This window comes from Coffea arabica, chromosome 9e (genome assembly GCF_036785885.1).
Source record: "Coffea arabica cultivar ET-39 chromosome 9e, Coffea Arabica ET-39 HiFi, whole genome shotgun sequence".
NCBI lineage: Eukaryota > Viridiplantae > Streptophyta > Magnoliopsida > Gentianales > Rubiaceae > Coffea > Coffea arabica.
In genome coordinates this window covers 6,322,816-6,394,904 of record NC_092327.1, presented here as the reverse complement: position 1 = coordinate 6,394,904, position 72,089 = coordinate 6,322,816, and the positions used below count along the sequence as shown (strand labels likewise).

The following is a 72,089-nucleotide window of genomic DNA, read 5'->3' as shown; positions in this document are numbered from 1 at the left end:
AAAAAAAAAAAAAAAAAAAGAAAAGAAAGTGAAACGCGGCATGCAAGCTGCGTATTGCCGCAGCTTGCAAACAAAGGGCTGGGCAGCCCCTTTAGCTGCAAAATTGGGGAGATTGTTTTAGGGTTGAGCGCTTCATATAAAAGGAAAGAAAGGGGAGCCGCAAAGGGGGAGGTTTTTAGCAGGAACAAGCAGCAAAAACAAAAACAGGGAGATACGGAGAGAGGGGGACAGCGAGAGAAAATTGAAAGAGAGACCTGGGGTTTGGGCTTGGAAAATTTAGAAAGAACAAAGAAATAGAGAGGGACGGCTGGAAGGGGAGGTGAGAACAGCGGCTGGGTCGGGGGGAGGGAGAGAGGAGTTTTTCGGTGAGCAAGTGAGGGAGCGGACAGAGAGCAAAGGTGAGGCGGCAATCTGAGAAGTGAGAAAAATCTGAGAAGGCCAAGAAATAGGGGAGAGCTTCATGGGGTTTTGTTCACAGTCGAAGGGGGGATAGGATCGAAAAGAAAAAGAAAAACAGAGGAGGAAGTTTGGTCACGAGGGCTGAGAGTCTGTGACGGAGGTTTGCGAAAAGAGAGAGGCCGAAGGGGATAGCAGGTAGCGACTGAGAAAAAGAAAAACCCAGAAAGGGCGAGAGGGGGTGGAAGAATAAGGTGACGGCTGAAGTGACCAGAGCTAGAAAAGAAAGAGAGCGAAGGGGAGTTAACGAGTGGAGGAAAAACTCAGCACCTCCATTGTTGATTGCTGTCATCTTCGCACGAGTTTTTTTTACCGCCGGTCATCCATTGAAGGTCCTTCCAAGTTGCTTCTTTTTTTGCTATCTAGGTATGTTGATGCTTACTTTTTTTCTCTTTCTGTTTGATTGATTTTCATTACGCTGCCATGCTGGTGTTTGATAGTCTCTAAAAAATGGATTCAAAGCTCCCTGCATAGTTTATCTGATGAGCCCGTACAGCAGTTAATGTCGTACGTCTGACAGACAAAAATCAAGAAAAATGACAGTAAATTTATGTTTTAATGTCGCATTCGTTACTTGTGTTAGTGATTCATGTTTCGGTTAGACTCTCTGCAAACAAGAAGGAACCTTTTTGCATTTTTTCTTATCTTTCATTCTTTGGGTTGCTGAATATCGCATGTGGAGTGATATTGTGTCTGTTGTTTGAGCGAAAGACTTGGATTTTCTTCAATCTGATGAGCTAAAGGCTGTATCTTTGGGCCTGGCTTGTGTAATCTGGATTTGTTAGCATTTTTGATTTCTTGTGAAGGATGTGCTGCAACAAGTGTCTCGGCTCGTTGCAGCATTGATTCCTTTCTTTGGTTGTCAAAGCTGCGGTTTAGTTGATATGTTTGATTTGGTTTGAATGCTGCTAGCTTCTTGCGGTTTCCCTTGCATATTGGATGGTTTGTCTGCTCTTACCATTGGGTTTCTAAAATCTGTTTTTACCCAAGAGCATGAAGAACGTGTGGTTGTTTCACTTCCATTTAGCTCACCTGCCGTGTTATGTTGTTTCAATAATTTGTTAAGAAGATTGCATCTCTTTGATTGATTTTTGTTGTTCATTTGGGCATTAAAACTCTGTGTTTGGCTGCTTGAATCAAAGGTTGATGTTTGGTTGAGGTCTTATATCTATATTTTCTGGTTAAAGAGACCTGGAAGAATATGGCAGCAGAAATGGTAAAAAGCAAAGGGATTTCGTTCGGCCAAAATGTTTTGTTGCAGAATGTCTTATACGTTGTTTGCATGAGAATGACTTCCAAAAATTATACTTTAACCCCCCAAATCCCCTCTTGATTTACTAAGGCCCAATTACATTCAAATTTCTTGCAATTAGATCCTAGGATAGTTGCAATAGGAACCGTGGCTTGACTTTTTCTTTGCTATTCGACCTTTTAAAGTTCCTTAAATGTTTTGATTGGGCTTGCATGGTTGGTTAATTTTCGCAATTGGATCTCTTTTGTGTGATTGTGCCTTGATATGTTTTTTCATGTGAATTGTGGACAATGTTAATAGATTTCTAGGATCAAATCATGAAAGTTTGGTAACTTGGAAGCATTGGTGGTCTTGATTTTGTTTGTTTTAAATTTTGCTTAGCTAATCTTGTTTCTAAAACTTTAATAATTTTCCATTTCTTCCTTTCGTGATTTTTTGCACTTGATTGCGATAGATTCCACCTTCAGCATTTCAATTTAGCACTCCAATTTAGATTTTTGAGACTTTTTATTTGAGACCGAGTTTTGCTTGCACATGCATGGTCTATTCCATATTTAATTTTCGTTTCATGCTTAATTTCCATTTGTTTGTGTTTAATGGTTATTTTATGTGATTATTTGATAATTTAAGTGGTACCTTGACCTGTTTATTATTTTGGAGGGTAAATTAGTAATTTCACTACGTTAGGGCGTCAATTCAAGGGAGGTACACTCTATCCTTCATTTGCACTTCATTTGACCCTACGTGCTTCTACGTGTTATGTGAATATGCATGCCTACTCCGCTTTCCTTACCTCCTTGCATGCATTTACTTGCTTTTGTTTTCATTTAAGTTTTATGGGGTATGTGTACACCTCTTGGCTTGTAATAGATAGGGCTCGGAGGGCATCTTGTCCATTTCCCCTTTCCCTTTATGCTTTTATGGGGTATGTGTACACCTCTTGGCTTGTAATAGATAGGGCTCGGAGAGCATCTGGTCCACTTCCCCTTCCCCTTGGTTGCTTGTTTTTGTTGCTACATGTTTAATTGCTTTATTAGGCTCTTGCATCTAGTCGAGCATGCTAAATGCTATGTGCTATGTGTTTACGAGTATTTTGGCATGTCTACTTGCTTTCATAGCCATGAATGAATGGAATGGATGAATGTACGTTTCCGCTAGTCCAACGCTAGTCGGAATTCATAGAATGGGCTAGTCCAACGCTAGACCCTTAGGGATTTCCCCTCATTAGCATATCATTTGCTTGTTCACCACATATCACGCATTTTTCTTAGTTTTATCATTTGGCATGATCCTCGAACCCCTTTCCCCTCATTCTTAGGTTTTGCATCCCATACTAGCTATAGGGTTCATTTTGCTTGAGAGTCCCCTTCTGATAAGGAAAACGAGCGAGTGTGGCTACTCGATAGCCTTAGCACGCTAGTTTTGCCTTCTAATCAAAGGGAAAATCAAGTCACGATTTAGGTCTCCCCGTACCCAATATGCATGAATTCCCTAGGCTCATGCATTCTCAATCCACTCTATCATTACACTTTCACTTTTGTCTCATTTGCACACATGCACCTTTTTATCACCTTCACTTGCACACGAACACTTTTTTGTCTCCACTTGCACACGAACCCTTTTATCTACACTTGCACACGAGCATTTTATCTTCACTCGCACACGAGTACTTTCATCTACATTTGCACACCTTCACTCTTATCTTATTACTTTTATCATTTTTCTCACTTCACACAAACTCACACTTTCACATGGCATGCATTCCACTCATTTTTCACGTCATTTAGGTTTAGGTGTGACCTCTCCAAAAGGATCATTATTGGGCTTCACAATTAATGTGATTGGCACCACTCAACCTTTGAAGAGAAATTTCCCCCAATCCCCCTAGGTCTAGGTTTTTGCATTCATATAGACATATCCAATACGCGATACATACCTTGGGTAGAAAAAATTAGGAAAAATTGGTTTGAGTCGCGCAACTAGCCTTGGCTAGGTCAAAGGGGTGCCTTGGATTCTATCCTTGCCTTCCCCTTTGTCAAACGTGACCCCCGAACCTTTTTCTTTGGCTTACGTGGACTAGGAGTCGTTTTAAAAAGGGTTTTACTACTTTGTCTTTAAAAAACACTTTTTGGGTGACTTGGTACACCCCAAATCTATACCAAGTGGCGACTCCGTTTTCATATTTAAAAAACCCTTTTTAAAATTTCATTTGGCCAAATCGTCGCTTTCCAAAGTCCCATGGCCTTTTTACTTTTCATTTTGCACACGTTCACACCACACTTCACACACAGTTCACGATTCATTCGATCAAAAAGTGGGGCGCGACAGTTGGCGACTCCACTGGGGACTTCCTAAGTGGGTCCAAGCATTTGACTTAGCCATTCGTTTCCTTTTTCTACCCTTTTTATGTATAGCATTTGGAAATTAGGGTTGCATTTTTCCTTTTTAGGATTTTTGTCTCATGTACGTCTCAAACTATTCCTTCACTCACGTACGTATGATTGGTTGATTAGATGTATGTTTACTTGTTTATCTCGCGCTTGCATTGCATTTGGGAAGGGGTGTGTCACCTTAGAGCCTCGCGTGGTTCTCAACCCCTTCCCTCAAAATAGGGGAGCACTTCATACGTGCACGTTTATTTATTGTTATCCCATTTTATTTTATTTTCGTGGGCGCCATCCCACACCGCCTTGTAGGACTAGGATCGATTGTCTTGGGTAGGCGGATGGTGTGCTCTGCGCCCATAGCGCTACCTAAGGGATCACTCGAGCCACCGATCAAAGGCCCTGGGAGTGATGACCCTTCGCCTTTAGGTCTGAAGGCTTGGGAGCCGAAGCTTTATCGAGTTTAGGCATTAGTGAACCCCAGCCTCATGCATCCATAGTAGAATGACCTAGAGTAGAGTCGGCCTCACCCTATTTTAAGCACATTAGGCACGAGGGAAGGGGTTCCACCCCTTTTACTTGCTTTATTGTATTTCTTCTTCTTAAATGCTCCCAATGTGTTATGTGTACTATCAACTGCACTAACCATTTCTTTTGTTTTCTTGGCTTGCATTCATGTGCCTTAGCAATAAGAGGCCTCTTGGGCACTCTTTTAGTGACTCACCCACTAGATAGCTCACATGTCTAAATTTCAGTCTTTGCACTTACTTTTCAGTGAATACATTTCATGTTTAGACCTTTTCCCCCCGATGCATTATTTGTATCCTTTAGGCCATATTTGTCACATATTTACATCGCTTTAATAAACTGGCATCATGCATAAACCCTAGAAAAGGGAATGTCATTTAGGCGATCCCGTGCTAGAAATAATCCACCTTGTGTCTCGGATACTTAATCCAGTGAGACTTGCACGTTTACATTTTGTACCATCCAAAGGGGTAGTGCACAAGGTAAGGTAGGATCCGATCATTTTCATAGAGTGATCTTTGGAATATGAGCATCTAATAATCACTTTTTGGCCATTTTATCAAAAATTGGTAAAAATCCCTTGCGTGAAGGACATTAATTTGAAGAAATTCACAAATGACTCCTCCTATTGAGACGATAAATAAATTGAGGCCAAAATTTGATTTTTAGAAGGTCATAGACTAATGCACCTCAATAATTTTGAAATAATCATTGGCCGGACAATTCAACCAATCCATTTTGCCAATTCATTCAATAAATCATCATTCATTTGGCCAATTTACCCATTTTTAGGGCAATCGAGCCAATTTTGAATAAATCAAGTTTCGTTCAATCTATTTGATCAATTTACCCTTTTTTAGGGTGATCTGATTAATTTTGGATAAATTAAATTTTATTCAATTCATTTGACCTGTTTCCCTTTTTAGGGTAATCCGGTCGATTTTTTTAATAAATTATCAATTTCATTTGACCAATTAGGATTTCAATGTCTAATTTCAAAATGGAAAACCTAGTCGATTTTGAGAAAAGTTGTCAAAACGAATTCCAATCTCTTCGGTAGGAAGTTCGTCAAAGTCAAACCCGTACGTTTTTGCAAGTTCTTGTATCAATCAAAAGTGATCAATCCCTTCGGACGAGATCCTCATTTTGACAAACGTCTCTTCCCATTCCAATGGGTCAAAATTTTTTCAAATTATTTTTCACTCCATAAGCTGATTGGATCCATCAGGTATTGTATAGTGCCTGCTCTGGAGGATTGCATTTTCATGCTAGGCCTACCCTTGGCATAAAAAGGGTTCCCCATAGGACATGCATACCGATTTTTTATTCTTACTTACTGACTCTGGGTATTTTTCTTTTTGTTTTCCCCTCCCCCTGCATTTATAAAAATGTTTCAATAAGGCGAAAATATTCTTCTATATCTGATAATTTTGATCCAATAAAGCTTGAAGATTACAAGCATTACTTGATTCTTGAGCAGACATTGCCACGAAAACATAAATGATTTATTTGGAAGCTCTACGCTAAAGCCTCTGAGAGATTTTGTAATTATTTCCAAAGGGAAAAAATCTATTTATTTGATTTGTTAATACATTTTGTTCCAAAAGAAAAGGAAACAAAAAGTGTATGTGTTGAGCTCTTTACGAGTTTCTCTTTTCTCATTTGTATCATAATTGAATGAGGAATTTGGTTTCAAACTTTTTCAGCAATAAATTTTTTGGGACAATCATTGTCTTGTGTATTTTGATGTACATTTCATTCTTTATTCTTACTCATTGGAGGTTTCATGATGAATTTTGAGAAATAAGACCAAATTGAGGTTTTTTCAACCTATAGCCTGAATTTCACAAGTGTATACTTTCTAAAATTCTTGTGTACACTAGATTGGTGATCTGAGTCATCCAATAAGAGTGCTAAAAAATGGTCACTCAAAAGGCCCAATGAGATACCTTTTCTCCTTCATTTAACCCCAAAATAAAGTCAGTCACATTGATTGATAAATTGTAAGTTGGGACAATCTTTGCTTGGAAAAATCTCCATTGGTTTAACCGGATTCAATTCACATCTAAGTGAAAGCAAAAATGTGCATTATTCTTGTTTGTTTTGAAAATTTGGAATGATACTTTGAGCATTTGTTTCACCATCTATACAGATTTTTATCACTTGCTCTCCCATTTGAGCCTATGAAAAGAATAATTTCGTTTCAGATAAGAGCCCTAATGATCACTACCCTATGTTGGAAAATTTTCAAATATCAAATAGGGGAATGGATTTTCAATAACCGTTTCGTTACTCTGGTTGTCATGAGGTGTAAGAATGATGCTTTGGCCGTCGTTTCTACAACCTAAACACTGATCACCCCTTGCATCCCCATTTTGAGCTAAAATTGGTGGTTCTTTTCTAATGCACTCATGGTCGTACCCCACATTGGGGAGGGAGATTGGAGAATTTTCAAAAAAAAAAACAAAAAAAGAAAAAAGGAAAAAGGGAAAAAGCAAAAATGCTAGAATAAGGAGGGAACTGCAAATTGGGGAAATTTGATTCCACTTGGGTTCCAAGTTTGAAAAAAAGAAAAGGAAGGGTTTTTGTCCATGTGAATTGCCTATGTTTCACAAATATGGATGAGCAAGGGTCTTCCTCAGTCAATTAATTCAGATACACGCAAAAAATTTCGCATTAACGAATGTTTCCTTTCAGAGTTATTGTAAGGAATGGAATAAAAGTCAGGCCATCTTCTTTTCCAATCAAACACTTTATCCCTAGTTATCCCTTTTGAGCCATCAGAATAAAATATTTCGTTTGGCAACCCCTGAGAATCGCAAACCCCACACTGGGGGTGAGTTTGAGTTGAAAAGAAAGTTTCAAGAAGTGAAAAGTGAAAAGCAACAAAATCAAAAAGCAAAAGAAGAAAAGAGAACCTCAGTTTAAAAATAAATTGGGGCAAAAATTTTGTGAAAGTTCAAAAGAATGGCAAAAGGCCGAAAAATCAAAAGGAAAAAGAAAATGAAAGTAAAAAGCCTCAATTGAGCATAAACTGAGGCAAATTCTGATTTTACCCTAAAATAGGGTGGGCGCAACAATGCGATCTCAGATTCTTCAAACCAGTTTTGAAATCCGTTTTCAAGCTTTAACTTTTCTAAGCACCCCACCTGACCCCATTACAAAGCCGAAAGTCCTGACTTCTGTTCTTTGCAATGGCCCTGTCAAGAAAATTTCTGATGCCGGAAAATTTTAGCTGTATTTCTGAATTGCTTGAGTATGAGGTTGACGCTACTCACCATGTGAAAACCCATCAGCTCGAGGGAAAGGGAAAAGAGGCAAAAAGCAAAGAAAGAAAAGTAAATGCAAGAAAATGCAGAAAATTCGGCGCTGAAGTCTCTGGTGAGTGATGAGAAAAATGCAAACAAAGTCTGAGATCTTTTGATTTCAAAATAGGGGCAATTTTGGAAAAATGCGATCTATGGTGCAATATCCTTGAAAGTCTTAAACTATCGTTTTCAAGCCAAATTACAAGCTAATAAAGTCCATCGTTGACTTATTCTTTCATGACAATTCAAAGTGAGGATCATGCTCATAAGAAATTCATCAAATCATTTGTGATCATAAGGGCGTAACCCGTTTCCACATGTTTAGCTATCACTTCTGTCCATACGTTACAAGCCTAGAAAGCTTGTATGTTGACTAAGTTTTCTTGAAAATAAGGGTAACAAACTCTTTGCTTTCACTAAGATGTGACATTGAATGGATTACATACAACTGGGGGACAAAAATGAGACAGATTCTTATCTCCCATTTCCTTGGCCATTTCAAAAATAAAGTCACCTGATTGGTCCTGAAAAGATGAGTCAACCAGAAGTGGTGACCCATTACCCTAAGCACCAATGCTAAAAGTAAGGAAGAAATCTTCTTCTTAAATTTGGTGTTATTTCGAGGAATTCATCATGAAATTTCTGCATGAGTTCAAACTTGACGATTAAAGTTTCTTCACATTGTTGTATGTGCATTCTTTTCTAAATTTTAGAAAGTGCGGTTTTTCTTTGTTCAAGTAAATGGGAAATCATCTAAACCAATTTTTGCAATCAAATGGGCCCAAACTGGGGCAAAATTTTTATTTGCAAAATTTCGCAAAATAAGCCCACACAGGGGCAAATATTTTTGTAGTCCAATTGAGGATTTCGTCCAAGAATCAAAATAATGCATTTTTTCAAATCAGTCACGCTCATTTGAGTGCATGTAAGCCCTGTGCAGGTATTCATAGTTGAAATCGACGAAAGAGCGTCTGGTGATATGGAAGGCCGATGCCGAAGAAAGAGAGGAGAAAGAAGGGAGAAGGGCCCTACACTGGGGCAAATTATTTGTGAAAAAGATTCTCTCGAAAAATCAGAAAAATTCAAAAAATCAAAAAAAACAAGTTCAAAATTTTGTTTCTTGGAAAATCAAATTTAATTTTTTGTATTTTGACGAATCAAATTCAATTTCTTCACCAATTGGATGGCAGGATTGGGTCTTATCCCACTGACCATTCTAAAGATCGCGTTGGGACCGGGTTTCATCCCGCCAATCACGGCAGGACCGGGTTTAATCCCGCTGACCGTTTTTATCAAATTGGGACCGGGTTTCATCCCGCCAATCTCGGCAGGACCGGGTTTAATCCCGCTGACCGTTTTTATCAAATTGGGACCGGGTTTCATCCCGCCAATCACGGCAGGACCGGGTTTAATCCCGCTGACCGTTTTTATCAAATTGGGACCGGGTTTCATCCCGCCAATCTCGGCAGGATCGGGTATAATCCCGCTGACCGCTTTTTATCAAATTGGGACCGGGTTTCATCCCGCCAATCTCGGCAGGACCGGGTATAATCCCGCTGACCGCTTTTTATCAAATTGGGACCGGGTTTCATCCCGCCAATCTCGGCAGAACCGGGTATAATCCCGCTGACCGCTTTTTATCAAATTGGGACCGGGTTTCATCCCGCCAATCTCGGCAGGACCGGGTATAATCCCGCTGACCGCTTTTTATCAAATTGGAACCGGGTTTCATCCCGCCAATCTCGGCAGGACCGGGTTTAATCCCGCTGACCGTTTTTATCAAATTGGGACCGGGTTTCATCCCGCCAATCTCGGCAGGACCGGGTATAATCCCGCTGACCGCTTTTTATCAAATTGGGACCGGGTTTCATCCCGCCAATCTCGGCAGGACCGGGTATAATCCCGCTGACCGCTTTTTATCAAATTGGGACCGGGTTTCATCCCGCCAATCTCGGCAGGACCGGGTATAATCCCGCTGACCGCTTTTTATCAAATTGGAACCGGGTTTCATCCCGCCAATCTCGGCAGGACCGGGTATAATCCCGCTGACCGCTTTTTATCAAATTGGGACCGGGTTTCATCCCGCCAATCTCGGCAGGACCGGGTATAATCCCGCTGACCGCTTTTTATCAAATTGGGACCGGGTTTCATCCCGCCAATCTCGGCAGGACCGGGTATAATCCCGCTGACCGCTTTTTATCAAATTGGAACCGGGTTTCATCCCGCCAATCTCGGCAGGACCGGGTATAATCCCGCTGACCGCTTTTTATCAAATTGGGTCCGGGTTTTATCCCGCCAACTTCGGCAGGACCGGGTTTTATCCCGCTGACCGTCCACACCCTGTCAGGCTCAGATGTTGTCTCACTGACCAGTTCATCATACTGGGGCAAATTTTGAAAAGATTTCCTCAAAAGATCAGAAAAATCAGAAAAATCAAAAATTAAAATCCAAAAAAATCAAAAAATCCAGAAATCCAAAAAAATCCAAAAATCAAAAAATCAAATCAAATTCTCACGGCAGGTTCGGGTTTGATCCCACTGTCCGATTGTCAAGACATTTCATTTTCACCGCCACTGGAGCGTGGGTTTGTCCCACTAGTGTGCCTTTCAATTTTCATTTGCACCACTAACAAACATGGGTCAGTCCCATTAACACTTCATTTCACTTCTTTCATTCGCATCACCAATAAACGTGGGTCTATCCCAAATTTAAGTTTCAGTCCGGGTCTATCCCGTGGGTCTAGCCCAGTTTTACATTTTTACCCGGGTCTATCCCGTGGGTCTATCCCCAATTTGAAATTCATGTTCGGGTCAGTCCCATTTTAGAATTCCTGTCCGTTCAGATCTTTTGTAGCCCAATAACACAGGTAAGTATTTGGTGTCTACTTCTTTGCCTCAAGTTTTTTCAAAACTCAGACAAAGAGGGGCAAACTGTAGACACCAAATTTTGAATAATTTTATGTGGCATCTATTTCATGATTTTCATTTTAGATTGTTTGCATTCGTTGTTTACTTTTAGTTTTAATTTTTAGTTTTAGCTTTTAAGTTTAAAATTAGCGTAGAGTTTTTAGAAAAAAAAAGGAAAACATCAAAAATATGTTGTAGTCATTTTATTTTTATTCAATGCTTTCTTGAAAAGAAAAATTCAAAAAAAATAGGCTTTAGTTAGATCGGAAAAATGAAAAAAAGAGAAAAAGGAAAAAGGAAAATTTGTTCACAAAAATTCAATCTTTGGGCACTTTAGTTATTTTTATTAAGTTATTTTGGGGAAAATGAAAAATGAAACAAAAAGAGATGGAAAAATGGTCATTTTTGTTGTTTTTAGTTGTTTAGTTTTTAAATTATTTTCATTATTATTATTATTATTATTACTTGGTTTTTGGCAATTTGTTATTATTATTATTTATATTTTCTGTATTTATTAAGTTATTAAGTTCAAAAAAAAAAAAAAAAAAAAAAAAAAAGAAAAGAAAGTGAAACGCGGCATGCAAGCTGCGTATTGCCGCAGCTTGCAAACAAAGGGCTGGGCAGCCCCTTTAGCTGCAAAATTGGGGAGATTGTTTTAGGGTTGAGCGCTTCATATAAAAGGAAAGAAAGGGGAGCCGCAAAGGGGGAGGTTTTTAGCAGGAACAAGCAGCAAAAACAAAAACAGGGAGATACGGAGAGAGGGGGACAGCGAGAGAAAATTGAAAGAGAGACCTGGGGTTTGGGCTTGGAAAATTTAGAAAGAACAAAGAAATAGAGAGGGACGGCTGGAAGGGGAGGTGAGAACAGCGGCTGGGTCGGGGGGAGGGAGAGAGGAGTTTTTCGGTGAGCAAGTGAGGGAGCGGACAGAGAGCAAAGGTGAGGCGGCAATCTGAGAAGTGAGAAAAATCTGAGAAGGCCAAGAAATAGGGGAGAGCTTCATGGGGTTTTGTTCACAGTCGAAGGGGGGATAGGATCGAAAAGAAAAAGAAAAACAGAGGAGGAAGTTTGGTCACGAGGGCTGAGAGTCTGTGACGGAGGTTTGCGAAAAGAGAGAGGCCGAAGGGGATAGCAGGTAGCGACTGAGAAAAAGAAAAACCCAGAAAGGGCGAGAGGGGGTGGAAGAATAAGGTGACGGCTGAAGTGACCAGAGCTAGAAAAGAAAGAGAGCGAAGGGGAGGTAACGAGTGGAGGAAAAACTCAGCACCTCCATTGTTGATTGCTGTCATCTTCGCACGAGTTTTTTTTACCGCCGGTCATCCATTGAAGGTCCTTCCAAGTTGCTTCTTTTTTTGCTATCTAGGTATGTTGATGCTTACTTTTTTTCTCTTTCTGTTTGATTGATTTTCATTACGCTGCCATGCTGGTGTTTGATAGTCTCTAAAAAATGGATTCAAAGCTCCCTGCATAGTTTATCTGATGAGCCCGTACAGCAGTTAATGTCGTACGTCTGACAGACAAAAATCAAGAAAAATGACAGTAAATTTATGTTTTAATGTCGCATTCGTTACTTGTGTTAGTGATTCATGTTTCGGTTAGACTCTCTGCAAACAAGAAGGAACCTTTTTGCATTTTTTCTTATCTTTCATTCTTTGGGTTGCTGAATATCGCATGTGGAGTGATATTGTGTCTGTTGTTTGAGCGAAAGACTTGGATTTTCTTCAATCTGATGAGCTAAAGGCTGTATCTTTGGGCCTGGCTTGTGTAATCTGGATTTGTTAGCATTTTTGATTTCTTGTGAAGGATGTGCTGCAACAAGTGTCTCGGCTCGTTGCAGCATTGATTCCTTTCTTTGGTTGTCAAAGCTGCGGTTTAGTTGATATGTTTGATTTGGTTTGAATGCTGCTAGCTTCTTGCGGTTTCCCTTGCATATTGGATGGTTTGTCTGCTCTTACCATTGGGTTTCTAAAATCTGTTTTTACCCAAGAGCATGAAGAACGTGTGGTTGTTTCACTTCCATTTAGCTCACCTGCCGTGTTATGTTGTTTCAATAATTTGTTAAGAAGATTGCATCTCTTTGATTGATTTTTGTTGTTCATTTGGGCATTAAAACTCTGTGTTTGGCTGCTTGAATCAAAGGTTGATGTTTGGTTGAGGTCTTATATCTATATTTTCTGGTTAAAGAGACCTGGAAGAATATGGCAGCAGAAATGGTAAAAAGCAAAGGGATTTCGTTCGGCCAAAATGTTTTGTTGCAGAATGTCTTATACGTTGTTTGCATGAGAATGACTTCCAAAAATTATACTTTAACCCCCCAAATCCCCTCTTGATTTACTAAGGCCCAATTACATTCAAATTTCTTGCAATTAGATCCTAGGATAGTTGCAATAGGAACCGTGGCTTGACTTTTTCTTTGCTATTCGACCTTTTAAAGTTCCTTAAATGTTTTGATTGGGCTTGCATGGTTGGTTAATTTTCGCAATTGGATCTCTTTTGTGTGATTGTGCCTTGATATGTTTTTTCATGTGAATTGTGGACAATGTTAATAGATTTCTAGGATCAAATCATGAAAGTTTGGTAACTTGGAAGCATTGGTGGTCTTGATTTTGTTTGTTTTAAATTTTGCTTAGCTAATCTTGTTTCTAAAACTTTAATAATTTTCCATTTCTTCCTTTCGTGATTTTTTGCACTTGATTGCGATAGATTCCACCTTCAGCATTTCAATTTAGCACTCCAATTTAGATTTTTGAGACTTTTTATTTGAGACCGAGTTTTGCTTGCACATGCATGGTCTATTCCATATTTAATTTTCGTTTCATGCTTAATTTCCATTTGTTTGTGTTTAATGGTTATTTTATGTGATTATTTGATAATTTAAGTGGTACCTTGACCTGTTTATTATTTTGGAGGGTAAATTAGTAATTTCACTACGTTAGGGCGTCAATTCAAGGGAGGTACACTCTATCCTTCATTTGCACTTCATTTGACCCTACGTGCTTCTACGTGTTATGTGAATATGCATGCCTACTCCGCTTTCCTTACCTCCTTGCATGCATTTACTTGCTTTTGTTTTCATTTAAGTTTTATGGGGTATGTGTACACCTCTTGGCTTGTAATAGATAGGGCTCGGAGGGCATCTTGTCCATTTCCCCTTTCCCTTTATGCTTTTATGGGGTATGTGTACACCTCTTGGCTTGTAATAGATAGGGCTCGGAGAGCATCTGGTCCACTTCCCCTTCCCCTTGGTTGCTTGTTTTTGTTGCTACATGTTTAATTGCTTTATTAGGCTCTTGCATCTAGTCGAGCATGCTAAATGCTATGTGCTATGTGTTTACGAGTATTTTGGCATGTCTACTTGCTTTCATAGCCATGAATGAATGGAATGGATGAATGTACGTTTCCGCTAGTCCAACGCTAGTCGGAATTCATAGAATGGGCTAGTCCAACGCTAGACCCTTAGGGATTTCCCCTCATTAGCATATCATTTGCTTGTTCACCACATATCACGCATTTTTCTTAGTTTTATCATTTGGCATGATCCTCGAACCCCTTTCCCCTCATTCTTAGGTTTTGCATCCCATACTAGCTATAGGGTTCATTTTGCTTGAGAGTCCCCTTCTGATAAGGAAAACGAGCGAGTGTGGCTACTCGATAGCCTTAGCACGCTAGTTTTGCCTTCTAATCAAAGGGAAAATCAAGTCACGATTTAGGTCTCCCCGTACCCAATATGCATGAATTCCCTAGGCTCATGCATTCTCAATCCACTCTATCATTACACTTTCACTTTTGTCTCATTTGCACACATGCACCTTTTTATCACCTTCACTTGCACACGAACACTTTTTTGTCTCCACTTGCACACGAACCCTTTTATCTACACTTGCACACGAGCATTTTATCTTCACTCGCACACGAGTACTTTCATCTACATTTGCACACCTTCACTCTTATCTTATTACTTTTATCATTTTTCTCACTTCACACAAACTCACACTTTCACATGGCATGCATTCCACTCATTTTTCACGTCATTTAGGTTTAGGTGTGACCTCTCCAAAAGGATCATTATTGGGCTTCACAATTAATGTGATTGGCACCACTCAACCTTTGAAGAGAAATTTCCCCCAATCCCCCTAGGTCTAGGTTTTTGCATTCATATAGACATATCCAATACGCGATACATACCTTGGGTAGAAAAAATTAGGAAAAATTGGTTTGAGTCGCGCAACTAGCCTTGGCTAGGTCAAAGGGGTGCCTTGGATTCTATCCTTGCCTTCCCCTTTGTCAAACGTGACCCCCGAACCTTTTTCTTTGGCTTACGTGGACTAGGAGTCGTTTTAAAAAGGGTTTTACTACTTTGTCTTTAAAAAACACTTTTTGGGTGACTTGGTACACCCCAAATCTATACCAAGTGGCGACTCCGTTTTCATATTTAAAAAACCCTTTTTAAAATTTCATTTGGCCAAATCGTCGCTTTCCAAAGTCCCATGGCCTTTTTACTTTTCATTTTGCACACGTTCACACCACACTTCACACACAGTTCACGATTCATTCATTCGAAAAGTGGGGCGCGACACACCATCCAAGTTTCATCGCTTATTTTTTAATCCACAAAAAAGGAAAAAGAAAGGACAACAGCAGTTCAATTAAAAAATGAATTCAGAAATTAATTGCAACTGTTACTGTTGCCCTAAATTGTACGGTTATCCCCAAATGCAAAATCGAGCTAACCTGGAAGATGAGCGCGGCAGCGAGTCAGCCTCGTTGTTGTGGAATCTTTAGCTACAGGTGAAAGCAGACTATTCACGGACCGTAATGCTAAGCGACGGCGAGCAAAGTATGTGTAATTTCTGCCTGCTCAATAATCTGCAGTGGAGGCCCTTTTCAGCTCAACTTTGCCACTGCAGCAAGCTCGGTTCCAGCTCTGTTCTTTTCGAAACTCAAATTACCCTCGTCATCCGTATCCGTGCTACGAGTATGGTAGAAACTGAAGTCAGGCTAGTTTCACCGAGTCTCCTTAGCAGTGTGAAATCTGAAGGAGGTTTGCAATTTACTCTGCCCGATCCAAGCTCAGCTTATACCTCTTTCGACCTCCTCAAAATACAGACGGCACTTTGCTCCCTCCGGTAGACTGCGATGACTATGGCAGTGACTGAAGGATTTTCAGTTGGCAGTCGGAAGCTAACTGTAGCCCACAGGAAGAAGGTACAGCAATTTTCTTCGGCTGGAGCGTTTTAGCTTGAATAGACGAAGAAAGGAAAGTGATGAAATAACTGGTGCTCAGTTGACCCAAAAACAAATTTTTCTTTTCTAGCCCCTAAACGGTGTTGTTATTGAATCCCGCGCACTGTAGCAGTTTGAAATTAATTCGTTGACTTGATCTTGTTTTTTGACTACAAAAACTGTTTTAAGCTAAAACACCCATTCCAAACATAACCAAGGTTTTTCCCTTCTTAAACTTCTTCGTTTTGGCTCAAAACTAACACATATGCAAAGAAATAGTTTGTAACAAGTGTTTTGAGTAAAATCATATACAAGAGGAAGACAAAATGCCCCAAGTTCACACCTCAACCCTCACTTGACCAACAAGGAGAAAATCCAGCAATATGTCTCTATTTTTCTTCAAGTTAACCATCCAATTCATATCTTAGTTTCATAGTAAATGAACTTCAATCAAGGTCACAAAACTATCAACTTTAAACATATATATCAAGCTCCCAATCGCTTACACCAAAGCTGAAATTGGCATTCCGAGGGTGCAAATTAACATAGCAAAGCTGGAAATTAACCCTAAAGCTGGAAATTAACCCTAAAGTTGGAAATTCAAATATAGGAACTAGATAACCTCATACCAAAGCTAAGATTCATATCCAACATCATAACAAAGCTAAAACATTGATATCAAACCTGTCCAATACATTTCAAAGCTACAAATTGCAACCTGGTAAGCAAAGTCATGAAATCTTCCATAAAATCCATCATAATCAAGCCATATGTTACTTAAATGGCAAAATAAGAAGGAAAAAGAGAGGTTCTTAGTATAATACCTCAAAACCTCCAAAATAAGTTGCAAGACAAGAATTTTCTTCCTCCCAAAAGCTCCACCAAGCTCACCTTCAAGCTTTCCCCAAGATTGATCAGAGTGTATTCGAGTTTCACGTTGATTTTCTCAAGAATCAAGCAAGAAGTCAAGATGAAATTTTTGGAAGTTTTTCTCTCTTTTCTTTCCCTAGAATTTCGGCGTAGGTGATGTAAAATGGAGGAAATGTTGGCTAAATTGCAAGATAACTAATAGAAGAAGTCTTGGTCAAAGGGTGCTTAGATCGGTGACACTTGGCGTCACTAGGGTAATACTTATCTCTTTGTCTCTCTTGTGTTTCTAATCTCCAAAATATCTAGGGTTTCTCCTATTAACTCTTAACACTTCTAATCACATATCCCTCTAGTACCACAGTTGTTCTCGTTCACCAAATTTAACGCACACATCTTACTAGTCGGTCAAACTACCTTAATACTCTACAAAACTTAAAATGCACTAAAATATAAAAAAGGGAATGATAAAATCTTAACTTAACCTTTAAAATTACAATGAAATTAAGGTAAGCAAAGTAAAATAAAAGAAAATGTAAATTAAATTTTTTAAAAATAAAAGAAAATATAAAAAAAAAATTCGGGTCCTCACAATATAAGTGGGAAAAGACAAAATGTATTAATGTTGTTTTTCTTTCCATTGAATATGCACTGTACCTCCAGGTTTTTCGAAGCTTTATTCTTTCTTGTTCTCTTCATCCATCTTTGGCATTCCATCATCCATTTGCATTCTATTGAGTATTACCCAAAAAAAAAACTAATTAGGAGACTGAGTGATAACATAGAAATAGTAATGCATATAGGACTAAAATTTGTCATCAAGGTACATTTTTGCTTAAGTAAAAAGATATAAGTACAATTACAATAAAAATTTCAAATTCTCATTTTGAGAAACTATTGTACACAACAACCTGCAAGGCATATATAGAGGAGAAGGAGAAAAGAAACACTAATGACCATAAGTTATCTAGCCAGATCTCTTGCTATAGTAGAAGAGGTCATAGTAGGAAGCATGGCTTTTGAATGACGGATGTTTGATACAAGTGCAAGTTAAATCCAAAATACACTTTTTTGGCTAGAAGTATACAAGTCAAATAATAGTTTATGCTATATATTGAGTCGATCCCACAAGGAGCAAATATTGCAAGTACTAGATCCTTACTTACTCTATTATTTAGACTAATTATCAATTAACACAAAAAAAAATCACAATTACTTACTAGCTAAATAACTTAACTAGATAACTTCAAAAAATTCACTAAATACTTGAGTCTAAGGATGTAAAATCTATTTATGGCACAAAAGTTACAAGTGAATAAATTTATCTTTTATTACTACTCTTGTTTAATTAAGAATTCAATTCCATATTTACTAAAACTCACTCTCATGATATAATGGTCTGAACCAGACGAGTTTTCCTTATTCTTATGGTGAATAACTAGATCTACCCTTTTATTCTTTATGAAATGCAACAATAATCCACTTAAGTGCACCTCTATTCTCATGAGTCTACTCTTTAAGTTCCATTTGTGTTGTTCCATCATTTTTACCAATTTTCATTGAATAACAACAACTAAAAATTGCTATTGGTGTTCAAGCAATAACAAGTGATAAAGCATGCATAAATGGACAAGTTAATACTAGAGGTAATAAGTATAAATCATATTCAACTCATATCAAATAATCATAAGTTTCATCTATTTTTTAGATTTAGAAATTTAGCTACTCATATGATATAAAGCAAAAAAGAACATAATTTCATTGCATGAATATATTGTGAATTATAAGTAAGAGATAGATAAAGAAAGTTTAGCCAAAGTGATGAACAAGCTCCCAAGATCTTCTATTTCTTCAACAAAATGAGTTGTACAATGAAAACTTCAAGTGTTTTTTACAAGTTTCTAGTTAGAGAGAATAAAAAAAAGCTATAACTACACTCTCTTGCCAATAACTAATAATAATTCTCTCTTCAATGATTCTTACATATATAATGTTAAGAGAGTCAAAAAGTTACTAAATGATATGACATAAAGTTCCTTTTCACTTCCCTGAAGATTCTTTAGCATGTACAGCCAATATTCTGTGCTGGAATCGAACTGGAAAGCAATGTAAAAATAGAGCAAGTTGCAAAACAATTTGGAAAAAAATAGGGGACAATACGTAACCTTAAATACGCGATTTGAGCTCGTGTATTAGAGGTCACATATTCATTTCAGGTACTTTTTTTGCATCTTTTCTGCTCTAATTCATCAGTAAGATCATCAGCAAGATGTCCATGTTGTTGCTCATGCATTTTACGAATAAAACTTGAATTTGATGCCCTATTTCCTTTCTGAATTGTCGTTAAATCATGCATTAGTGGCACTTAAATGAATTTGTCTCGATCCAACACTTATATCATCAATAAGTGCATATTTTACATGCTTTTAGTGTATTTTATTAGTTAGTTTTAGTGTATTTTATTTAGTTTTATAGCTAATTAGTTAGGATTCTAGTAAAAATATGCATTTTATGGTTTATGCAGTAAAAATTGTATTTCTATGGATTTTATGTGAGAACCCGAGAAAATTATGTGTATGCCCTGAATTTATTTCATTTTAATTACCTTGATATTAGAAATATTACATATAACGAATAAATGATTAAATTGAAATGCCTAATTGAATTCCTATAAAATTGAAAATTTTGGGAAAAAATAATAATATAATAAATAAATAAAACAATAAGCAAAATGATAGAATGGTGTAGATATATTTAAGGAATCAAATAAACCTATGATAGACAAATTTCAAATTGTAACATTTGAATTTATTATATAGTTGAATAAGTACATGCCTAATTAATTTCTTTAAAGCCAAATGGATGAAAATCTACTAGATCAGAATAAAGATAATTTTTCAAGGTAAAGGCAAATTAGAACAAACGAAATTTTGAATTAATGTACGAGACAATAAAATTACGGACTCGTGGCAAACAAATGAACAAAAATGAAAAGACCAAACCAGCCTTGGGATTTTGGTTAAACTACCATGCAGCCTAAGGAAGTAAGGTGCATAATTTGCCAGGAAATTTGGGCGGTGGCAGACGGACAATCAATTGAAAATGGCCACCAAAACTACTAAGCTTAAGCGGTGGAATTGAGAAAGTAAATAGGAGTTTAGTGTGGGCAGTGATTGAGCGAAACCAAAGAAAATTTTCTCTGCTAATGACCTGCCAAATCCATGCGGTGACCGAACAGCAAAAGAGAACAAACTACCTGTTAAAATTTAGGGCGGTGGCTTGAGCAGGAACAGCTTAGGAAAGTGTACCACCGACTGGAACCTTGACCACCGAGCACTATAATTGTCTGCTGATCTTTAAGTCTTCTAAGTAAAGAACTAACAGAGTAAAAGAGCCTTCCAAGTAGAAAGCAACGGGCTAGACAGTTGTTGTTTTCTTTCTTCCTTTCTAGACCAGAACTGAAAGTATAGAACTGAGTGCGAGAGTGGGAGAGAAAGCTTGGCCAGCTCCATCACTCGCTAACCAAAAGCAAGCAAGGGAAACTAGAGCTAAGAGTGAGGAACCAGAACTAGAAATTTTCGCAGCCTGCAACATCGAATTCTTAGGAGAAAAAGGGTAAGAACCTGCACTAATTTTTCTGTTTATTTGGTATAATTGGAATAACACATGAGCTGCACGTGAATTTAGTAAAGAAAATAGGTTCTTAGCCAAGATGAGATGCTGTTTTGGAAGGAATGAAGCTAACGAACAGAAATGAAAAGAATGGAAAGTTGTTTAAATTTAGCTTATAAATGATGGAAAATGTATGTGATAATCTCGTAATCACCTAGTACACCTGAATATGTATATTGTATGCTGGATTCTAGCCAAGAAAATTTAGTTTTGTTGCAGGAGAATTTTATTTGGAACTGATAGCTATTGGAAGAAAACTCTAACTTTCAGCCACGAGATAAATACTGATCGTGCAGCTTGCCATCCGAAGAAAAATGGAAACTACAGCTAGGAATGCATGAATTATGTCCACTTTAAGTAATAAAAGAAGGATGAAACAGATAGCTAGAAACGTAGGAAACATACTCACCTTGAGTAATAAAACAGGTTACCCGTAGGAACTTGTAGGAATTGGAAATTTTGCATGGAAGAAATCTGATGCAGGCTGCATAAGTTTAGCAGTCTTGCGCAGACTTGAGATTTCATTCAGTTTTCCTCTGAATTATGGGCATGAACTGCCCTGTTTAGCTTTGGATAACCTACAGTAAATTAAGTATCCTCTGCATGAGTGATTGAGACCAGAAACTAAGGAAGTAAAGGCGAGAAAATGTCAAAGGATAAGCTACTGTTTTGCTGGAAAATTTAGTGACTGCAACCGAAAGAGAGAAGAAAGAAACTTTGGTGATCCTCTATAAACTTTAACTCCTAAACCTGTGTAATAAGTGTAACATGTTATACGGACTTTAAACCTCAACTAAATACTAAAGTAGAAATGAGTGCAGGTTGGTTGGCCGAGGGAGTAAAGCAGAATGTGCTTCTGTCCGGCCATTTTTGACCCTGAAAATGTGAGAACTGGATGTCGATGTCTTCATAGGAAATGTAGGTCTATGTCTTAACTTCGAAACACTATAAAATTTACCTCAATCCGATAAGTGTAGCTCTAGTTATGATCAAAACACCAGAGGTTGGCAAAGCTGCCTTTCTCGTTGCCTTTCTTTTGCTCCCGAATGTATTTTGCTTTGATGCTGGCCTTGAGGAAACCAATTTTTGAACAGCAATCCTTCTAATTTCCAACTTTGTAAGCTTTCATAAATGATAGCTATAGTTGCTCTGAGATTTAATGACTATATATAGTTTCACGAGTAGAGTTAAGCTAAAGCAAATGAGAGGAAAACTCATGATAGTTATATACCTAAATTGGCTTCTAATCATTTAATATTATCTTCACAAATATTTTAAAGACTATAAAATTTGAGGGATTGGTGTAGTGGAATAAAATTTAATTTACGAATAACCTAGAGTTTAATTAATTTAAAAGGGAACAAATGGAGCGTCTATAAGCTATAATTAATGAATATTGAATTGAGAAAGATATATTCCTGATTTAAATATTATACAAGGATACAAACTTGGGAAAAATGTATAAATCTTAGTTTAAAATAATAAAGTTAATAAATCTTGAAATAAAATGTAAAATAAATATTAAATACTATATTTTGTATTTTAAAGTCAAACTTGACTTTAATCGACCAAATAATAGGATAAAAAATAATAAGTGAACATCTTCAAATTATATATTTACTTTGGAATTATGAACTTGTCTCAGGAAATAGCTGTAAACCAGGAAACGAACCCCAGGCTCGAGAATAATTTATTTGGGTATTTGGTGAGTGTTTTCCGAATTTATGTGTTTAACTGTTTATGTGTATCTAAGTAAAATTATGTAACAAATGTGCTTATCATGAATTATTACTAAATGATTCCTTGTGAAGTGTATCTCAATTGTCCCTGGCCTTCTAAGTCGAGGGCGTACTTTATCGCACTTAGCTTAGTTGAGTTTGAAGGTCAATAATTGACTGAATGTTTCTGTAAGTGTGCATGAATGTAAATCATATGTGTGCCTCGCCGCATCGGCTGAACTGGGCCCCAAAACCCTCTGTTTAACGGACTATTAGAGCTAGCAAAGGGCTTGGTCGAGTAGGACAATAGCTTTGGGTACATGTTTCGGTATACTCGAGTATTACCATGAGGTTGGGAGATTATTGAACTGATTACTGAATGTAGGGGATTGTTTATTGTTTTGGAGGACATAAGGAGGTGAATTCGGGGAATGTGCAATGATATTGAAATGAATGTACAATGACAGTGAAATGAGTGTCTTTGGACACTGAAATGAATGCTCAATGACATTGAAATGACTCCCAAGAGGAGTACGTATCCTTTTGAAAGTGATTGTTCAGTGAAATGTGCACTACTTGTTTAATTGTACTGATTTAAATGTTTGTTAAATGTTACTTGCTCGGCAAACCTCACTGAGTTTTAGCTCAGCCCTTTAGTTTTGTTTTCCTTACAGGAGTTGGTGGTTGGGAAACTAATGAGGGATCTTAGGGAGTTAACGTGAAGATTTTTTGTGATTGTAAATCCTTTAGTTTCATATTATGGTTGAAACTTTTGTATTAAACTTGGTATTGTAAAAGATTTAAGCATTTGGTTTTGGTTTATCAAAATATTATCTCTGAAGTTAATATAAGTAAGTGAGCCCTGGCGAGAGCCAGGCAGGCAATCCGCTAACTTTTAGGATATGCCCTAGGAGAAGGTGGGGTCGTCACATTTTAATTGTAAAAATTTCATGTTTTTATAGGTTTAATGATTCAATCATCAAATGGCATGAATTGAGAAGATAATTGGATGATTGATAATGGTTTGAAGTGATAAAAAGAGAATATGAAATGCAAGAGATGAAATGCAAATAAAGGAAGTTTCAGCTTTGACACCTTATGGTATTTCGGCTCTATCTTGAGCTATAAGTATTGGATTGAGGTGATTCTTGAATCATTTTGAAACTAAGAGATAAATCTATATTTGGTATGAAGACATTGAGGTCCAGTTTGTGAGGACTTGCAAAATTCTCCATATTTTCTCAAAATTTCCTTTTATTTTGAATAAGTCACTTTATAATTGCTTTACCACTAAATTACTCCCTCAATAGTTGTAATAAATTATAGAATTGAGAGTTTTACCTTTACTTTTAAAGTTAGGGTAAACTAGGGTTTTTACGTATTTTGGTAGTGTGATTAATTGGTGAGCTGTGTGTGCTAAATTTGGTGGATAAGAATGAGTATTAGATAAGAGGAAGTGTGTGATTAGAAGTGCTAATAATAAGTTAGTGAATCATAAGTTAAAACACAAGTGCGAGAGAGTTAAGGAAAATAGGCTTGAACCGACGTGGACCGTTTGTTACCGATTGAGTACACCACTTGACCAATATTTTCTTACCCTAATCCTCTTGTTTTTATTTCAGCTAATTAACCCTAGATTAAGCCCTAAACCAGCCAAAAATGTTGACTAAAGAAAAGTGAGAAAAAAAATAAGAAGGAATCTTGTTGTGCCAAGTGTTGGCAATCTAAGGGTGGTTGACCAAGCCAAATTCTTTCCTTCTTATCTTCCATTTTGGCTAATATTCCTTCATTATTTCTTCTTGTTGGCCGAGAGCAAAGAGAGGAGAAAGAGGGAAGAAAACTTCCAATTCCAACCTTGATTTTAGCCTTGTTTGAGTTGAATCACAAAAATCAAACCGATTAAACTTGCATCTTGGTGCTTAGGAAGCTAGGAGTGGTGAAATTCTTGGGAGAAATTGCTTGGTTCCTCACTTTCAAGAAGGTTTTGGAAGGTATAAGTTCATCCACTTCTTGTCTCTACCTTAATCTTGATAGATATGCTATAGAAGCTTTGAATTTTGGAATATATTGGATGATACTCTAGTTTTGGTGTTGATTAATGAAATTTCAGCTAGGATTTGGTAATTTTCAGCCTTGATTATGTTGTTTAACTAGCAAATGTTGGTATTGAGCTTGGATATGGAATTTGTGAGGTGATTAGTAGCATGATTGTGATTTTTAGCCTTAAAAGATGAAATTTCAGCCTTGGTGAGAAAATTCCAACTTTGGTATTGGTTGATTATTTGTTAGAAATGAGTTATATTTGGATAGTTTTTAGCCTAGATGAAGAGTTATCTTGATATTCTTACTTGTGGTGTTTGAATTGGGTTGATTTGAGGAAAAACATGAAGCCTTATATGGCTAGAAAAATGAGTAAAAACAAAGGATATGCTACCCAAATTTTTCTTCCGTAGGATAAGCGAGCGAAATGGGAACTTGAGCCGTGATTCGTGGTTGAATTGAACTTGAACTGGTTAGAGTATTCAAGTTTCCTTTGGTAGAGGTACATAAGCTAAATTTTTGCCAAAACTCGTACCCTTTAAAAAGCAAAAGTAGCGACCACTATAAATACGTTTTCCTCGTCTTTTAGACCAAGTTGTGAACTTAAAAGTTTTAATCGCTTCCTTATCAAAACCAAAAGAGCGAGCATGAGTTTTCTAGGGTGTGATAAGTAAAATGAATACTACTTAAATGAGTTTCATTTACTTGACTTTTTTTAAACGAAACTCCTATAATTTGAACTCAAATTGGTTTTAAACCGTTAAATGATATTTTATCGCAGATTTGAACTCTAACCAGGGAGTTGCACCTGAACGTGGTTTTGAAAAGCCATAAGTCATTGGTGAGTACTTCCAAGTGCATGATTGAACTTGATACTTGATTTAAATGCTTTACCAACGTGATCGGATAATATTTGATTGGTTTGGTCGGGTAAGGGTGTACTTTATCGCACTTACCCTAATGTCACTTATTACTGTGCATTGATTTCAATTGACATGATATGTATGACTTGAGTACTATCTGGAATTCCAGAAACCCTGTGGCTAGTTACTCGAGTCGAGTCGATAAGGGCCTGATCAATTAGATAACAAACCCTAGGTCTCTAGTTCTGTCGAGTGGAGTGTTATCTCCTCGACTAATTGGTATGTTCGAGTATTACCACCAGTGTTTATCTTGGAGTTCGGGCCCGATAGGGGGTTTGAATGGTGGACGGAGATTGGAGTTAAGTGGTGTACTACTAAACTGGTTACTCTATTTGAAAGTTGACGGAGTGTCAACTATTATTTGGTAAAGTTATGGCAGAGCTAGTTGCAAAAACGACGGTATCCTTTTACTTGGAAATGTTGAATATTGAATAATTGGCTATACAAAGGGTTATTGCTTATTTTCTTGACTTCTTATGCTCGCTACTTTGATATCCGCATTTTTAAATAGTGGTCAACATGCTACTTGGGTTTGCATAATGTTTTGGAACCTCATTGAGTTTTAACTCACTCTATTAGTTTTGTTTTCCTTACAGGGGGTACAAGAGAGGGCGTGAGGCTGGTACAAGCTAGCTTTGTCTAGTTTTTGAATTTTTGTGATTGTACTCGCGCTAGTGCTCTATTAGGGTTGAATGTATCCGGAATTTTAACTATTTTGAGATATTTGGGATTGTATGAGCCTTGGAACTTAACTTAAGCATCAATGTACATTCTAAACTTGGGAATTGTTATTTCATTCATTTTCAATAGTTGTAAATTGTTTCTTTGCAAGTAAGTGAGCGAGTCCTGACGAAAGTTGGGCAAGCGGACTGCTAAACTCTGGGATACGCCCTAGAGGGAAGTGGGGTCGTCACACAGTTCAGTCGTTTTCATTGTCGAAAAGTTGAAACACAGAAGTATATTTTCATGGTTGAAAGCTAAAAAAGAGTTCTGACCAATTAAGGGTATTTTGATCATTTATCTGTCCATAAAACTCTAAATTGGATGATTCTTGAGGCATTGAAAAGATAACTCAAAGAAATATAATTTTCATGTTTTATACAAGAGCTAGTTCAGCTTCCATCATTAAGAAAATATCAGTTGAAATTGGACAAAAAACAGAGTAAGGAACAAATCTTGCCCAGAATGAGCAAACCTACAAAAAGAGTAAAACGGGGGAGAGGAGTCAAAACGCAGGCATAGGCCGCATTTTCTACCCGCGTTTTCATGGATTTCGGCTGCAACTTGCTCTACAACTTGTGCTCTATTCACACAACCTTTTTGATAACTTTTTCTGCAAAGATTCCGACTGGAAATGATCAGATGAGCATGAAAGTTTTGAGAAGCAATCTTTGTGAGTTTCAGGAGTCAAAATGACAACTAAAAACAACTCATTTGGCTTTTAAATTCCTCTATAAATATAGATCTTGGAGAATATTTTAAAAACTTTGGAAGGTTAGAGAAACTCACCAAAAATGTTGTCTTCACTAGAATTTTCTTAGTTCATTAGTTAGAGTAGATTAGTATAGTTAGTGTAGTTTATCCTTCTTGTATTTATAGTTAGATTTGGATGAAAATTAAGGAGCAAGATGGAGAGATTGATCTCATGTAACAAGGGTGATATCTCTTCTACTACTTTCTCTCTTGTATTTGATTTTATGTTTAGCTATAATACAAATTTAAATTTGTGTTTTTATCATATTTAGTTAAAGTTTATGTCTAGAGTTATGGATGAACTTTCTATATCTTGTTAGTGATATTTACTTGGTTATTTGATGATGTTATTTTGAGCAAGTTATTTATCACTTTTGCTTATCTAATCATGACTAATCGGCCATTAATTGTGATAATATTAAGGTATTAAGTTTGCAATGAAAATTAAAATTTAACACTAGTTCAAGGAAGTGATACACCTAGGGAGTATACTCACAAGACTAGAGGTGTACCCTTGTGGTTTAGTGACTTGTTTCATGTAATTTCATAGAAGAAATGAGTTTGTAGGTATGGTTTAGCTACAAGTATAGTTGATTCACTACAAGAGTAGGTTTCACATACATTAGAAAATTCCGCCATAATTAACCAAGATAATAGCATTCACTTAACCAATAATGTCTCTTGTAAGAGTAGTAAGAAATTCCATACCTCTAAGAGATTTCTATTATATTTTTGTTACTTTTATAGTGAAGATTTAATTTCTTGTACTTGTGATAATCTAAATAATAAAGGAGTTCGAAAAATATCGGTAATTGACAATCTTTCCTGTGGGTTCGACCCTTAATACCATATACTCAATTACAACTCGTACACTTGCAAAAAATCGCGTGTAGGGTATTCAGAATTTTATAAATGTAAAATTTGACTGTGGAATGAGCTAATTGTTATATGTATACCCCACGTTCGTCAAGTTTTTGGTGCCGTTATTGGGGAAGATTTGCTCAATATCGGTAGTAAGAACAACTTTATTAGTTTGGATATTTTTACTTATTTTTCTTGTTTTTATTGTTTTTGTTGTGTCTAGTGTCTTGTTTGTTATGTTTAGTGTCTAGTTGAGTCTTTATTTGTATGTTTCATATGTGTCGAGTCATCTATTCTTCTTGACTAAACGTGTTTTTAAGTTACTTTGAAAACATGTTTAGAAACTCAAGAAGAGTGGTAAACATGGAGGAACAATGCATGAGAATGGAAGATCGGCAATGGATAGTTACCAAGTGCAAAGTTCAATGAATAGAGGTAAGCAAGAAATTATCGAAGGTATGACGTTTGAAAATGGTTTAAGGAGTTTAAAGGCTAAACTTAATGTTATAACGTTAAAAGTTCAATTGGACACCATTATGCATCAGATTGAGCAAAAGGGAAATGTTAATGTTTTTAATTCTTATCATATGATTTATGACTTGTGTGAAAATTATCATGCTACTCATACATGTAGACAAGCACAAAATACGAATTATTATGATGATTTTGGACATTTTAATCCTTGTTTTGATCAATATGGTCCTAATCGGGAGAATTCCTATGCTTATGGTTGGGATAATCAATGTGCATATAGTGACTCTCCATGTTTTTATGATTACCAAACTGAATGTGTGCAATATGAATCAAAACCATCTTGAAAATTGACAATAGAAAGATTAGCTAATGCATCTTTATCTTGAGAATTAGAAAGTGAACCATTAGCTAATGATTCTAAACCATCTTGGGAGCAAGTTATAGAAAATTCTTCTAATATATTTGATTTAGCTATGGAAAAGTTAGCTAATGTGACTTTTGACCATTTTGATAGAGTTGAGAAAAAATTAGATGAATTAACTTCTCACTTTGATAGAATACAAGACCAACTGCACGAGTTGTGTGAAATTATTTCTTCTAAAGATATGCACTATGACCCTAGCATAAATGGTGAGCATGTTGCAAGTGAAAGTGGATTGCATTTTGATGAAAATGATGAATCTAAATTATGTTTCAATAAGAAAATATCTATTTCACATGATAGTACCTTTGGAACTAATCTTGAACCTCAACAGGTGAGCCTTAATGACTCATTTGTCACCTCTCTTGAGGAATGTATTGAGAATATAGGTTTTAAAGGTATTATTTCCCAAGAAAGCCATGCGAACGTTCCTTTGGTGAGTACTCAAGTGGTGCATTTTCAAAGTAATATCTTTGAATCACTTGATATAGGTAAACTTCTTCCATTTCTCTTATCATTTGATTATGTGATTTTTGCTATCAAGCCACTTTTTAATGATCTACCATGTCCTCTAATGGTGGATTATTCATTGACAAAACTTTTTAAGAAATGAGGTTATATAGTCGAGCCAACGACTATAAACAAAAACGCTTGTTGGAAGTCAACCCAATGTTTTTGTAATTTATATTAATTTAGTTTGATTTTATGTTTAAATTATGTGTTTAAGTTGTTTCGTTATTTTCATTTGTAGGATTGGGAAATAGAAACAAAGGTGGCCAAATGAGGTGAAAGAGATGAAATTTGATCAATGATCTCAACACCTCAAATTAAGTAATTGTAGTTTTTGATGTGTTAAAGAGGGTTAGAATGCACATTTAGATCATTTTACATGTGCGTGAATTGTTTATTTTGACAAAGAAATGATTTAGGATGTGTTTTGGAAAATTTAGGTCAAGTGCACGATTTTTAGAAAATTGCAAAAATTTTTGCACAAAAAGTGCAGAGAATAAAATGCACCCAATAAAATGCGGGCTATCCTCGCATTTTAGGTCACGTTTTATTGAATTTTCAAGAAAATTTGAAGAAAATGCAGGCAAAAACGCGACCTTACCCGCGTTTTGCCCCACATTTTTAGCCTGGCTCAAAAATCGGAAACATAGGCTATGAAACGCGACCTATGCCACGTTTTCTGTCCTCGCATTTTTTATTCTACAACTCCCCAATAGAAAATGCGACCCAAAAATGCACTCCCTCCCCGTGTTTTCCTCTTTCTCTTTTAAAACACAGAAAATGTAGGGCATTTTCTTCTTGTTCTTCCTACCTCTCACTCACGTTTTCTTCACTTCACACACACATATTTACAAATTCTCTTTTTTACTCCATGTCCTTGCAAGAAAACATCAACCCAACAGCATTTAAGCCTCATAAACCCTTTTTAACCGATTAAAATCCAACAAAAACACCTCAAAAATCGATTTTAAGAATATTGAAGGCTAGGGTTTCTTAACTTTTATCCAAACAATTAGGGGTCAATTAGAGGGTGTTTCGTAGGTCTTTTTGCATCATTAGCATCACCAAACATTGTGACAACCCCATCTCCCCCTAAGGCGAACCAAAGGGTTCAGCGGACCGCCTGCCCAACTCTCGTCATGACTCACTCATTCACTTCAATCAACTCTCAAGATTAACCATTCAAACCTCCAAAATAACATTTAAGTTCTACAATTCAACCAAAATTCAAACTTCTTTACAATCCAAAAGCCAAATGTAAGATATAACACCCAATGTCAAAAGACATTCTATCTAACAAAAATATAAGTATAAGAGGATTATACATACTAGTTCACACTTAATTGGTCCGACCTCCACTCCTGTAAGGGAAATAAAAACTAAAAGAATGAACTAAAAACCCAGTGAGGTTCCAAAATAAGCAGTCAAATAGGTAAAGCACGATAATATTACATTTAACACTTCATACATTTTGCACAGTAATAAACAGTCATTCAAGATACAAACATTGGAAGGATACGTGCTCACTTGGAGCCAGTCATTCAGTCATTCAGTCGCCAACCATTTCTCCCTTATTCCTCCAACATGTGAAAACATTTGAAAATGAAACTCCAACAGTGATCATTTCATTCAAACAGTCATTTCATTCATTACATTTCATTCACTGGCCAATTCTCCACTAAATTTCGTGATCATACTCGAGTATAGTTTGGAACATATGGTCCTTTAAATTTTGTTATTGGGATAATTTGGTTTCTCTACTTTAGTTTGGGATAATATCGTCCTTAAATTTTATTATTGCTCCAATTTGCTTCACTTACTTATTATTGAGCAAATAAAGAGGAGCAAAATTGTAAATTCATATTTTTGACCAACAGGCCAAAAAAAAAAGCCCCAAAACATAGAAGCATAGATGGAGGAACGAACTTATAATAGGAAAAATTGTCTAAGTCAACTCTAATAATAAATTTGATAATTCTTCCTCCTCCTTCCAGTTCTTTCTCATTTTCTTCCTCTTCTTTCTTCCAATCAAAGAGGATTTTTGGAGGACAACAGTCAAGTGGCTGCTGAGGATATTGGGAACTATTCTTTGTTTACTATTTGAGGTAATCCCTTTCATGTTTAAGTTGTTATAGCTTTATTTGATGAAAGTTTGATGGATAAAGTGAGTTTTGTGGTTAGATCATTATTTGGGTTTCAAGTATATTGCTTAGTACAGGGTCAGGTTTGTGAGATTAAGGTGTGATTGTGGAATCGGTTATAATCTAAGCATTAGTTGGTTCCCTGAGTGTGCGGCTACTAGAAACATTCTAAAATTTTGAATTGGTTTGTGTAGTTGGCCTTCTTGCATGTTGGTTTTCAGTTTTTGTTATTTGAAAACTTGGTTGGAAATGGAAATTAAGGTTGGATGGTTTGAGATTGGAATAATCTCGTGTATCTGGGTATTGAACTTGTAATTAAGGATTAGACATGGCAGATAGAATGGATTCTAGATAATTCACATATAAGAAGAACGATTTCAGTAATTTTGCGATAACATTCAGCTATGTACAATCTTAAAAGACTGGTCATAACATGGTGTAGAAATGTCAGGATTGAGTGATTTTGGTTGCGTTCCAAACTAGATTCACATAGCTTTCCAACTGTATAAGATTAAGATTTTGATTTATTGATACCAAAAAATTAGGGAGGTTGACTGAAATTCCGGTTATGCCCAGTACATTACTTGAAATGTCCTGACTCTTGAGAGAAAATAGGCCAGTTTGCGTTTTGTGTCACAGAATGTTGTCTTCTAGGGATTATTAGTGTTAGGAATCTAATTTTCAACGGTACTAATTTTGTAGTTTTTGGACGAATATAGCTTAAGTTATGTTTGTTTAACTAAGCACTGCTAAAGCAGGAAATCATATGTAACAACGCTGCTTTGAACTAGGTTCTCATCTTATAGGTGCGGGAAGTATATTTTCTATGCTTCTCGAATTAAGTAATTTGGGATTGTTTATGGGTGGGGAGGACATGTTCTACAAGGATTACTTGAGTTAAACTAGGTATTTATTTGTTTGGTTGATGTAAGTGGTTTTGGTACTCTCTACATTCCAACTCTAATTCTATGAATGAAAATGGTTTCAACTGCTTATGTTAATAAAAAATTCATTGCGGGTAAGAATGCATTTATTGCTATTGACATACGAAAAATTATGATAAATATGAATATGATTTGTTTCTAGATTGAATGCAATGTATGTTCTGCACTATAAGCTGATGGTTTCTTGGTTACTGTCTTGGAACTAGTTCCATCACGTCTATCTGTCTGGCCTACATAGCGGGACAAATAGCTAGGAACATCTGTTTGGCCTACCTGACGGGACAAATGGTCAGGACTTAATGTCCAATTATTGATGGAGACCAAAACTTCATGAGCTTATTGTGATTAACTGTTAATTATTGAATTGGTGTGATTATGTACTCTGATGTTAAATGTGTTTTACAATTTATTATGATATTAGTTTATTCATGCCAGTAAACAAGTACCTGAGCTACTCATTGGGCAATTGATTTGCTCACTCCATTTGTTAATATCTTCAGAGGAGGTTGCATTTTATGAGGAGGTGTATGATCAAGTTTTTGAGGGCTTCTAGAGAAGACTAAAGCCTTGTTTAGATCAACCTTTCTGCAAAAGACTAATGTTAGCCCAACCTCTGTAAATGTCTGAAAGCTGGATTGGTTTTTTTCTGTTACTATATTGTTCTTTTGACTTCTTTTCTGAAGTAAATATGTTATCATTCATCAGGGACATCTTTAATCTTGCTCCATCACATAGAATCTTCTTTGTCAATAATAATGGAAAGGCATGCAAATGAAGACTCCAAGCAAGATGTAGCTCAAAGTGCAAAAACCATAAAAGTTGAATGTGCTGAAGACATTGGTACCAAATTCCTTGATTGTCCATACCAGCAGAAAAACATATTCTCAAATGAGCACTCAAATGTCGACAAACCTTGTCGATTTTCTGAGTTTGTGGGGTCTGCAGGTGAATCTGCTATTTTTGATGAGGTACATTACGCTCTTTCCATTTACATTATTCCTAGTTTCAGAACTGGTTTCCTTATTCTGACATTTTTGTGATTTGGTGTGAACTACTGGTGTTGTAGTTTTAATCAGTTGATGGACCCTAAGTCTACTATTAAGCCATGAAGAGTGAAAATTTTGCAAGAAGATGCACTTGTTTCTGAAGTGTTTTTACTTCTCATTACACTCCCTTCCAGTGATATACATTTATAGAACATTAATTAAACATGGCAGAAAGGGTATTTTCTGGAAGGAAAGGAAAGCTAAGTGCCTTTGGATTTTGCTTTCCTGTCATGTATCCTGTGACAGAGATAATTATGCCTACTATATTAGATTGACGTAAAATTACATATAAAGTGATTAAACTTATTTGACATAAGTTTGGAAATCTGGTAAATTGCTCCACAAGATTAATAAGGCTTTCTTTCATGAGGGAACCATATTATTGGTAATGTCCCTGTGTGATTAATTTGAAAGATCAAGTTATATGTTCATTAACTGTTTCTAGTGTATATTAAATAGCAGAGAATGTGTCAATAAAGTCTGTGCTTCAGTAACTTGGATGCTGGATTTTGAATAGGATACTCAAACCTGTCGTTATCAAAATTTAAACCTTTGTTTGTGCAACCCTTAATTTCGTGCTATATATTTTCAATAAAGAACACTCCTATTGATATGAAACATTTTTCTTTCAAAATAAAAATGACTGGCATTTTGCCCCTTCTGTCCAATGCTGAATTGAGAACCTACATCATTTTCATAATATTTTTCTGCTTTCAAACTATCATATGACAGCTTTTCTTACAAAATCCAGTATTTTTCAACAATCTTTTCTTGATCTTGGTGGAGTCATTAAACATTTGACCCCAAAGCACCATAAAAGATTAAAAAAGAAGAAGAAGAGACAGAAGACAGAATATCTGTGACAATATTCATAAGAAAGCTGAGAGGAGCACAGAACCAAATTACTTGGTCAGACGTCTCCATATTAGTGTGACTCATGTTTTTTGAGTGTGAGGAACTCTCCATAGATAAAGAGAAGTGGTCTGGGACTATGGGCCTCTCTTGACCTTCATTCTGATTTGAGTTATTCTTCGTGATAGCATCTTCAAGTTTGTTTTGTGCCTTAATGCTGGAATAATTGGATGTTTGCTGCTCTGTGGTTTTTGGTAAAAGTCCGTTACATTTGCGGGGATGCTAGTCAAAAGGACCTTCTTGCTGTTTGTAGCAAGTGCAATGATGGTGCAGAGCACATGTAAGTCATTTAATTTTCTAGCATACTCTTTGGGTGTATATGCTTATTTATATTTGTTAGACAAATGTTTATTATTTTCTTCTGGCACATTTAGGTTGTTTTCTCCTGGTTGGAATAGGATTTAAGTCTTTTATATGTTTACTTATGGACAAATTTGAGATCTCTTGTTTCACTGAACAGTTACTGCATGTGTACAAGGCTGGACAAAGTTCCTGATAACAGCTGGATATGTGAAGAAATGCATGCTTTCGGAAGTTAATGAGAAGATGAACAAATCAAGTTTGAGAAGCTTGTGGCATGTCGAAACTACATATCTTCATATCAGACATATGAAGGTGGTGAAATGTCAAAGGGTTCTGATGTTAAGGTATATAATAAAGGATTGGATTTTGAGAAAAGCAGAGGAGACAATGTAGGTTCTCTACCATCCGGTGAGAAAACTTCACGCACTGTAGCTTCTGCATTAGTAACAAAAAAACAGCACTTGGTGGAAAATCTGAGTCATCTTTTATAGCTAGAGAAAGCCAAGCTCATCAGGCTCAGAATTTCGGAATAAAGCCAGGTCACAAATGGTGTGCAGCCAATGATTTCTCTTCTAGAACTAGAAGCATCCAGGAGAAAGCACCCTTACCTACTGTATCAGGTCAGAAGCTGCCAAAATCATGTGGGGCAACTGGTACTTTTTTTTGCACACACAAAATGCTTAGATTTTCTGTCCTGTTCTGGAGGGAAATGTTATGATACTGCTCTTATGAAATCTTGCTTCTGATATATGGCATTCATGAGTTGTATTTCTTTGATTCCACAGGTAATCTAATTAAGTCATTCAACGATTCAGATAAAAGACCAAAAGTCCTGCGGTTAGATGAGCTTCCAGGAAGCCAGTTTTCCAGTGAAGCTAGCAACAAGAAAAAGGGTTTTGCTCTCAGAAAAATGGGAATTCTGTGTCATTTAATGATGCAAGTTTTGGCCGCTCAAGTACATTTGGTCAAAAATGTAAGAGGATTCCTCCAAAGGTACCTGAAGATCGTGATAAGAAGAGATTGAGGTACATGAGAGAAGATAATTCAACTGAAACGACATCTACCTCTGACTTTAAGAGGCCTCAAGTTTGCTCACCAATAGATGGTTTGCGTGTTTCTACATCATCAAATGATAAGAAGTTTGGGTCTCATCGTGAAATGATATTGCCAGAGGCTTGTGGAAGCAAGTAGCGTGATGCCAGAGCTGTTCAGATTCCATGAGACTCAGGTAATTCATGGATTTTGGACTTCAACTAGCTTTTGATTACTTCATACTTCCTACGAGTGTTAATAACTCCTTCGCCATTCCCATCCCCTACACGAGCTTTATATTCTATTAGTCTTAGCCATTCCCATCAAATGTGAGGCAAAAAACCTGTGCTTGTCTATAACTAATGTAGATCAGGACGAATTATTTTCCACTGGGCCTGATGCTTCTCAAGAGATTAAGCATAAAAGTGAAACTTCTTCTTATTTTTTATTGAAGTCTACTATGCTTGTTAGACGTTCTAATGCAATTGAAGAAGATAAACTGACTATAGAATGGAGATCTTGCAATGAAGCTGTGAAAGCCACATCTAGTTTCACCTCTATCACTAATCTCATATCAAATGGCAATGGGAGTGAATGTTGTGCTGGAAGTGAACGTTTGACTTATGCTCCAAAGTGTCAGCTGATAGAGGGTTCTTCGTTTTCAGTTCTTGATGTGGCAATGGTGAAAGATGTGAATGGAAATAGCCTGATAGATCTTGTTTCATTTCGCAGTCAGCTTGATGCGTATAGAACATTAGCTGTTCCCCTTATTGATTACCTATGGAAGCATGTTTCCTTCGTTTGCTGTATTGTTTTGCAGTTACTAAAAACACACGGCACTTCTTGCTGTATGCTATGAAGTTTAAGATGTTTGATGTGCTTATTCTAAAAATTCTTGCAGAGGTGAATTTGAATTTCAGAGTTCTGAGAGGCTACCCAGGGTATCATATAGGATTCAAGCACGCTTGTATACTCAGGCATCACCCAGAGTTCCTAAAGCAGTTAAGAAATTCTCTGACAAACTTCTTTTGGAGGAGGTGTCTTGCTCAAATGCATGACCTACTCAGTTCCAGAAATATTGTCCCCTAGATGATAGCATTGGGCTTTACTTTTTCTCGCAGAAGACATTAGCGAGTACGCTTCCTCTTTCCGTATTTGCTTTACATTGGAAATGTGATCATTTTCGGTGTAAGTTATGCTGAATTCTTAATTTTACTTTCTGATGCAGCTATGGAAATTAGGAGACCTTATTGAAGTGTTTGGTTGATTATGACCTGACTCTTAGAGAAAACCATCGGGGGATTGAACTTCTTATATTCTTATCCCACCTGGTTCCGAAGAGCTCCCAGTGTATGAAGTGGATCTTTACTGGTTTATTTTATTTCTTGAGATTGGATTTGACATAGTCACTGAACTGTCATTGCTTTGTTTTTATATCTTGAGATTGGCTTTGACATGTCCACATCCATATGAACAGCTCATTTACAGCTGGAGAGGAGCATGTAAGACACTTGGTTGACACCCAGATCTCTCAGCTAAAGTTGTAATGTCTTATAGCATATATGTTCCCATCTGAGATCTTGTGTATAGTTGTCTTCAGATAAGGCCCTTAAGTTGTTTTGACAAATAATGGATTCTATTGATTCACAGTTCTTTCCAATGGATAGGAACTTCCTAAGTCCAAAATATGGTTGTCTGGTCTGGAATCATTTTTTGATTGGGAAATGGAGAAGAAATCATAGTATGGTCAAGGACACCAACGTTTGCTGGGATATTTGGACATGCATTCATCTCTATGGTAATATTTGTTCTGTGTATTATGCATTTGGTTTTGACAAAACTTACAAACTTCACTGGTTTTTTAATTTTCTGTGTGTGTGTAAGAGACAGAGTGTGCATGAATGTTTATAGGGGCGCTCTACGTGTGGTTGTAGACATACATGAGCCTGATACAAATATTTATGTCAATCGAAAGATACATCTTGTGTTTGTCTGTTTTATGTACTATTTTTGCTTCTCTTCCAGTAAATAGATTTCTTGCATCATTAAGCTACAGTTTGATTTCAGTTCTCATATAAGTTGTTCTCAAGTATTTGAACATCTTCATTTGAAACCATTCAGAGTTGCAAACAAATGCATTTATCAGTTAATCAGTAGTTGACCTTTTAAGAGTAATTGGTCTTTCTATTTTGAACTCATTTTGAGAGTGGTAGAGCGACGAGGAAAATGAAGCACGGGGACTGTAAAAATGAAGCCTTCGTTGTAAGAGTAGGAAGTAGACCTTTTAGCCACTGTTTTCATATTTGCGGATTCTGGAGATTAAGATGATGCATTTGCATGTAATAATGGTGGGACCACTTTCTCTGCAAATGAGTGACATCCTTGGTTTTGTTGCCTGGGATCTTTAGCAAAATGAGAAGCTATAAAGCTTTTTTGTCCTTATGTAGGAAACGGTTTCCATTGTGAAGTCCAGTGTCAAATCTGGTCTTATTGAGTGAAGATCATGAAGTAAATGAGAGCCACCAGAGTAGCTGGATGATGCCATTTTTGTCCTGTTTGAGAAGAGGTTATATTGATTGATTTTTTATGGTTGAGGCTGCAAGCTATCAAGAACTCTAGAAAAGTTGGAGGAGCAGATTTGCTATACATTTTCAGCAGAGCCGGATAGAGCTGATTGCAAGTTAGCAGTGAAGTTGGTGAAATTCCTGTCATGTTGATGTTATGAAACAGAATCAGTAGTAAGAACCTTGATCGTTTCTAGGAGACACCAAAAGCTGCTACTAAGAGGGCTGTATGACTGTCATAATTGCTGGGGTGGGGTAGAAATGCCATAACTCGATTGAAGTAGTAATGAATAGGGAGTTGCCTGTGTCTTGATTCATTCAGGGCATAATGTCCATTAGGATAAATTAGTGATGGACCACTATGGCTGAAAGTGGATTCAGGGCAGCAGAAGTTTCTGGCATGTTGCCGCTAATAGTAGTCAGAAGTGTTGCCACTTTGGTTTGCTAGGATAAGGCGCTTGTACGAGAATCACGGTCTGGTGTAGTCTTTATTAGGATATACTCCCATTTTGATAGTCCTAGTATTTTTTTCACACAGTTTAAGAAAAAGTAGTTAACTTTGTTAGAAAAACAAATTTAGATTATTAGTTTCCTAAAATACCCTTGCATTAAATAAAGTTGGCTTTTCATATATTAATATGTTTTGAAAAATCTAAATGCATTAAATGGGGTAGGTTATATTCTAACAATTTATATTAAATAAGGTAGTCTATAATAATAATAACAATTTACATTAAATAAGGGTATTTTAGAGAAATTAAAAAATAATTACATTCTTCAATTGGAATGTGGACTACAATTTGGGACAGACGAAAAAGGAAAACAAAACTATTAAAATGGGACGGAGAAAGTAGTTGAAAATATCGGTAGAAATCTACCAAGGTGAGGATACTTGTTGAACCGAAGAGTTTCCCTCATTATCTCTATCCTTTGTTGTTGCTTTTGATGCCAAATGACATCTAAACTATTTTTGCTTGGCAATGGATGCTTAAATCTCTGCATGCTCTTGCCCAACTAGAGGCTGGAATGCGGGAGAGTTGGTTTCTGTCCAATGTTGGAAAATCAAGATCGGAGATAATATTTTTCCCGTTATTTTAGTAAATGCAGATGATGTTGTCATGTTTTAATTAATCGATAGTCCTTTACTTTTTCCTTCCTACTGGTAAAAAGTTTATATCTCATTTAAAGAGGCAAAAAGCAGGTGAGCCAGCCAGTGAACTTCCTTCTTTGCTGAATAAAGGAATGAACCATGGGGTAACCTAACTCGGCGCCTTACGTTTCGTTTCTTCCCTTTCTCCAAAAAAAAATACTTCCCTTCCTCTGAATTCGCCTTCACCAATCCGCCCATCTACCTCAATCCATCTGCCATGGCAGGTCCCTCCGCAAATCCCACCAACAACCAGCAATTAACACAAATCTTAAGTTTTAAAAACCATAACCCAAAAATTCTGCTGCAGCCGCCCTCCACCCATGGAAGTAACATCATCAGAAATCAAAGCTAGGTCCATAAAGTTTTAGTTAAGGGGTTGACTTTAGACCTTCACCATTTCTGATATGATTTTGTCACGAAGTCATAGAATCTAAGTTAAAAGACACTCACAAGGTATAATGCTTAATTTACTGATTAAATTGGAGTTTGGGTGCAGAAAAAGTTTGAATATTAACCTTAAATATTCCTGGGCTTCCATACAAATGGATGTTAAACACTTTTCTGGAAAAAAGGAACTGCTTGCATGCCTGGTGGTGATGGTGGCGGTGGCGACCGGTGAGTTAACTAGTTTGGGAGATGAGATTTGAATAGAAAAGAAAACAAAGGAAGAGAAACATAGGTGTTTCCATCGCTTGGGAATTTTAGTGAAATAAAAAAGAAAAAAAAGTCGAATGATTTAGAAGTAGATAAAGGCCAGCTATAATTTATAAAAAAAAAAAAAAAAAAAAATCTTCCATCCAAAATGGGCAAAAAACGAGGAAAGTGGCAGAAAGCCTACAAAAAAAATTTTAATTGTCAATTTTATTTTCGAAACGCTGTTCAATGAAATTTTATTGATTTATGTGTTTAAAATTATCTCTTTTCTTTTATAAACTCCTAAAAAACATTAAATTTTCTTCTCTTCCTTTTCGTATAACTCAATATTTCTCTTCTTTTTTTTTATCCTCAACTCCTAAAGTAGCTATAGATGATGGAAGGAGTTGTTTTGGACATGGGTAGAGGATAGAGAAGAGAAATCAAAATACATACCTCCTTTTTTTTTTTTCGACACGATAGAATTCCTATAACCTAAACTAGCCTATTCTAGAGGGGAAGGGGAGGGGACTCGATGTGAGTAGAAACTCCATCGAAACTGGTCAATGAAAACCGTCACATATTGTGACAAATTTTGTGGGAGGCAAGGTTCGAACCCTTGATCTCTCGCACCACCAAGCCTTGGGATGACCACCGGACCAAAGGCCCAATGGCATCAAAATACATACCTCACGTGGGTGTTTTAAATGACTGCAATTGTGCGATTGCGTAGCGACCATAATATGCGGCTGAGGATTTGGTGCCTCTCAAGTTTCACAAGTGCCAGGCATTTATGCTCCGACAATGCCTGATGATTTGACTTGTAATACTATGAAGAAACCTAAGTATTAAAAATGTTAACTGGCTTTGTAGAGAAGTGTATTAATTATGGGCAAGTGGCAGCTTTTTCGTACAGGGGACGAAGAGGACTGAGGATTTGATGCGGTTTGCGCAATTCTTTTTCAGTGTTAACTATGGCCCGGCATGACAAATGGTGTTTTTAGTTTCTAAAACTTTCTCACCAGTTCTTTTTCTTTGTGTTTATTTAAAATTTTATTGTAATTTTTTATAAAATTTATCAAAAAAATGTTTTGAGGTATGTAAAAATTTTTCTTTAAGAAAAAAAAACTTTCCTTTTTCTCCCTTTTTTCCTTTCTTTTTTTTCCTCTTTTCTTTTCTCTCCTTTTCTTCTCCCCCACCCCACTACATTCTTCTTCTCCCTCCCTCCCTATTGAACCACCGCTGTTGCAGCAACGTCCTTTTTTTTCCTCTCTCTCCTTTCTCCTTTTTTTCCCTTCCTCCCCGCTAACTACCACCATTGCCAATAGCAAAATCTTTTTTTTCTCTCTCCTTCCTCCCTCTCCTCTCTTCTCTTTTCCTTCTCCTCCTTTCTCTCCCTCTCCCTCTCCTCCTCCCCTCAGAAGAAGAAAGGAAGAAGGTAATTTTTTTGTGTGTTTTTAGATTGTCGCGCCCCATTTTTTGATAAAATAAATAAATGGTTTAAAAATGTATTTTTTGATTCAATTTGTGATTTGGAAAATGAATTGTGATTTAAAAGAAAAATGGGTCTAAATGGGGGTTTGAGAATGCGACGATTTGACCCAAAATTATAGTTTAAAAAGGGTTTTTTGAAATAAAAAATCGGAGTCGCCACTTGGTAATGAGTTAAGGTGTACCAAGTCACCTAAAAATGAATTTTTAAAGAAAAATAGGAAAAAGTAGTAAGAAACCCCTTTTAAACGACTCCTAGTCCACGTAAACCAACGAAAAAGGTTCGGGAGTCACATTTGACGAAGGGGAAGGCAAGGATAAAATCCAAGGCACCCCTTCGACCTAGCCAAGGCTAGTTGCTTGATTTAATCAAAGATTTTCTTGTTTTAATCAAAGAATTTATTACATTTGGATGTACTACATGAATGCAAACCCTAGACCTAGGGGTATTGGGGGAAATTTCTCTTCAAAGGTTGAGTGGTGCCAATCACATTAATTGTGAAGCCCAATGACGATCCTTTGAAGAAGTCACGAATAATGCGAGTGGGATGCAAATAAATGGAATGCATGTATGCAATGTGAGGACATGAGTTTTGAAAAAGTAATAAAAAAACAATAAATATGTAAAGGAAAATGTGCACGTGAGTGGGCAAGGTACGGTATGTGAAATGATAATATGAAGTGCATGTGTGCAAGTGATGATAAAAGTGTTCGTGTGCAAGTGAAGAAACATAAAGGTGCACGTGTGCAAAATGGAACAAAAGTGTTCGTGTGCAAGTGAAGGGATAAAAGGTGTATGTGTGCAAATGGAATGAAAAGTGAAAGTGTAATGATAGAGTGGATTTAGAATGCATGAGCCTAGGGAATGCATGCATATTGGGTACGGGGAGACCTAAATCGTGACTCAATTTACCCTTTTATAGAGGGAATACAAGCGTGCTAAGGCTTAGAAAAAGCCACACTCGTCTATATCCCATATTTAAGGGGACTCTCAAGCAAATGAACCCTATAACTAGCATGAAATGCAAAAATCCTAAAATGGAGGGAAAAGGGGGTCGAGGGGCATGCAAAATGATAAAACTAAAAGAATGCATGACATGTAATGAACATGCAAACATGTACTAACGAGGGGAAATCCCTAAGGGTCTAGCGTTGGACTAGCCCATTCTATGAATTCCGACTAGCGTTGGACTAGTGGAAACGTACATTCGTCCATCACATTCATTCATGACCATGGAAAGCGAGTAGACATGCCAAACACTTATAAACATATAGCACATAACACTTAGCATGCTCAACTAGATGCAAGAACCTAATTAAAGCAAGTAACACATAACACATAGGCAATTAAAGCCCTAACTATTACATTTGCTAGCTAGGCACACGTCTTCGATAGGTCTTCATTGAATGCTCCTCCAAGCCCTATCTATTACAAGCCAAGAGGTGTACACATACCCCATAAAGAAGAACTTAAATAAAAGCAAAAGTAAATGAAATGAAAGAACTAAAGAAAGGCAATGAAAGCAAATAGTCATGTAATTTCCACGTAACACGTTGGATCACATAGAAGAGATACAAAAAGGGATAAAAGAAAATATACCGCCCCCTTTGAATGGTGACCAAATGAAAGAAAAATGGCTTCAAAACAATAAAAAGGTCAAGGTACCACTTTAATTGAGAAAAATTAAAAGAAAATGGAAACAACCGTCAAATTGAATCACTCGAAGCATTCCAAGGAAAGTAAACTACTCGTACTTAACCAATTAAGACAAACAAAAACCCAATTGGAAAAAAAAATTAAAGAGGTCTAAAGGGCCAATTTATTACTATTATAAACACTAAGGAACTAAAAAAAACATAAAATAAAATTAAGAATCTAAGGTGAAACTTACCAAATCAAACTAGAAAATTCACAAAAAGGTAAACGAGGAGCAATTTACTAGTAGCTAAACAACCAAATGCCAAAGAATCCAAAAAAAATCAAATTAACTACAAGTCTAGGAAAAAGAAATTATTAGACCCTTCAAATTCATTCTACAATCCCTTAAGTATCTACCCAAAACAAATCAAGATGTATTAAAGAGGAAATGGCATGTTAGGAGGACAAAATTAATTAAGTTTCCAATTAATTGGGCCATGGAAGCATTAGATGGAAGCCAAGGGGTTGGAGTGCGATTTTTGAAAGTCATTTTCATGCAAAAGCCATGCAATCACGTAGAAGAAACTTTCTCTGCAACAAATTTCATTTCCAGCCGTGGCTTCTTTCCATTCTACCATGCAAACACAATCCAACAAACAAAAAAACTTGTAAGGAGATCAAACATTCTTCCCCCTCTTCGGAACGCAAAAATCCAGAAAACAAGAATATTCAAATGCTAAAACAAAATCCAGCAACTTTGACTTGTTCTTCCTATTTCATGCTGCAAAAACTGAAAACTAGCAAGGTAGACAACTAAACCAGTTTTGGTGAATTGCTGCATTACCGAGTTGCTCAAATGCACTCCTAGCACAATTAAAAATTCAGCCAATCGATCCAAGCTTCAACATTAAATCAAAGACAAGCGTAACTCAACAGGCCAACAACTCCAAATACAAATTCTGGCAGCCTCTCATGCGAAGAAAAATGAAAAAAAAAAAAACTTTCTTATAATCTGCTGCAAATTTGTAGCTTACTCTTTGTACAGACCATCCATGAGCTCAAATCAAAACATAATGAGGCAAATATCGCATGTTACCCACTAGTATACCCCAAGACATAAACCATTTAACATGCTCAAACAAGCAAAATATAGTTCGGTGACTGCTAAAAAAAAACAAAGTGCAGCAGCAATTTCCAGCCGCAATCTTTCGCATTTTTATCATGCAAACAAATTCATCAACCCAGAAATTATTGACCCAATTTAAAACATGAAATTTTGGGTGCAAGATTAAGATGGCAAATCTGGTTTTGATCATCAACAAAGGAAGGAAATTCATTATCCATCAATAATAAAAGAAGCAAATCTGGCTTTGTGCACCTTCAGCCGCAGCTTTTCTTGCATTTCAACATACAAATGTGTTCACCGTATATCAGAGTTTTAACTACCAATCACCAACTAAACTTGTAACTTCATTGTAGCATTGAAACAAGAAAATGGAGCTAATCATCAAAGGTAGAAAGAAAACTAAACAGCACAAGAATGAAACAGAAAAAAACGCAGCAAGCTTTCTGCAATTCGGCACTTTACAAAATCCAGCTTTCAAACACAATCAAATCCAAACACAAGGCTTTAAACTAGGCAGCAAACCATCATCCAAACAAATAGAAAAAAAAAACTGAGCAAAATCCAGTGCAAATACAAATAAAATACGTTCAGCAAGTTGAAAAATCTGGAACATATAAAACTGATTTGGCAAGTTGAAATGCATTTTCCAGCAAGTACTTGGGCATGAATCCGAATTTACCTCGGTTAAATCATTGTGTTAAGTACCCAAAACTAACATGCAAGGCTACTTAATGAAATTACTATCATTTCTAGTTCAGATCAAGTTCGGACAGCAACTATAAACATCCACAAATCCAGAAATTCTGTTCGCCATCCTTGGATGAACTTGCATGTAGCCGTTCACTATTTCAATTTTTTTTTTTTTTTTTTGCTTAGCCGGACCAATAAACTTCCTGCAAAGCTTAATCATCTAATTTTAATTAGTCAAACACCTAACCAAGTGAAAATCAACCACTTTCCAGCAAATTTCATGCTAAAATACCCATGCAATTTCCAAAACAACTTCAACGGCTAAACTGGAAAAATTGTTTCAGCAATCCATCAACTTCCATTAAAATTTCCAGCCATGCAACCGAAATTCAGGCCACGTAGTTCACATGCAACATCAAATAAGAAACTATCTATCAGGTTGAGTCCAAAATTAAGCTCAGATCATCACAGCTAGCAAATTAAAAACCGAAACTTCCAGCTCAAGCTCTCAGCAGCTTCACTTCCTTCTCAAACAGATTTTTCTATGATTTAACCTATCATCTAACCACACAATCCCACATGCATGCTTATAGTCAGCTTCATCAACCCATAAACAACTCATCTAAGTTCAGAAATTACCTTAGCTTGAAGCCTAAAACACACGACTAGCAGCTGCAAATCCTCCACTCTCGGCTGTCCAGAATTGCAGTCCGCAACTCTCCCTTTCCCTGGCTCAAACTTGCGGCTGGATTGGAGGAAGTTTGACTCTCGGTTCTCTCTCTCCCTCTCTCGGTTGGTCTTGAAGTGAGGCTGGAAGATAAGCTAAGTCCTCACCTCTCTCTCTCTCGTCGTTATTTCCAAAGAAGCTGATCACTTCACAGCTCCCGGCATAGGAACAATTGAAATAAAAATGTTATGGTGAGTGATAATGATTGTAGTGAACTGGCAATGATATAGCGTAGTGGGATGTATATATTGAGGTATTGGGAGTGGAGTGGAGTGGAGTGGAGTCGGCAATAACAATGGAAGGTGCTAGGTTGAGAAGTGGAAAATGGAACCGGCAGAAATAGAATTGTGATTTTTTGATTTTTTTTTGATTTTTTTTTTTAATTTTTTTGATTTATTGAATAGAAACTAAATCTAAATAAACTAGAATCCACAAAGCACAATTTTCCATTTTTCATCAATTTCCTCTTTTCTTTTCTTTTCTTTTTTCACAAATTTTACGTTAAAACTTAAAACTAAAACTAAAACTAAAACGTGAACAAAATTAATATGACAAATAATTAGCAAATAAAAGACAAATAAAAAGGTAACAACTAAAATGCAGACAATCTAAAACAAAATCATGAATTAGATGCAACATACAAATTATTTAAAAATTTGGTGTCTACATAGATATTTTGAATTGTATATTTTAAACATTTTGAGAAATTTTTTGAGATTATTGTAATTAAAGTTGTTAAAAAACTTATAGAAGAAAAACTTAACAAAAAACTCCTTTATCAAACAAGCCCTTAGTGTAGAATTTGTAGAAAAACTCACTCCTTTGTCATCTCTTTTCCCCCAATAGCCACCAATCCGTAGGGGTGAGCAAATTCGGTACGTACCAAATCCACCGAATTCTAATATGGTATGAAATAGGTAGTGAGATTATGAATTTGGTAATAACTAATTTCATATTCAAATTCGGTAAAATGAAATAGGGTACCGCATTACCGCATTCGAATACCAAATTAGTTTATAAAATTATATAATATACAGATACAGATAAATGCTATTTAGTATTAGTATATACTACTAATATATTATTATATTATATAGGTAAATGCTATTAATAATAGTTAGTATGTGGTATTATCATGCACTTATAATAATAATAATAATATATAATAATGTACAATATATTATTTTAGTATTTGTTAATTGTTATATGACTATAATAATACAAATATATAGTAATACATAACAATATAACATAACTATAATACTTATTATTTTATACACGAGTAACATGACTAGAATTAGATAATAATTAATACATATATGTATAATACTAAATATTAAACAATAAACATAATTAGTAATTAGAATTTAGATATTGGTAATTTGATACATCATTCATGTTTGAATTATTGAATATTTGAATATTAACTTGTAACTTGCAAGTATTAATGTGCTCTAAATTTACATTACATATATTAACATAAAAATTCATATTCTCTATTCACCAATCTTAAGGTTTTAAGTATAGACAAGACAACTAAACAATGTAAGTGAATACATATGAATTGCAAATTAATGTAGTAGTGTATTGACTTTCACAATAACATATGTAAGTAAATAAGTTTTATTTTGATTTGAAATAAATTATAAGTTTGTAACTAATATAACTTATCACTAATCATTGTAATTTGTAAGTTTGTAACTAATATTACTTATTATTAATTATTGTAAATTATAAATTCATAAATTATCACTAATCATTGTATAATCTAAGGTTTATTCTAGTTTAAATTAATCACTTTTTATGTGTTCTTTAAATCATAGACTAAGGATTCTAGGTATAAGTGATCAAATAAATGTCAATTAAATTAAACCACAAAATGATTAGAACATAAATAATGTGTTAAATTATGAATAAATTGGGGATCAAATCAGTAATAATTTTTTAAAAAATCAGTTTTTTTTTATAAATGAATTCGGTTAACCGAATTCATTACCATTTTCGAATTCGAAATCAGTTGCGAAATGAATTCGGTTATAGTCAATTCGAAATTGAAAGCCCTTTAAATTTCTATAAGTCAAATAACCGAATTCATCGAATTCAACTAACCAAATTATCGAATTTGTACTGTTTGTTCACCCCTATCCTATCAATCTGACCTGGTCCATTCTTTTTCCCACCCAATCTTTTAGCCATTTAAACTCTAAAAACTTTTTCCCAAAAATTCTCTCTTAGCTTCAGATTTTTAGAAACCCGGCTCCCATCCAAAAAACAAGAGACAAAACCGAAAGAAAAATTTCACCCGGATCATTAGCCATTTAAACTGTCAAAACATTTTCCTAAAAATTCTCTCTTAACTTCACAGATTTTTAGAAACCGGATCCCATCCAAAAACCAAGCGAGAAAACCGAGAGAAAAAGATAAGAAAACATAAAAAAAAAGGAAAAGAAGAGCAAAAGACAGAGGGCGGAGGAAGTTGCCGCCATCGCCGTCATTGTCGCCGCAAACCCAACCACCACCACGACCGTGGAATCTGCTTGAAGGCACTGTAAAAATTCCTCAACTCTCTTTGCTTCTACCATGTTGTTTTGTGAAAATGCTACGTCATGTGTCTTCTTGCTCTTAAATTTCTGAAGTTGGTATTTTTTGAGATCTGAATTTCTTGTGACTGGGGTTGGACTAAATCTTATTTTCCTGCCAAAATACGGGCTGGATTAGTTCCTGATATATTAGAATATGTTGAACTTCTGTTATGTCTATAATCTGTTTCTGGAAATGCTTAAGTGAAAATTTGAGCTAAAGGTATGAATTTCCTGAATTTGGAGAGGATGATTCCACCAGTCCAAAGCTGGTCGGAGTTTGGGATTTCACCGTCTGAGATTTCGCCGGTGAGCAGACCTCACCAACCTACAGTAGTAGGAGTGTAAACGAGTGTAATTTGCTTTCCTCATTGGGCCAACAATTATAGTCATTAATTATCGTTTTCTTTTCATGCCCTGAAATCGGGCACAACATAACTGTACCTGCCCTTTGGTATTCTCACTCGTTATTGTTTCAGGAAATCTTTAGTGGGTAGACCTTTGTTTTCCAATTTTTTTTTTTCGTTTTACTTCGCCTGCTTGCTACATATATGATGCTTGTATTGGTTGGGCTTCAGATCTTGGAGTAAAAGTATAGAGATTTGATTTAATTGTCTTTGACTGCAATTTCTGATCTTGCTCCGTCGAAGTTATTTTGTTATTTTTGGTTGGTTATTGAATGATTGAAGGCCTATCTATGATCTAAGAGTGGTTGGAAGCTAAATTTATATGCAATCTGTATGAAAACTTATAGTATTGATTCTTGTAGCCGCCTGTACAAGTTCATGTGGAAATGGAGTTTCCTTCATTATTGAATTAACTTCTTTAAAGCTCGCGTTTTGCTACATTTTGGATATGATCTGCATCCCTTCTTTCCGCTTTTTAGTGCTACACTTCACTATATACTAATGGTTATTGTGTTTAGTTGAATTTTAATGCAAATTATTGATGAATTTTATGATTGTCAGTATGGATTTTTGGCATTGAAAGTGATATAACATGTTCTTAATTTTGGCTACAATCAGGGAGCTTTGATGGAGGGATTAATTAGTGCACAATTGAACCCAATTCACACCTATTCTACACAAGAAAGTTTTGTTTTTTCCCCCACATTTTCTCTAAGGATAAAGACAATTGGTTTTGGTAATAAATTTAAGGCAATGAGAAATCTTAAATCATACACTTCAATCAATGCTTCGGTTCAGCCATTGGAGGCCTCAAAAGAGGACCAATTTAACAAAGCATTGCCGTCAAAAGGTAATTTTCAAGGTCTGAGAAAAACTTTATTTCTTGTATGTAATGTATAAAATATAATGACAAATTAGAATTAATACTATGTACGAATGAAGACAAGGATGAGTTTTAATTGGTGATATGTCTAATTGATGTATCCTTTAAATTTGTAAGAGGTCCTTGAGTTGTGGCGCAATGCTGATGCTGTATGCTTTGACGTGGATAGTACAGTATGCCTAGATGAGGGCATTGATGAACTTGCTGAGTTTTGCGGAGCTGGAAAGGCTGTTGCAGAATGGACTGCTAGGTGATATGCCTTCGATAGACATTTTTTTAGATGTGCATAGAATTGAGTTTTTGATCTGATTATGTGCTAATTACTAGGGCAATGAGTGGTTCTATTCCTTTTGAGGATGCCTTGGCTGCAAGATTGTCTCTGTTTAATCCTTCAATAGCACAAGTCCAAGATTTCCTTGAAAAGAGACCTCCAAGGTAAGAAACTATATTCAGTAGCGAGAAGTTTATGCTAGAATTGCTTCAGTTCTTTTGACAGTTAATGAGGCCTATGTGCATCATCTACTATCTTTAACAATTCAATGTAAGTTCCAAATGCTTTGGACATCATCACGTGTAGAGAAGTGAAATACAGACATAAACCTCCAAAAAAAGACACTGTGCTTGTTTTATCTCTCAATCTTGTGCACAGTCAATCAGTTTTCATCATTACTACAGTGCAATTTTGTAAACTAAAATGGTGAAGTTTAGTTGTGAATGACTTGACTACAACCATGTAAAGTTGCATCTTGTAGTTGTTTCAATTTGGATTACGATTATGAGTTACACATCTTTGGCATGCAAAATTTGCATTTTAACAAGATCTAGTATTAGGATGTGCATATCAGACCTTTCAGAATGCCTGCCATCTTGAAGGTGTGCTCTTCTGATTGCACACAAAACCCTGATTCAAGTGAAATAATTAAGAAACAATTAGGTTTATGCAACTACTCTATTTGGACAATGTCTTGTCTTTTGAGTGTTTGCATCTGCCGTTGTTTTGTATATAATATGCAGTATGTATTGTTATATAGCATGGAACTTTACACGAAACTAAACCATTTAGTGTTTTTCAAGCCATAGCTGATCTGTATTTTCCAAGTAATGAAAATGTCTGGGTTAATTGATTTACTTGGTTTGCAGAATTTCTCGTGGGATTGATGAGTTAGTCAAGAAGATGAAGGCTAGAAACACTGATGTTTATCTGATCTCTGGAGGATTTCGCCAAATGATCAATGTATATGCTTCTCTATGAGTGGCTTTTGATATATCTTTTCTTCTTCATATCCAGATAACAATTGAGGCTGGGAGTCCTTGGATCAATTTTCCATTGTGTCTAGATGCCCATTAGCATACTATAGTCATTATTGATGTTGATTAAATATTCTCTGAATTGATGGTTCAAATATTGGCTAAAAAATTGAGGTTCAGTAACCTGATTTTTATGCTACACTGCTTCCAAGTTGATACTTTTCCTGCATCAATATTACCTGTTTTAACAGTTCCTTGCTTTGAATCCCTAAAAGAATCACACATGTTTCATATGGAAGCATACTTTGTGCTTGAAACTGTGTCAAAGTTCTAACTGCTACAGTTTAACAGCCTGTTGCATCAATTCTTGGTATTCCCGTTGACCACATTTTTGCCAATCAACTTCTTTTCGGAAGTGCTGGAGAGTTTTTGGGGTTTGATACAGATGAGCCAACGTCTAGGAGTGGAGGAAAAGCTATTGCTGTTCAGCAGATAAGGAAGGTAAGTTGAACTCTTAGTAGTTGTTTGTTGTGTATTGGTTTTTAGAATATTGACCAAATACTTGATAATGTTATCAGGCTAATGGATATAAATCGCTGGTCATGATTGGAGATGGTGCAACTGATCTTGAGGTAAAAAAGTGTTCATCTTGTCTAGTTTGGTGACCACTTCATCTACGGAATACAACCAACCCAAGGAAAAAAAAATCAAGAAGTAAATCCCAACGAGAGCTTTTTCTACTACATGTTAACTTGAGTTTAACAGGGTCCAATATCTAGAATCTAATAACTGACTTTATCTAAAGTCTGCATACAGCAATAGCTGGACATAAAGATTTAGACCTCAAACTTGGTAAATCCATGGAGGAATTGATTCCATACATTGACTTTAATTGCTTCAAAGTAGACTATAGTGGCTATCTAAAAACCTGTTCAAGCTTCATACACTATTAATATCATTCTAAGTTTTGGCCCAAAAATGCATCTAAATTGAATAAATGAAGAGCTTTTACTCTCATGTTGCTCGCAGAATTTATACTCTTTCTACTTGTAGGCTCGCAAACCAGGAGGTGCCGACTTATTTATATGCTATGCTGGGGTTCAGCTCCGAGAAACTGTTGCAGCTAAAGCTGATTGGCTGGTGTTCAATTTTAAGGACTTGATTGATAGCTTGGAGTAGCATGCACCCATTTTTCTTGATTGATACCTTTTTTCTGTTTCCTTTTGGGTGGTGGTTCTCTTTCTTTACCTTTACTATTATTGATTTTTTGGGGGTACTAGAGTTCTATGGGTTATAACTACCATGCTTCCAAAAATCTTCTGCATCAGTATATGTATTCTTTGACAAACATTTTATGTATGTAATTTGTGAAAATGACAGTCCTCAGGCACTTGCCCTCAATAAGCAACTTGAAAGCCTTGTTGATGTCATCAAGTTTGACCTCATGAGTGACAAACAAATCCAGCTGAAGTTCACGGATGTGTGTTCAAAGATTTAAGCAAAATCTGGGAGAGATTCATGTCTTTGATGTTTGTCATTTTGGAACAGGTGAAAAACAACAATGTGGTAAAAGCCTTGCAAATCTACAGTACATTATCCAGGTAACGTTTTGCAAGCATTGGGAATCAAGATTTGGCTTGAGACCACCCTATTGGACTCCTGTGACGGTTTTCCTGCTATGAGCGCTCACCAGGTAATTGAGGATCAGCTGCGAATCTGGCTTCACTCTTAATACAACCGTCTTGCCCATTCCTGATGATAGATTGTACATAGAATCTCATTTAGTAGCAGCTAACAGCAATGAAATAACTGAAAAACTCGAACTAGCTTAGTACTGGTAGTCAAATCACAAATGTTTAAACCATGAAAGCATACTCTTTAATCACAAAAGATAGAGTGGACCTATGTTAGCTGATTAAGAATACTGTTATAGTACTTAAATCATCAAATCATTATATCACCATATTCTCTCCTCCATTAATTCTAATACAAATCTTCCAAGTGTTACTTTGGCTGATAGATCAAGTACTTTGATTGTGGTTTTTGGTGTAACTATTCCTACAACCTCTATTTCTGTATACTCAGTCTTACACTTGTCTAATTTTTCTTTTAATCAACTCTCAGTCAATAAAATTACAAGAGCTCTTAAGTGCTTTGTCTTATCCTTCTCTGAATATTGTATTTATTAGGATCGGAAAATTTTGGTAGAGGATGTGAGTTTGGTAGCCTTTATAGACTTGAAACTTTGAAAATGTCAAAACCTGTTACATGTTTGTTCATCATGACACCTCTTGAAGTTTACTGTCATTTGGGTGATCTATCTCTACCAACTTTGAAGAAATTGTTTTCAAATTTTCAAGATTTATATAGTGAGATACGTCAATTTGTGAAGTATCTCTGTTTGCCTTATTTGCCTAGGTCAATAAATAGGTTGCATACCCTTTTGAATTAGTGAACTCTAATATTTGGGATTATTGTCCAATAGCATCTAAGTCTAGTTTTAAATATTGTGTCACTTTAATTGATGATTACTCTCGTATTACTTGATTATATTTAATGAAAATTCATTTAGATTTATCCAATGTTTGTTGTTCCATACTGAAATAAGAACACAATGTAATATGTCTATGCGCATTTAGCAAGTTGATAATAAAAGAATACTTTTATAAGCTTTTTAATCTATATAAGTAAGAAAATGGAATTCTAAACCAATATTCATGTCTTGATATAACACCATAAAATGCTGTTATTAAAAATAAATAGGCACTTACTAAAAATTGCTAGAGCCAAGTTATTTCACATTTTCACCTAAACGTTCCTAACTAGATTTGGGCAGATGCTACTTGACCAACTTGCTTTTTAATTGATTTCATGAATCTGTACTTGCTAGTGAGATATCGTATTCAGTTTTGCTTCCACCTAAACGTTCCTATATAGATTTCGGCAGATCTTATTTCACCAACTTACTTTTTAATTAATTTCACGAATCTGTACTTGTTATTGAGATATCGTATTCAGTTTTGCTTTCGAACCTAATCTTTATTCCATTCTGAGTCGTGTATATTTTGATGTCTTTGTTTTGTTCATGACATCCATTCCAAGCGTCTAAATTAAGTGAATGTACTACTTGTTTTGTTCATGACATCCGTCCCCAAGCGTCTCAATTAAATCCAAGTTCCCTAGTACTCTTATACTAGTGTGAATAACCATGCTACGCATGGTGCTAATTAGGGGTGCAAACAAATCAAGACAAATTGAGTTTTGATCCAATTGGGTCGAATCTCAACCTAGGTTTATGAACCTCAAATTCGAGTTCGACCTTGACAAACTCAAAATATAAAACTCGAGCTCGAACTCAACTCAAATTGAGTTTGAACTTGAGCTTAAAAAATAAAAAGATAATTATTTTATTTAAAAAAAATAATAAATAATAATTTTTCTTAACAAATAATAAAATATTAGGGATATATATGTAATTTTACTATTAAAATAATATATATATATATATATATATATATATATATAATTGAACTCGAGTTGGTTTGCTAGTTAACGAATTTAGTATTTTTGAATTCGAGTTTGAATTTGACTTGGTTAGTTCGAGCTCGAACTTGAACCACTCGCGATTGATTTGATTCGTTTGCACCTCTAATGCTGACATTATTGAAAGAAATAAAAAGAGAGGTTGGATTAAAAAAAGTACAATTAATCAAAATCTAAGATTTGTCTAGCATTAGTTTAAAGTATGATAAAATGTGTATATCATTCAAGAACTATGTTTTTGCAAAAGATGAATCCTGAAATAATAATAAAAATTTATATTAGAAAATGAATGACATATGGAAATGAATGTAATCACATGTTTTATTGATATCAAAATGAAATACTTATAAACATTATGCATTCGATTTGATAATCTTGTATGAAAGTGTAAACAAATTTCACACCAATTAACTTTTAGCTCGAAGGGTAATATTGGTGGTTTAATTGACACTATTGAATTTTTGTGGAGTTCATACTACAAAAGAATGTTCAGCGAGACTTGTTTTTCTTGGAAGTGAACTTGCTACACATTTTGAAGTATTTCAGTGGGGTCACTATGGTGTATACTTCGTTTTGTAATTAGTTGTTTTCTCCTTTGTAATATTGCAAGTTTGGAATTGAGACGTCATTGAAATGCTTGTAGATGGACTTCGTCAATGGTGAAAGTAAAACACGTAGTCTTGTTTTTTTCTTTTTCTTCTCACTGTATTTAGTTTGTGTAGATGACAAATAAAAATGGATTAGTGGTCGTCAGTCTTGTGAATAATTATGAGAATAAATTACGTTATGACATTAAGATGCGTAAAATTATGAAAATTATAGGGATTGTAATTCAAATGGGCTCCTAAATTTTGGATATATAATTTTCATAGTGGTGAGGTTTTTAAATTATCAGTTAGTTATTATTATTAGTCGTGTGTGTAGTGTTAGACGGGATTTGGAATTTGAAGATGTGATTTTGCAGGGTGATTATTATCCGTTAGTTTGCATAGGTGATTATTATTCTTTACTTAAAATTTTGGACTTTTGATTTTGTGGGTTAGTGGGTCATTAGTTAATTAAAATTTTGGAATTTTGATTTTGTAGATTAATGGATCATGTGAATTGGAAAGTGGAAAGTGATAAGGAGACGCAATAAGGATTATTGAATCAAAATAAATCTAAAATTATAGTAAAAAGGAAATTCAAATTGAAATTAAAATTTTTGACGCTTATGAAGGATCCTCGTAAAAAACCTGCTTTCTAATACATATAAACTAGTGTGATTATCCATACTATGCATGGTGCTGGCATTATTGAAAGAAATTAAAAGAGATGATGAATTAAAAAAAAGTAAAAAAAATGCTATCAACATAATCAAAATCTAAGATTTGTATAACAATAGTTCAAAATATGATAAAATGTGTACATCATTTAAGAATTGCGTTTTGTGGAAGATAGATCTTGAAATAATAATAGAAATTTATATTAGAAATTGAATGATATGGATAGAAATGAATGTAATTTCATGTTTTATTTGATTTCAAAATAAAATATTTATAAACATTATGCATTCGATTTGATAATTTTATACGAAGGTGCGAATTTTTTTCACACCAATCAACCTTTAGTATAAAATTTAATATTGGTGGTTTAATTGACACTATTGAATTTTTGTGGAGTTCATATCACAAAAGAATGTTCAATGAGATTTGTCTTTCTTGAAAGTGAACTTGTTGAACCTAATTTTGAAATATTTCAGTAAGATTATTACAATAAAAGGTTTCGTTTTGTGATTAGTTGTTTTCTCCTTTGCTTTGCAAATTTGAAATTGAGACATAGTTAAAATACTTGTAGGATGATACACAGTCTTTTTTTTTTCTTTCACTATATTTGGTTTGTGTAGATGACAAATAAAAATGAATTAATATTGATAGTTTAATTGACTGTTGAATTTTATAGAATTCATACTACAAAAGAATGTTCGGTGACATTTGTTTTTCTATGCGTGTGAAGGCTCCTTGTAAGAAATCTGCCTTCAAATGTATATGTATAAATATAGATAAAGACTGTAGGGTTAGTCGCGCACACTCCGCTTGCTAGTGCTAGACGGATTTGGGGCAGGGATGGTCATCAGGTCGACCGTCCCTGAGCAGTCCTCTCACAAAAGAAAATGAGAGGATTGCAATGGACCACGTATATTGGGAGCAGCAGCAAAGGAAAACGACATAGTTTCACTAAGTGGGCAGAATAAAAAAAGTTAAAAATGTATTGAAACTCTAACGGTGTCCATTTGGGGCAAATGGACTGATTCAAAATTCAAATATCAAATGCAAAATTTTGAATCAACCACATAAAATGAAAAGAAAAAAGTTGGGAAAGCATGGATTCATTCTTTGTACACCAAAATAAGTCTTGCTATCTCTACGGATATTTGCCAAAAATAATTGAGAGATAAAATGCAAACATTGAAGTGGGAGGAGAAATTTAGGGCACGTTTATGTGAAGAAAAAAGGAGGCCAAATCTATTGAGAGGAAGCCAAGCTCGTGAGGCATTTTGAGTGAAGATGGAAGGACCAATTTATCTTTGTAGACATCTTTGGAAGGGAATGCAACAATTGAATGAGGTTAAAAATTGTTAGGACAATTTCTCTACATTCTTTCCAGGGCAGGCAGCAAAGTAGAAGGGAATAGAGGAAATACATTTACAGCAGTCTCCAGTTTTGTTGAACAACTGAGTAACAGCAATTGTGCCATCCAACGTTGGTGAAACATAATGCCCCAATTCGACGAAGGTAATGTCACTGAACTATTTCCTGAACTATATCTAATGATTTGTCACCTAAGGTATATAGATATAGTAAGAGCCAACTTGGGGGAGGTATATACAAGGAACTTATGCATGCCAAGTGTTTGTAAATTTGACTTAATAGACGAATTAAATGATTTGGAAAGTTTATCAGCATATAAAATAACAAGAAGAGTATGAAGGTAATCATTACTTGCTTTTTTCATTCTTGTTGTAGGATAGCAGTGATACCATACAGTTTAGAATGTATTACTGGCTGTGGATGGGCGTTCACATCATAGTAAACAAACACATACAAAGATAAAATATAAGTAAAGTGAGTCATTGTAAATTACACGAATGAAATAAGGAGTACAACAAAATTCTACCAGGATTACAAGGTATTTGAGTGATTGTGGTTAGTTATACTTTTTGATAGCAATTTTTTTTTTTTGAGATAAATTACTGATAGTTGAGAAATACTTTCATGTATCTCTAAAGAAGGATTCTTCTAAAATTATGAGATATTTGAGTGATTATGGCTAACTATACTTCTTGATATCAAATATATTTTAAGATAAACTGCTGATAGTTGAGGATGCAGGACCTGGACGGTTGCCAGTAACAACTGTTTGGAATGATGTAATATTTTTTGGACAATGCGTAACTTTATATGAACTACTTGTAAAATTTAACAACAGAGATGAATTATTACATATGAGATCCACATGAACAGTAACACAATATCACACCTCTGTTGTAAGAATGTACAAGAAATTTACATAGAATTACAAAATATTCAAAAGAAGTTACATTGTTCAAGAACGGTTGAACTGGCAACCGTCCTTGCCCCGTGTCCGATAGTTAATAAATACTCTCATGAATCTTTAATTAAGTGGGTTTTAATATGGTTTGACATCTATATACGTAGAGAATCGTATTTGAGTGGAAAATAATAAAAAAAAGGAATAGTGGGTTGTATGCGATAAAAATTTCAAGTCTGCAAAACGACAAGGAAAAGAAATACACGACAAATATGTAATATATAAATTTAGAAAAATGTGTGGGTACAATCTCTGGAAGTTTCTCGAACTTATGGAGAGTTTCCTTCGATTCTTCTCCTCGAACACCAATCCAAGGGCTTCGCAGCTTGTTCTCGGATCAACCACCGATTCTTTCAAATCTTGATATGGAAGATTTGAAGAACTTGAGAATATTTGAAGGCTCAAGTCTTGATATGCGGAAGACTTGAGGAGCTTTGAGACCCAGACCTTCGTAGCTTGGAGCTTCAATACTTGAGTGTATGAGATGCCTCTTGATATCTCTGTGTCTCTATCTGTGTTTTTGATTTGGTTGAGAGACCTCTATTTATAGCTGTAACAAGGGGTAGAGGTTGAAGACCTGTGTACCACTTTACTTGCAAGACGTGCAATCATATTAGGACTGTGCCAGTTAAATATTATCTCTTCATTTTATATTTATCAATAAAGAGATAGATAATTTCTCGATTGGCCAAGCCTGTGGGGACAAGTGACGTGGCGCCGTCTGATTGGACAGACCATTGCAGTCTATAAGAGATATATATGGATCAAACGACTCTAAATATTATCTCTTTAATAAGAAATAAATATTTAAATGTCTATACAGTAGACATATGATATGATATGATTTGGTTGGTGGAGATATCCCTACAATTTGAATAACTTTAGAACACCTCACCTTGACACGTGGAAAAATATAATTGGCCATTTAATAACCAATTTTTCCAAGTGTACATGCCATATGGCAATATCCGATTGGACAAAAATATTTTATAGACCAATGATAATTTTTTTAAAATTTCATCGTCTACAAATGCCCCCTCAAAACTTGTTTGCGAAAGGTACAACTTGAACGGACAAGTTTTGACTTTCTTTAATTCCCCTAAGTTCCTTTCTTGCCAAATTGGAATTCGACACTTTGTGAATCAAGTCACCTAAGTAGGAAGCCAGCCGCATAAGTGATTAATCAATGACCAAATAGGCACAAAGACTTTCAATGACCAAATAGGCACAGAAGTGATTAATCAAACTTCATAGTATTCAATCTCGTGAGTGATTGATCAAGCACTAGTGCACTAGTGTACCTTACATGTAAGACACCTTTTCATTGGCCTAAGGAGTTTCCAACTCCAATTATAAGACAAGCGCATTGTTCCTTGATCAATCATGAATTCCACCGCTTCACATGGCTCAAGGTCCGAACCAGTCAGCTTCTTGTCGGAATCCTAGGATTTGTATCCTTGATGAACTTAAACATTTGAGTTCCCTTTTTTCCCTTCCCTTTTTTTTTGTGATAAAGCCGAAGCTTGAAGAGTAAAACTTGGATGAACAAGTTTCGATTTCACAATTAATTTGTTTAAGTGAAATACGTTGATATTCTCCCTTCATTTGCCACTTAAGGAAACCGGTCCCTAAAAAAAAAAAATAATAAAATTGATGGCCATCAACTTCAATTATGACCATTTGTCCTCAAGAAAGCCCAATACATGCATTTGTGGAATATTGCATATTGCTTGCTTAACCATTCACGTGCAAGGCATTTCAAAAATGAAATCATAGGAATCAATTGGTCTTCCATGCATTCTGCTTACCAATCACACACGGAAATCATTGGAATCCAATTGATCATAGAAATCATAGGAACCCAGGGAACTCCACCGCTTCCAAACTTCAAGACCACTTATCCCTGTCGGCCTCGGGAACTTGAGCGGCAAATCATAAGAAAATTCCTCTAATATGACTAGGACTCTTGAATCAACAACTTCCGTTCCTTGTTAGACTCAAAGTCCAAACGATCTAGAAGTCCGAATACCAACTGCAATGGAGCCTATCACCGGCGCGGAGCCAATCTCCTCAAAACTCAAAAGACTTCGCGAGGATTTGTTTTTCTTCGACCACAAGACTTTCAACTGATATAGAGGCCTAATTCTATTCAAACTAAAGCTACGGTCCTGCTTATTTTTCCTAGGCTTTAGGATCCCTTCTTCACTATATATAGCTAAGTCCGGCCGCCAGTTCCTTAATAACAGAGAAGCTGAACAAGTTTTATTCTTTGCTTCATCGGATTATCGTCAGTGTGGCTGTTGCTATTACTGCAGTTGCTTGTTTGTTCTTCAAAACACGACTGCCGCTGCTTAGTACCAACCATTGTTGCTACTACCAAATTGGCGCCTACCCACCATTGTATTCTGACGACACCGCCTTCTGTCTACCAGGTACCCAAAGCCCTGCTTCTCGTACTTTATTGTTTGAAAGAAACTTTAGCAACGGCTCTTGCATGCTTATTTTGATTCACCCTTGGTGACTCAAAGGTGATTGGTACTTGAAATTTGCATCTTATGCATGTTACGTGCTGAACTAGTAGGATAACATAGCCCTCTAGCTATCTTGCAGCCCGGTTCCAATTTATTTCAAGTCCAATATTTAGCATCCTATTTGATCTGCTCGTTTCTCCATTGCTCATTGAGAATTTGGTTCCAACGTTGTGCACTTGTTCCTTCATGTAGTCTTCTTGATAAACACCTTTGCCGAGGCACTAGCTGAACATGTATCCTCCTCTTTATTGACTTTGCACGGAGTTTCCCACCGCAAGAATTGATTATATTATGGCCGCCATGTCTTGAACTTGTGGGCAACGCACTGTTGTTGAACCACGAGTATCTCTACCACCTTGCATTGGAATCCTGGCGCTCTATAATTGTCTAATAGATCAAAGTGATTTTTTTTTTTTTTTAGAGTCTCACCCTAAAATTGAATAACACGTTAGCCACCGTAATTGCATACACGATTCCTTACAATTATGACTCCACTGATTCATGTTATCGCTCTTCTTGATATCCGAAGTCGTACGGCTATCTTGCCACAATTTTAACATTTTTATTGATCATTTATCGGCGTACCATCTTGCCTTTATTGTCGGCTTTGCTGTCCTTTGACCAATAGAGACAATTGGAAGCTGGTTATCACCTTTGCCGCACCGCAAGCATCAATCATCATCCATCGATTGCACTCCAATAATTTTCTTTTCGCTCAACAGGTACTTGAAGCCCCCCCTCTTTTTACTCACAATATTTAACTGTTACGAAAAGTTTCGGTCAATTGAAAAACTTAGAGCCTCACGTCCTTACCAAATAAATTCTCGAAATATTACTTGAGAATGAAGCTTGGGTCTCGACTGGAAGATTGAAATTAACCAAATGATGATCGGCTCAAAATATTATTTTAGGTGCCTTTTGAATATTATTCGAAATCATGCATGCCCTTTAAATATTATTTGAGAATGAAGATTGACTCAAAATATTATTTGAGCTATCCCTTAGGGCTGGAAATTTTATCTCAACTTCCACACCACTTATTATTTTTTTTTTTGCATCCCAAATATTTCTATCATACATGATTTTGATCTTAGCTTTATTGACTTGCTTCTTTGTAGAGAACTAAAACCGTGCTTGAAGAACAGGTTTAAGCAATTTTGGGGACTTGAGAAAAGGCAAGGAAATTCCAATTACCAAAAATTTGTAGGAATTTCCCCTCATCCTCTAATATTTGGTAAAATTTCAGCAAGCATGCAAATTAAGGATTACGCCGTGCCACTGCCGCATATTTCACTGACGGATGAACGGGGAGGAACTCAATCCAAGAGCTTGTCGCTACATGTTTACAAACCAGCAATTGGCCCACTCGCTGAATCCTTCATACCCCTCGAAGGATGCTTTCATCTCGAAGATTGGACTAGCAAGTGGACTAAAGAAGTGGTGGCACCGTCGACTTTCTCCACTACGCCGAGGGAAGAAGAAGTGGTCGTATTAAACTCGTCACTTCACAATGGAGATCCAGAAATGGCCAAATTCACGCTTCCGTTTGTGGGTTTCAATGTTAACAAAGCTACATGGAAAACCCCTTCGTCCTTCTTCGGTGAGGCGTGCTTCACCTCCCATTATTGGGAGTGGGTTGAGGACATGCTTGGAAGGTATAAAGACGTACTCACACGTGCTGACATATTTGAAGCCGTCTACGCGTCGAGATACTCCTACGACCGCTGTGAAAATATCTTGCGAGCCTTCTTCAAATATTGGTGTCTCTCGACGAACACACTCCATACGCCCGTTGGGGAGTTGTCCATCACACTTTGGGACCTTTATCGACTTGGTGGCCTTTCGATCGATGGCACGTTTTTCGATGAAGTTGTTCCTTCGGCGCGGGAGCTCCTTACTCGTGACAAAGAAGGGAAGCCACTTCTCCCCAAGAGTTGCAGGCACCTCTTTTCCGCCTACTACCATCTTTGGACGAATGACCAAGGGGTATGGATGAAGGACTGGATTCGCTTCTGGTTCAAAGGAGAGGCTAGGTATATGGCTCCTCCGAGTAGAGCGAATAGAAGGAAGACCACATCTAAACCAAAAATGACTTACAACCCTTCTGGAAGTGTGGAGCCTTACGACCTTGCCGATACGAATGACTTCAATGTCCCTTTTGACACCCTGGGTATCCCAGGGTTTCTAAGAAAGGAAACCTATATTGCGGCATTCATAACGTGTTGGATTTGCAAGTTCCTTTTGCCAAGCAAAAAGGTCGACCGTATTCGCCCAAGTGTCTTCAAGGTTGCATGCTTAATGGCTACAGGGAAAAGATTTTGTCTTGCAATTTCCGTCCTTGCGAGCATATATCATGGGTTGAGGGAGATCGTCCACGCCCCTAACCTTGGAGAATGTGGGGTAACTTTTCCAATCCATTACGTCTATGCTTGGATTGGCCAATACTTCGATGTATATTACGAAAATCATCAAGTGAGTAGCCACCACGCGCGCACGACAAGATTTAGTGGTGAGAAAATGACAATATTTTATGGCCAATTGGAAGCTGAGGAAATTTTCAAAGAAACGAATCCTTTGATGCTTCCTAAATTGTACTGGACTGAGAATGAAGAAAAGGCGTTGATCGATGACGGATCCTTATCATCAAGACTCACGAGCTACTTCATTAGTCAACGCTCTTGCCATTTAACTCTACGTAAGGACAATACTTTCATTATTGAAAAATATAATCCTTGCAGGTTCAGCAGACAATTCGATTTCTGTCAGGACATCCCCAACAACTTGAAAGAGATCACTCACACTTATACTTTGGGTGAGGCTATTCAACTATGGGATTCTTCGGTTCACACGCAGACGCGATCTCGGATGACTATACCCACACACAGGAAGCATCCGTTGATCACAAAAGACTATGAATCCTGGTGGTCGACTCGGTCAAATAGTGTCTCTTCAACTCCCTTAAAATTCACCGTTAAGATCTCTCAGCAATCAGCGAAGAAGGGTAAGGTTACCTCCGCCAACGAGTCAGTGCATCCTAATGGAGTTATAGAGATTGTAACGGGTCTTACCTCATCCACCTTGCGGAAGAACAAAACCATTAGCAGCCCCTTGGAAAACATTGTTACAAGAAATAAGTCTTCCAAGGACTCTCGACAGGCCATCAAAGAGGCGCAACCAGTGATTCCAGCAAAGAAGATGCCGCCCAAGGTTTCAAAATCTTTATCAGTGACTCACCCAGAAGAAAATGTCGAAATTGAAACGATGGACGATCGTGATTCTCTCGAGGCTATAGAACAAGAAGGGACTCAAGCTCAGGGCATCTAATCTACCCAAAGAGGAGCCCATTCGTTGGCGAGTGGCAGTAGTAGCCAAGACCGTCATTGGAACCGATCGAAGAAGAGGACATCTTCTGATTTGGAGGAAGTTTCCTTTTCACCACCGTCGGTTGGAGTGTCACCACTTAAGGTAATCATATCTTCCTTTTTTTTTTTTTTAAACCCTCATAACATTTTTTTTCCCAACTCCCACTTCTTGAATTCCACCAAGAAGATGTTGGTACCAACTCACCACTTGAACTTGAGACTAATGTTATAATTTCAAACAAGAAAGGTGACGAAGTCGTTATCAGCATTCTAAAACAACCTACCCCCAGTGGAGGTGCCTTGTCAAAGAAGGAGCTGACTAATTTGCATGAAATCCGGAAAAAATCTAAGGTAGCATTGGTTTCAGAATTTCATGGTCAAAAATTGATCCAAGCGCATCGGAGAAAGTACTTGCAAAGTTTGTGGATGGATTTTTGCGGACAGATTCTTGACACCCCAATTGAGCAGATTTCTTCTTTAAAAGAGTGTGCAGAGGAAATCATTGCGAAAATCACAAGAACGGATCCTACCAATGGTCTCCCTTTAAAAAACCACTTGATAGAATTGTTTGCCAAGGCGGAGGCATATGATCTTTTGGCATCTTCATCATGGGAAAGGATGAGCAAAGAAACACACGCAGAACTCCTTTCCAAAGCGACCATCCAACTCGGGAGAGTTAAGGCAAAGGAAGAAGAACTAACGTGTCATTTGCAAAGTCTTGAAGAAAAGTTACAATCCATTGAAGATAGGAAGAAAGCTTTGCAACAGGAACTTATTGATTTGGAGAAACAAAGAATGGAAATCAGCTCAACCATCGATCAAAAGCATGAGACCTTCAACGAGATCCAGACCGAGATAAGACAAGCACATGATGAGCTCTCTTCTATTGAAAATACCAGCATCTTGACTGATGACGCAGTGAAGGAACTTGAAGACATGAAGTCTGCACTTGAATCATGCAAAATAGCTGTAGTGGATTATAAATTTGACATTTAGACTTTTTACCATGTCCTTTTCCTGAATTTGTTCCATTTTTTTTTTCATGTAATGAATTTTTTTTTTGAATAAAATGCTTTCCGTTCCTTATCTCTTGTTTTTTTTCTTAAAGATACAAGAACTCGAATATTTCATTTATATCTTTTTTTTTAAAAGAGAAAATTCTTTTTTTTTTTTGCAAGGAACAAGGATTTGATTTGGAGTGGTGTAACTGAACTTAGAAGTTGCCCTCCAAGCTGCCTACGTATCACGTAGTTCCTGCCGTTCACATTTTAACCTCATGCGGGCCAAGAGTATCTATTTGTTTACCACCTTAGACTTGGTGGAGTGTTTCAGCAGTTTAACCACATACTATACTATTGGTGGTTGCCATCCACAATTTTAACTCATTCGGGCCAGGAGCATCGCGCGGTTCCGATTACGCATAGTACCTTTTTAGGTACTTGCCATTGATGGGGCCAACCCTTAATCCATCTTCAGCAACCAACTTGTATGAGCCATTTGTATATACTTTTCGAACGACATATGGACCATCCCACTTAGGAGTAAACTTTCTTTGTCCGCCATGAGTGAGAATGATTGGTCTCCGAAAGGCGAGCACTAACTCTCCAATTTGAAAAGAGCGGGGTCGAACGTGCTTATTGAATGCCTTTGAAAGACGAGCCTGATAACACTCAATCCGTTGCTGAGCTTCCAATCTCTTTTCGTCGAGTGCTTCTAATTCCTCAAGGCGAAGACGAACATTATCTTCTCCACTGAGCCATTCTTGAATTACAATTCTTAGCGAAGGTATTTGACACTCAAGTGGAAGAACAGCTTCAACACCGTAAACAAGCGCGTATGGGGTTGCTTGTGTGGGAGTTCGCAAAGTAGTTCTGTATGCCCAAAGCGCTTCTCCAATTCGAAGATGCCAATCCCTTTTCGATTTATCCATGATTTTCTTCAACAGATTACATAAGGTCTTGTTGAATGCTTCAGCGAGTCCATTTGCGGCAGCATTGTACATGGACGAATTGTATTGCTTGAAATGAAAATTTTTTGCAAAGTTTGTTCATTGCTACATTGCAAAAAGGTTTGCCATTATCGGTGATGATATAACGCGGGACCCCGTATCGATAAATGATGTGCGAGCGAATGAAATCTACTACATTCTCCTTTTTGACCTCTCTTAGAGGAACCGCTTCGGCCCACTTTGAGAAATAATCCGTCGCTGCCAAAATGAAAATGTGTCCTCCAGAAGATTTTGGGAGCGGTCCAACTATATCCAAACCCCAAGCATTGAACGGCCAAGAAGCCACAGTTGGATGCAGTGGTTCAGGAGGTTGGCGGATGAAATTGCCATGGAATTGACAAGCTTGACATCTTTTAGCAAAATCGATACAGTCCTTTACCATCGTTGGCCAGTAGTATCCCATTCTCTTAATGTGAAAGTGTAATTTCGGCCCAAATTGGTGAGCACCGCATATCCCAGAGTGAGCTTCCTCCATTGCTTGCATGGCTTCATTTTCTCCAAGACATCGTAGAAACACCCCATTGAATGATCTTCGGTAAAGCGTCCCTTTGTAGTAAATGAAACGTGGTGCTCGACGACGTATATCGACCTTTTTCTTGGGATCTTCTGGTAACTTTCCATGATTAAGGTAATCAATGATGAGGTGACGCCAATCCTTCTTTTCGATCTCATGGACAAAAATATGATAAGCATTTTCTTCCTCACCATCATCCTCTTCATCAAACATCGGAGGTATGACCCAATTTTGACATATTGAAATTTGATTTCGATGAGAAGGTAGAGTGATCATGGACGCTATCCTTGCCAAAGAGTCAGCTTGTTGGTTGAAATTCCTAGGGATATGTTCTATAGTGACATCGCCCAGATATCCCATGAGTTGTCTTGCATACTTATAATATGGGATTAATTCAGGTTTCTTGACATCATAAATACCAAGAAGTTGATTTACCACCAATTTTGAATCGCCATAAACTCTAAGATGCAATTGCTTCATGTCTACGGCCGTTTCCAGACCGAGAATCAATGCTTAATATTCGACCACATTGTTTGAACACCGACGTGTTAAAATGAAAGAATACGGCAATATATCTGCTTTAGGGGTATAAAAGACAACTCCCGCACCGGCTCCATCGCGGTGAGCGGCTCCATCGAAATACATCGACCACGGAGATTCGACCATAAACACTTCTTCGTTGGGGAGTTCATCAGTCAACTCCCATTCGGCAGGCATGGGATGATCGGCTAGAAAGTCTGCCAATACTTGTCCTTTGACAGCCTTCGCAGGTACATAAATAATTTCAAATTGTTGAAACTGCAGGTACCATCTAGCAAGTCGATCGGACAGTACAGGTTTTGCCATGACATATTTAACGGGATTGGACTTGGATATGAGTCGGACAGTATATGCTTGAAAATAATGCTTCAACTTCTGAATGGCAAATATAAGTGCCAAACACAACTTCTCGATGGGTGTGTAATTCAACTCATTAGATGTCATCATCCGACTCAAGTAATACAGCGCATTCTCCTTACCTTGATCATTTTCTTGAGCAAGTAAGGCCTCAACCGATCGTTCTTGAGCGGAAATATAAAGAATCAATGATTTTCCTGGAATGGGTGCAGCCAACACTAGGGGATTCATGAGGTACGTTTTGATGCTTGTAAAAGCATTCCTACACGATTCATCCCACTCGAAGGGTACCCCTTTCTTCATTAGTCGACTGATGGGTTGGCATCGTCCGGCCAAATTAGAGATAAACCTCCGGATATAAACCAACTTCCCTTGAAGGCTCTTCAATTCATGAATATTTCGCGGCTCAGGCAAGTTCACAATGGCATCAATTTTAGATCGATCGACCTCTATTCCCCGTTGATGAACGATGAAACCGAGAAATTTGCCAGAAGTGATTTCGAATACGCACTTCAAAGGATTCATCTTCAGTTGGTATCTCCGAAGGCGTTGAAAAACTCTTCGAAGGTCTTGGATATGATCCTCTCGCTTCTTGGATTTCACCACAAGGTCATCAACATAGCACTCCACATTTCTATGGAGCATATCATCAAAAATTCTTTGCATTGCCCTTTGATATGTCGCTCCAGCATTTTTCAAGCCAAATGGCATCACTTTATAGCAATAAATTCCCTTAGGGGTGCGGAAGGCCGTGAGCTCCTCATCCTCGGGCGCCATGCGTTTTTGATTATAGCCAGATGATCCATCAAGAAAAGATAGTGCTTCATGCCCGGTTGTAGCATCTACCGTCAATTCTGTGATGGGGAGCGAAAAATCATCTTTAGGGCAAGCCTCATTTAAGTCTCGAAAATCGACACAAATTCGAATTTGCCCATTCTTCTTCCTTACAGGGACGATACTTGAAATCCATGTCGGATATTTCACTTCCCGTATGAACCCAGTTTCAATCAATCTATTTATCTCATTTTCTATCAGAGGAATCAATTCGGGCCGAAAGCGCCTTTGAGCTTGCTTGACAGGTTTTGTTCCACGCTTGACGGACAAATTATGAACAGCGATCCTTGGATCTAAACCAGGCATTTCTGAGTAATTCCAGGCAAAGACGTCCCTGAATTCGAGCAGCAAATCAACATACTCTTTCTCTTCTTCAGGAGTCATACAAGAGCTTATGTAAATTGGGCGAGGATCGTCGCTTGTGCCAAGGTTAATCTCTTTTAGCGCATCGACTGTATTTTTTACCCCTTGTTCAAGTTCAGGGGGAGCGTCATCCGCATCTTCTTCTTCTTCTTCGAGATCACTGATCGTAATATGGTGACAGGAAGCCATACTTTCTTGACCCTGTTCTTAAAAAATGGTTTCAATTCTTACATTGAATAAGTCTCTATAGTGCACGAAGAAATTGGAGACTCGCTTTCTTGGTCCGTTCTTCTTTATTAGAGTAAGACTTTCTTTCTTGACAACTTGGTACTCTTGCTTTTTATTGCCTAATCTTTCATAGACGGGCGGTTTCAAATATTTCGGCTGCGGGCCAAGTCTGTCAAATACAGAAGTACGTTTTGACTTATTTCCCAACCTATCGAACACAGATCTCCTTCGGCTTGTGACTTCCATTTCCTCGTTCACGTAGTTACAACTTGCCCTTTTGATCATTATACGCACTGGAGAAGGCGGTTGATAACCAAGACCCATCGATGAACTTTCAACATTATAGCCTTTTTCTTTCAACATTTTCTGCGTAGGTGTTAATCCATGAGTCTTCTCACCAGTCACCTCAGGAGGGAGTTTGCCCAATGCATGCTTCTCATTTGGGTAATAACCGGCCTTAGCAAGAAGTCTGTATGCGTTTGGATCAAAACCTTCTTGAGTCCGATTAGTTGGTAGTGAGTAATGTTCTACTGCCGGTTCTTCTTTGGGACGAACAAATCCTTGCAAGCTCACCTTCGTACTTTTAACAGGCTCTATTTTGGTGAGCGGAACATTTAATGTATCATTCCTGATAAAAGAAGACTGACCTTCTTCTCTCCTTGATCTTGGAATATATTGCAAAATGGGTACTTTGAAATCTTGACTTTCTTCCTCTACTGATTCTTTTCTTTTTGCTTCCTTCTGAAGGTAAAATTTGGCGTCCGCAAAGTGAGTCTCGGCCTCAGTGAAAGGTTTGTCATCGGCAGTAACTTTCTTAACTATACCATCTCGACAATATTTGAAACATTGATGAAGAGTAGACGGTATAATTTCATTCTCATGAATCCAAGGCCTTCCCAAGAGCATGTTATAAGAGGTTTTGGCTTCAATGATATGAAATAACGTACTTGAAGGCAACACACCAATGAGCAATTCAAGCCTTATGAGGCCAATTGCTCTTTGCCCCCTTGGTTAAATCCTTGGATCATGAGGCGGTTCTGGGAGAGTTCATCGCTGGAAATTCCTAATTCTTTCATAGCACGTACGGACATAATATTGACAGTAGATCCCCCATCAATGAGTATCCGATTCATCTTCTGTTCTCGGACATACACGCTAACAAACAAAGGCCGATTGTGGGTTTTAAACTCAACACTTAAATCGTCATCATCAAAAATGATGGTCGTTGCATAATTCACTGGTGATTTATCGTCGATTTTGAGTTTTTCCTCAAATTTCGTGCTAATTTGTGTAACTTGAGAATTTTCAGCTTTGACGACATTACAAGAGGTGAAATTATCGGTATCGTCACTTAAATACACCTTGGGTATAAATTCTCTCAGTGTCACGGGCTGCTGAACCTCTTGAAGGAGCTGAAAATCTGAAGAAATTGGTTTTGTGGCCACTCCCTTTTATTTTTTTGTTGCATTTCGTCGTTTCATCGTCACTTTCGATTTTGTCGAATGAATGCTTTTCGAAAAGGTGTACTTCTTTATTTTTGGCTTGCAAGTCATCTTTCGAGTGATTAAAGTCCATCCTTCGTTGTCATCTTCAATAACGTCTTCAATTGAGGATTTTTCAACCTCCTTGGACAAAGCACTGCTTGTTGTGGCTAAAACTTCTACCGGACAACATACAGACCCAAATATTATTGTTGTTTGGTTTGCCGATGCTTTATCTTCCTCGAGAAGGATCTTTCCTTGACGGGTCAATTCCATAATTTTGTCTTTAAAGACAAAGCATTTAGTGAGAGGGTGGCCAATCAGGCGATGATAACAGCAATAATTTGGATCATTGACTTGACCGGCTTCCTTTGGGCGCTTCATTTCAGGAAGTTCAAGGAGTTTCTCCTTGAAAAGGTCATCAAACATCCCTTGTAAATCAGATTCAAGAAATGGGTATTCTTTTTCTTGCATCTCTTTTAACGTGGGTCTTCTTATTGACCTATTTTGAGATGGATCCAACTTCTCAGTGACCTTTCGACTCACTTTGGTAGCAATTTTCATGGGGGCTGTATTTATTGCCATAGACTCCTTATTACTGAGTCTTGAAGGAGGCTTGCCCCCTTTTTTATTTTCTTGCCTTTCATTGTTTTGACGAGACGGCTGCACTCGCGGATCTTGAATAGGAAGCCCATCAGTTGCATTGGCCGTGATGCTTAACTCTATGTCATGAGCATGAGTAGCTAATTCTTCAAATGTGTTTGGGCGTATACCCTGCAGAATGTAGTTTAGGCTCCAATGCATTCCTCGAATACACATTTCTATGGCAGAGGGTTCAGACAGCCTGTCCTTGCAGTTGAGACTCAGACTTCTCCACCTATCAATGTAGTTGACCACAGGTTCATCCTTCCATTGACGAGTGTTAGTCAACTCCAGCATACTGACGGTTCTTCTAGTGCTGTAGAAGCGATTCAAGAACTCTTGTTCCAACTATTCCCAACTGTCGATGGACCCCAGAGTGAGATTAGTGTACCAATCAAATGCGTTGCCCTTCAAGGATCGGACGAACTATTTGACTAGCAGGTCACCATAGGTTCCAGCGTTATTGCAGGTTTCAACAAAATTGACCACATGTTGTTTTGGACAACCCTTCCCATCGAACTGTTGAAATTTAGGCTGTTGATATCCAGCAGGCATTGCGAGATTGTCGATTCTAGCAGTGTAAGGCTTGCAGTAGGTAAAGCTTGACTTTGAACCACCCTCCTTTTTATCTTTGATCACGCCTTCAACAAGTTCATTCAGTTGTTCCACGGGGATAGTTCCATCGGCGGTCACATATACTTCCTTCACCTTGTCTTTGTCTTTAGATGAGGGAATTTCACGCTCTTGGTTCGCATGGCTTCCTTCAGGAGCGTGATCTTTCTGGGTGAGCAGTTGAGCAATGAGAGCATCTTGGTCCTTGATGTGTTTCATCATGGTTTCCATCATCTTGGACATGTTCGAAACTTGTTCTTCGAGACTTAAAGTATTTGTCATCATGGCAGGCATTGCAACAGAAGAAGCAGCAGAATCTTCAATAGAAAATCTTGAATGAAGAGTTTCGTGTGAAGAGGCTGATCCAGTGCTTGATGAATCATCGTCATGCTTAGAAAACTTGGATTCGGATCCAAATTCGATCATAGCAAGAGCCTTCTCAATCGAGGCAGGAACGTCTTGGATCCCCATCGTGGAAGAATAGCTCATTGGTGATGTTGAACCGAAGACGGGAGTTGGCACCGATGGAGCTTCCATGCTACTTTGGGTGGAGGCTCTCGTCATACTCCTTGTCACAGGACCAATAGCGCGGGTATTGGTGGCAACATGTGCAGCTTCCTGAACAGGTTTAGCATCAGTAGCCTTGGAACGTGTAATCACGATTTTGTTGCTCTTAGGTGCCATTGATGATGTATATAGTTGAATATTCGAAGAGAAGAGATGGAAGGCAGAGAGTGTCCCACCGGGCGTGCCAAAAATTTGTACGCGATAAAAATTTCAAGTCTGCAAAACGACAAGGAAAAGAAATACACGACAAATATGTAATATATAAATTTAGAAAAATGTGTGGGTACAATCTCTGGAAGTTTCTCGAACTTATGGAGAGTTTCCTTTGATTCTTCTCCTCGAACACCAATCCAAGGGCTTCGCAGCTTGTTCTCGGATCAACCACCGA

The 72,089-nt window shown here is 36.9% G+C and overlaps 2 protein-coding genes across 18 annotated transcripts; both read left to right on the top strand.

Annotated features, from left to right (window-relative positions):
* Window positions 1-20,050: 20,050 nt before the first annotated feature.
* On the top strand, window positions 20,051-38,364 carry LOC113709594 (uncharacterized). 14 transcript variants are annotated; one of them, XR_011821437.1, is made up of 11 exons: window positions 20,051-20,536; window positions 22,239-22,298; window positions 25,133-25,192; window positions 25,871-31,118; window positions 32,599-32,698; window positions 32,804-33,066; window positions 34,258-34,336; window positions 34,517-34,979; window positions 35,145-35,587; window positions 36,293-36,525; window positions 36,620-37,215. XR_011821437.1 is itself a non-coding variant. In XM_072066141.1 (11 exons), exons 6-8 carry the CDS (start codon window positions 32,854-32,856, stop codon window positions 34,750-34,752), a joined length of 528 nt encoding a protein of 175 aa, XP_071922242.1. In that variant the 5' UTR covers window positions 20,194-20,536; window positions 22,239-22,298; window positions 25,871-28,043; window positions 28,838-31,118; window positions 32,599-32,698; window positions 32,804-32,853; the 3' UTR covers window positions 34,753-34,979; window positions 35,145-35,587; window positions 36,293-36,525; window positions 36,620-37,215. The 14 variants fall into 14 exon arrangements, 5 of the variants coding, with proteins under 5 accessions (XP_071922243.1, XP_071922244.1, XP_071922242.1 ...); XR_003452751.2 differs by lacking the exon at window positions 25,133-25,192 and adding an exon at window positions 37,839-38,364 and having other exon boundaries at window positions 20,053-20,536; window positions 36,620-37,189; XR_003452754.2 differs by lacking the exon at window positions 25,133-25,192 and having other exon boundaries at window positions 20,053-20,536; window positions 36,620-36,741; window positions 36,869-37,215.
* A 9,196-nt stretch (window positions 38,365-47,560) lies between these two features.
* On the top strand, window positions 47,561-51,958 carry LOC113710385 (phosphoserine phosphatase, chloroplastic-like). Of its 4 annotated transcripts, none has more exons than XM_027233356.2 (8): window positions 47,561-47,954; window positions 49,016-49,247; window positions 49,398-49,530; window positions 49,608-49,715; window positions 50,421-50,514; window positions 50,880-51,029; window positions 51,107-51,160; window positions 51,582-51,958. In XM_027233356.2, exons 2-8 carry the CDS (start codon window positions 49,025-49,027, stop codon window positions 51,705-51,707), a joined length of 888 nt encoding a protein of 295 aa, XP_027089157.1. In that variant the 5' UTR covers window positions 47,561-47,954; window positions 49,016-49,024; the 3' UTR covers window positions 51,708-51,958. The 4 variants fall into 4 exon arrangements, with proteins under 4 accessions (XP_027089157.1, XP_027089156.1, XP_071922115.1 ...); XM_027233355.2 differs by having other exon boundaries at window positions 47,561-47,959; XM_072066014.1 differs by lacking the exon at window positions 47,561-47,954 and adding an exon at window positions 47,966-48,299 and having other exon boundaries at window positions 49,455-49,530.
* Window positions 51,959-72,089: the final 20,131 nt, after the last annotated feature.

Coding starts and splice junctions, on each gene's coding strand:
- LOC113709594 (XM_072066143.1), top strand. CDS start 32,854: ATGGAAAGGCATGCAAATGAAGACTCCAAGCAAGATGTAGCTCAAAGT. Junction 33,067..34,257: donor AATCTGCTATTTTTGATGAG/GTACATTACGCT, acceptor TTTTGGTAAAAG/TCCGTTACATTTGCGGGGAT. Junction 34,337..34,516: donor AATGATGGTGCAGAGCACAT/GTAAGTCATTTA, acceptor TTCACTGAACAG/TTACTGCATGTGTACAAGGC.
- LOC113710385 (XM_072066013.1), top strand. CDS start 48,216: ATGAATTTCCTGAATTTGGAGAGGATGATTCCACCAGTCCAAAGCTGG. Junction 49,248..49,397: donor CAAAGCATTGCCGTCAAAAG/GTAATTTTCAAG, acceptor TAAATTTGTAAG/AGGTCCTTGAGTTGTGGCGC. Junction 50,515..50,879: donor GATTTCGCCAAATGATCAAT/GTATATGCTTCT, acceptor ACAGTTTAACAG/CCTGTTGCATCAATTCTTGG.